Source organism: Anomalospiza imberbis, chromosome 5, assembly GCF_031753505.1.
Source record: "Anomalospiza imberbis isolate Cuckoo-Finch-1a 21T00152 chromosome 5, ASM3175350v1, whole genome shotgun sequence".
NCBI classification, from domain to species: domain Eukaryota; kingdom Metazoa; phylum Chordata; class Aves; order Passeriformes; family Viduidae; genus Anomalospiza; species Anomalospiza imberbis.
Genome location: NC_089685.1, coordinates 69,558,216 through 69,629,726, shown reverse-complemented (window position 1 = coordinate 69,629,726; position 71,511 = coordinate 69,558,216). Strand labels below are relative to the sequence as shown.

The 71,511-nt window shown below is 40.3% G+C and overlaps 3 protein-coding genes across 7 annotated transcripts in view; 1 reads left to right on the top strand and 2 right to left on the bottom strand.

Moving 5' to 3' along the window:
- Positions 1-7,900, bottom strand: part of LOC137474867 (solute carrier organic anion transporter family member 1C1-like) — a 19,256-nt gene extending 11,356 nt beyond the window's left edge. Inside the window, exons 1-7 of one of the 3 annotated variants that reach the window (XM_068191876.1) lie at positions 7,741-7,900; positions 6,068-6,208; positions 4,709-4,850; positions 4,477-4,609; positions 3,476-3,603; positions 3,117-3,263; positions 806-904 (exon numbers count right to left, since the gene is read on the bottom strand). In XM_068191876.1, coding sequence (XP_068047977.1) covers positions 806-904; positions 3,117-3,263; positions 3,476-3,603; positions 4,477-4,609; positions 4,709-4,850; positions 6,068-6,178 — 760 coding nt within the window. In that variant the 5' untranslated portion in view covers positions 6,179-6,208; positions 7,741-7,900. Of the gene's footprint in view, positions 1-805; positions 905-3,116; positions 3,264-3,475; positions 3,604-4,476; positions 4,610-4,708; positions 4,851-6,067; positions 6,209-7,740 lie in introns of those variants that run through there. The other 2 variants (XM_068191877.1, XM_068191878.1) reach the window with 2 other exon arrangements.
- Positions 7,901-20,306: 12,406 nt separating this feature from the next.
- Positions 20,307-52,348, bottom strand: LOC137474865 (solute carrier organic anion transporter family member 1A2-like). Of its 3 annotated transcripts, XM_068191869.1 has the most exons (17): positions 52,276-52,348; positions 51,584-51,647; positions 48,981-49,026; positions 35,201-35,299; positions 33,982-34,123; positions 32,492-32,624; positions 31,458-31,564; positions 29,529-29,675; positions 29,124-29,222; positions 28,459-28,692; positions 26,556-26,720; positions 25,509-25,704; positions 24,516-24,681; positions 23,748-23,932; positions 23,144-23,208; positions 21,916-22,033; positions 20,307-21,047 (listed from the first exon to the last, which is right to left on the bottom strand). In XM_068191869.1, exons 3-17 carry the CDS (start codon positions 49,002-49,004, stop codon positions 20,888-20,890), a joined length of 2,040 nt encoding a protein of 679 aa, XP_068047970.1. In that variant the 5' UTR covers positions 49,005-49,026; positions 51,584-51,647; positions 52,276-52,348; the 3' UTR covers positions 20,307-20,887. The 3 variants fall into 3 exon arrangements, with proteins under 3 accessions (XP_068047970.1, XP_068047969.1, XP_068047971.1); XM_068191868.1 differs by lacking the exons at positions 51,584-51,647; positions 52,276-52,348 and adding an exon at positions 49,270-49,469; XM_068191870.1 differs by lacking the exons at positions 48,981-49,026; positions 51,584-51,647; positions 52,276-52,348 and adding an exon at positions 38,507-38,678.
- Positions 50,402-54,379, top strand: IAPP (islet amyloid polypeptide). Its single transcript, XM_068191881.1, has 4 exons — positions 50,402-50,551; positions 50,940-51,036; positions 51,176-51,310; positions 53,873-54,379. Exons 2-4 carry the CDS (start codon positions 50,957-50,959, stop codon positions 54,060-54,062), a joined length of 405 nt encoding a protein of 134 aa, XP_068047982.1. The 5' UTR covers positions 50,402-50,551; positions 50,940-50,956; the 3' UTR covers positions 54,063-54,379.
- Positions 54,380-71,511: the final 17,132 nt, after the last annotated feature.

The following is a 71,511-nucleotide window of genomic DNA, read 5'->3' as shown; positions in this document are numbered from 1 at the left end:
TTTGAGATGAATCTTTGCTACATGCTTTTTAAGAGAACATACTTTTTGCAAAGTGTTGAAAGTGTCCATGAGCCTTTCCCTGTTCCCTCAAAGTGGGAACATGGCCTTTTATTCAACCAATCATTTGTTCCCAGCTGCACAGCAAGGGTGTAACAAGTGTGTGTGCAAGCATTAAAAAAAAAAACCCACAGTGGGGGTTTTTCAAGGGCTATTCCAACCACGCTACTGTGGCATTCACATTCTCTGGACAGAGAGACATAATTCTGTCCCTCAGGAGAAGCACGGAGAGAAGAAGAGAAAACAATCTTTATCTCTGCTCCTTTGTTTTCCCCATGTGGAATTTAGTATGGAGATTGTTTACCTGAAGTGATTGCTTGATTAAATTCTAGTAAGGGTTGTTTGGGTTCAATGACCAATCGGATCCAACTGTGTCTCAGACTCTCAGCAGGCAGACACAAGTTTGTTAGTTAATTAATAGATAAGTAAAAAGTATATATGTAAAATAAGATAATCTCTCTTTAAATAGTATATTAATGTAACATAGTATAATTTTAATAAAGCTATCCTTCAGCCTTCTGATCTAGAACCAGACATCATCATTTCTTCCCCATCAGAGTTACCTAATTTACTACACACTACAACACCTGATTTTAAAACATCATTTTTTGAGCAGGAAAAGCTCTCCAGAGAACCCCTGCTTTTGGGGCAGTGAGCTGGGAAGGTGCTTCTTGGTGTGGGGGTTCCTACACCCAGACAGCTTCTGGCTTGATGTGCCACCCCACGGCGGTGTCCACTGGTGCCTCACCGATGTCCACGACGCCGACGTCAACCCAGAGGCTGGCACAGAAGGAGCCCAGCAGGAAGCCCAGCGTTGGCCCAAACATGCCCGAGGATCTCACCAGGCCTGCAGGAGAAGGGAGACTGAGCAAAAAAACCTGCATGGACAAGGCAAGCCTTCATCTCTGAGGGCAAGGAAATGAGAGAGGAAGAAGCAGGCCGTTAGGGAATGTCCTGAGGTGCAAGCTGCCCTAACCATAGCTGTGGTGGAGATCAGAAGCTGGGATGCCCCTAGGAGCAAATGAATAAGCTGTGAAAGCTACCACAAACCCAGAAACCCACACTGCATTTTGCTGACCTGATGTGCAAATAAAGCACGATTTGATTTTGGTTACCACTACTAGTAATCAACAAAAAATAAAATAAAATATCTTCTAAGTAATTCAAGCATAGGTTCTCACCTTCCCTCGCCACTTTGTGTTGTTCTGTTGAAATTTAATTGTGAGCAGGTAACGGGACCAAACTACAACTCAGTAATTTGGGTTCCTGAATTCTAGTGCAGAGCTGACACCTTGAATTTGCAGAAAGATTCATTCCATTAGAAAAGAAGGCATTCTTTACCAAACGCCTGTAAGTCCTTGCCCACATCCAGCACTGTGCTCTGTAAATCCTATTGTGTTCTACTGCAGGGATTTTCCTCCTGAGAGAGAGTTGGTTTTGCAAACTCTCTTCTGAATGTAGTGACTGCTCAGTTCATCACCCAGAACTTCTGTAATAAACTATTAAATCTTAACAAATATGCTAAATTTTCTGTTCCTTCCCATGGCAACTCTAGTATTATTGCTGTCACCACAACTCTACCAAAATAATTTTAGTTCATTCTATTAAGAAAATGCTGGCTCTGCCTCAAAATAACTTGTGTTCTTACTCAACAAAATATTAAAGGACAAGGGAAAAAGGAGAGACAAAGCTGAGATTTCTTGTTCAAGTTAAAACAATGAGATTAATGCTCAAAATTCATTAGCAAGGCTTGACTGATATTTTTTATTATAGGACAATTTTTTGTTGTTGTTGTTTGTATTTTACAAGAACACTGATTATAAATCGATTCAGCCAGATGATGAAAAATAAGATATAGAAAAGAATTAAAGTTAGCCAAGAAAAGAAAGTTCTGTTCTGTGGAAAAGACTGTTTCAACTTTCACTTTTTTTTAAAAAGTGGTTCAGTCCACCAAAATGGAATAAGTGACTGAAAACTGCTATTCTGAATGTAAAAATGAAATATTTTAATAAACTGTAAACTAAATATTTCTCTGATGTCAATAAATTTCCATTTTGGCTGAATCCATGCTATTCGCCATGCTTACTTTATCTTTTTGATCTTATTTGCCTACTAGTCCCCAGCCTGTCCCAATCTCTCCCAGATTAAATTCCGACAAGATAAAAATTCAGCTAAACTTTTAAAAATACCTTTAATCAGAAGCTCAGAGGCGATTACAAATATTTTGGACAACTGCTGAGTGGAATGCTTGTTTTTGACAGCTAACTCCACAATACTTCCATTTTCTTCAACCTGCAGATTTCCTCATTCCCAAATGAAGACATTGGCCATGGCCTTACCATGTAGCATTACATGCTGAGCTCTTCCTGAAACTGTGTCTTACTGTCTTTCTGACCAGCTCAGTTTCACCAAACTGACTTCAGGCCGCACAAACACCCCACGCTACCAGATCAGTTTGCCAACAAATTAATTAGCTTGGGTGTAAGCCTCTCTGTCTTGGGCAATAGGTTATGTGCCGTCAAAACAAGATCAAAACCCCAATTAGAAAGGATTTGTTACAACACCCTGGCAAGGTGTTGTTTTTCCTTCAGCAAAGAGTGACTTTAAAAAGCTTTCATCAGGAAGTGTGCTGCATGTGAAATACAAAACATCGGGTAAGAGCTCCTGAAACACATTCCTGTTGCTGTAATTAATTGTGACTTCATTACAGATCCTCACATTCCCTTATCTCTGAAATATTGATTTGGTTCTCTGAAGATGTGGTATTGAGGTCGATATGCCAGATAAGACAGATATAACTTTGCACTTTGGGGAAATGAGTATTTGTTTATGCTTCTTTTCATCACAGAAGCTCCTCTGGGAAAGCAAAAAGACCATCCTGGAGTTATCCCTAGAAAATAAATATGAGACCTCTTTGGCACTGCTTGGGTTTTTCTTTTTTTTTTGTCTCTGTACAGCTCAAAGTTACCCGGATACATTTTTTTGTTGAGTATTTGCTTGACTATTGAAATGTTAAAGAACAGAATGTCTAGCATAAAAATGGCTCATTTGTACATTACCTATGTAAAATGCTGAGTTTTCTTCTTTAGAAAAATCATCAATATATGAAACTCCCAGAGGCATAATTGGTGCTTCCCCAATTCCACGTAGAAGGTTCCCCACCAACACAAAAAGCCACAGATAGGAATGTGTTGTTTTCTCACATCCTGCAGGCCATAAACATTTGTACTTCTGTGAACATAACTCTGTCAATGCTTTACAGCAGCAGTAAAATAACATTAAATATGGGGATTAACAATCATTATAGGGTGGGTTTATGTATATCATAGTTTCTAGCAGGGGTTTTGCTGCTTTCCACTAAAAAAGGGTGTCCAAAGGCACAAGCAGAAGAGAATCCAGCATCAGAGTTTTATCTTACCAGCATTTATCACTGTGCTGAGTGTTTCTGTAGCATCTGTGGCTGGAGGGCCCTCAGCCCCTGGGGAGCAAGCTGACACACTCGCGGAGGAGTTGTCCACACTAACAGTTATCCTTTCATAATTGTAACTGGAAAACAACTGTGTGAAATACAACTGACACGTGAAGGACCTTGCTTTGCAGGAAGCATGTCTGAGCCCTGTGTTCATGTGTGCTCATTCCTGCCTCACGCACACAAAGTGGAGGGAAGGCCCATTCCCAGTGCTTTGCCAAAAAAAAATGGGTGTCATCTTCTTCACGCCATTTTCAAGTGCTCTGATGATTCTAACCCCAGTATTTTCCTGAGCTAAAAAGCAACAAATCTGCTTCCAGAGATCATTCTTTAGACTGCAGGACAGAAGCAGAGTTCGCCCACATCTGTCTACACACAGCAGGGCTGATGTTTTTCCATAATGGCAGCTCTTTCTTACCTTTGTGCCAGATGCAGGCCTGCCAAGGGATTGGAAAGGTATGACCTGTGTCTGACAATTATGTGTTATAGCTTAAATGTGAACGGGGTATTTAGATATTTAATTTTCCCCAACTTTAGATTAAAATCTTCAGCATTTTGAAGTGCTTATCATGAGTAGCCACCATGGAGAAATAAACCTTTTCCATCAAGATCTAATTACAGTTCACTTAAAGATAAAAAAGGGAACATCGTTTAAAAAAAAATATATATATATACCTATTTTTATATATATCCATCCCAGGTGAAAAATTCAACCCATTTTATCCTCTAGCAATAAGTTCTGTAGAAATCTGAAGTCTCTCTCCTTCAGCAAGAGGTAAGCTTTCAGAGAGGAAATCAGAGAGCCAAGATTAAAAAATCTACCCATTTTCCTGTTGGAATAGCTGGAAGAAACTACTACTGCCAGGCTTTTAACTCAGATGCATGCTTTAAAAAACACTTTGTATTATTAAGTTCCATTAGTGCATAACATGAAAAGTCTCCATATTTACCGTCCCATCAGGAACTGAGGCATCACTGACAAAAAAGCTCCTACAGCCATGATGAGACACCCAACAGCAATTATTTTTGGCCTGTGAACTCTTGGTCCAAGGTAGCTCACCAACACCATCACCATTAAGTTACCTGCATCAACAGGAGAGAGAGAGCAAGCACAAAAAAATAGGTTTCTTTTGGGAGTGAAAGTTACTGAGAAGCACTTATCCACTTTTGAAGTACACATACCTATCTCAAAGCTGCCATCAATAATGCCAACAATCGATGATGAGATTTCAAATCTCCTTTCAATTTGACTGGACATGCTCTTCATGTAGCTTCCAGAAAATCCTTTGGCAAAAAAGGAAAAAGCTAGAGCTCCAAGAAATATCTGAAGAGAGAAAATAATTGAGTTTGCAAAGTAACACTTTTTGCTTTACGGCTGGATGCCTGAGCAACCCACTCAAGAAGCACAAAAATCATATGCTTTGCTTTCTAATTCTCTGTGAGGAGAATCTTCCTATTGTTATCATTAAAACAAATTTTACTCTCTTTTTCAGGGTGGCCTCAAAACCTCTGCTACTTCAAAGAGAAGGAAAATTGACATTGATGGTATGCACCTTCTAACTGTCTAGTACGTATTGGTCCAGCTGTTTCCTTCCTCAGGAAAAACTTGCAGCATAATGTTGCTTATTTCTGGTACTTATCTCACATACTTATATCTGGTACTTATATCTTATTACCTCTCCTTCTCCTGTTTTAAAACACATGAATAAAAATATATATATATCTGCAACTGCCACTGTGACTATAGCATGCCTCTAAATGAGTTGTTAGCAAAATATGACCTCATTTTTAAACTTCTGAGCACATTTAACTTCTGTGTGCTTGGAATCACAACCATAGAATAAGAATGGTTTGGGTTGGAAGGGACCTTAGAGATCATCTTGTCCCACCCCTTGCCATGGGCAGAGACACCTTTCACTAGACCAGGTTGCTCAGAGTCCCATCCAACCTGGCCTTGGACACTTCCAGGGATGGGACATCCACAGATTCCGTGGGCAGCCTGAGCCAGGGCATCACCACCCTCACAAAGAAGAATTTCTTCCTAATATCCAATCTAAACCTACTCTCTGTCAGTTTGAAGCCATTCCCCCTTGTCCTGCCACTCCAGGCCCTTGTCAATATTCTCTCTTCATCGTTCTTGCTGGCTCCTTCAGGTATTTGAAGGTCACAGGGAGGTCACCCCTTGGGTATGAGCCTTCTCTTCTCTAGTCCCAATTCTCCAGCTGTTCCTCACAGCAGAGCTGCTCCATCCCTCTGTGTCCCTCCTCTGGGCTGGCTCCAGCAGCTCCATGTCCTTGTTGTGCTGGGACCCCAGGAGGCAGCACTGCAGGTGGAGTTTCAGCAGAGCAGGGCAGAGGGGCAGAATCCCCTCCCTCCCCTGCTGCCCAAATCCCTCCCATCCCCCTATGGATGCAGCCCAGATCATTTTCCCCACCACATACAGCACCAAACAGTGCCACACATGACTAACTGAATTTTGATAGGGCTTCAAATGGCAATTCAGCATTCCAGAGAAAACATGTGGTGAGGGCTCTTCCATACCTTTAGCTTTGAACAATTATGGCACACAGTCTTGGCAGGAGCTGCACTGCCATCACTGTCCTGGAACAGTGATTTCTCTTTAAGCTGGCCAGCAGTCATTGGTCTGTCCATGGTTTTCCTTCTCTAGGTCTGAAATGTTTCCTGTTTGAAAAATATTGCTATGTTTAACTATTATTGGCATAATAATTGCATGTTCCAATGTTTTTCAGACATACTCAGTGGCAAGACACTACTTGAGATATCTGCACAGTGACATCTTTTCTTGGGAGGGACATTAAAGAGTGCTCAAAGTAACTACTGCAACTAATTAAGGACCGGTGCACCTGATTTGTGACATCTGCTTTCTAAAAGGCTCCAGGACTTCCTTGGACAGATGGAAAAGTTATAGATAACTCCCTGAAGATTTTTAGAAATCTCTGTGGAAAAGGAAAGTGTCCAGGCAGCTGGAGGCTGGGACAATTTGTCAGAAAAACACCTTCACCACACTTGATTTTTGATCACTGTTCCAGAATAAATGGACCTTTGGTATGATCCAGTAGGCTTCTACTATCATATTTCTGAGGATTTTCTTAGTGAACACTACCATTCTGTCAGCATTTGGATGAGTAACATTATTTATTGGATAAATCTTCGTAGAATCAGACCACAAATGATGACAGGGTAGAAAATAGGGTGAGCAGTATGGTAGGTAAAGATGTATTAAGGGGAAAGAGAGCACTGATTAAAAGAAACAAATAATGACTATCTGTAAGCCCACAAGCCTTCCCAAGTTCCTACAGGACAGATGATAAATGTAGATATTTTAATAAGACTGATTTTTAAGTTTAAAAGTTGGCTCTGATTCAAGGAATCATCTTAGCTGTGTTGGCTGGTGTAGATTAAGTTCATCAGGGGAAAGCAGCTAATACTGGGACATCTGGAATGATAAGTTTAAAAAAAAAAAAATTACAAGTTTGTTGGAAAACTGGTGCAATAGTACCAAAATCAACCAGTTAGCTCCTATATATACCTTTGCACGTATATTCAAGGAATATAGAGAAATATATATCAAGAAATTGGCCTTTTTTTTCAAGGAAAAAAAAAAAAAACAACATTTCCCCCCCAAGACACTGGAATCTTAAACACGCCACGCTGTTTCAGTCACATGGGAACTTTCCAGGTTTCCCTCCTGCAGGCCCCTGAGGCCAACTGACCCATGAGTGGAGCCCACCTAAGTGTTGTGGGAGATTTTTGACACCGGGCTTGTGGGGATGTGGCAGGGTCCCAGGATAGCCCACAAACATCATCGGGATCCTCTGAGGAGTTCACCTCTCCCAGGCGAGGTGCCCTGGGCTGCCTGGATTCCCTGGGAAATGTCCACCTATGCCCGAAAGGACAACGCACTTCGAAACCCAACAATCCCCCAGAAATTGCTCATAAAAATAGGCACTACTGTCTCACAAAGAGACATAAAGCCTCATAAGGACTCTAACTTGATTTTTGTAAATTTCAGTTCCAAATCCTACTCCAGTAGGAGGGGACTGTGAAAAGCAAACGTATATTTCAGACAAAGCCACAGATAAAATTTCTAAAGGTACCTAATCTTCCTTAAACCATCTTCAGCAGCTTCTAAATAAAAAAAAAAAAAGTTTTAAAAGTAAGCTATAGATAATTAAAGTATGGTGAAGTCAGACTTACCCCAGTCTTTATAGGATAGGAGCTGAAAGACAGTTCTCTAAAGCAAATACATTCTTTATTGATTTGTATTTTGCTGATGATTAACTTTGTGAACCATCTGACTCTGGTAAATAAATAGTATCTAAATCGGTGACATGATTTTCTTTTCAATATATCAAATTTTAAATATAAAATTCTATTTATGGTGCCAGACTAATAATCTACCTGAAACTCAAAGAAAATGTTAAATTGTAGAAACACTTATCTTACACCTAATCAAGCAATTACATTTTCCATAACCACTCTATGAGAATCTGAACTTTGGCAAACCAGTGAATGATTGACACCAGTGGTATTTAAAATTAAATGAAGAAACAAAACTGATAAAAGATTTAATTTATGAATTAGGGGTAATGGATAGTTTTTCTACGGAGGGATAAAATACGCTGCTCCCGACGGGAGCGACAGCACTTATCCTTGGGGAAAAAAAAAAAAAAAAAAATTGAATTTGCAGAATTGTACCTTTGCACTTTACATAAAGTCTTTCAAGTTTAGTGACAACGAGATGTGCAGAAAGGCTGCACTGGCAGCTCACAACAGAGCAAACAAGCGGAGTAAGCAGCAAATGGAAGGGAGGGACAGAGAGAGCACTTACTTTGTGTCAGAGCGCTGTCAGGCTGTTTCTCTCCCGTGCTCCGGGCTCCAGGCTCGGAGCCAGCGCAGCGTCACAGCCAAAGTGCTGCCTGCTCCCAGAAGTGGAGCACTTCACCACATGGTTTTTAAACCTTGGATTTCCTTCTTACGGTGATTGCAAAACTTTCCCACAGTCAGGGCACAGGAGCTGTGCAGAAGAAGGCAGGTCTGGTGCTGTCACTGCTTTGGCAGCCTACCTGCCACCAGTGCCAGCCTCTCCCGGCTGGAACAACTTGTTTTCTTCACTCTTTCTTTTTTTTTTTTTTTTTTCTTTTTTTTTTTTTTTTTTTTTCCTTGATGCCTAAACATTGGAGCTGCATTAAGCACCTCTCAAAGGGAACTCCCAACCATCCACCCAACAACCATGGAGTGGTTCAGCTCAGGCACAAGAGCCCTGGGAGGGCAGGCTCAGCTTTTCCAAGCACCTGGAGCCTCCTTGGTGCCTTGGAGGAGGGTCACAGAGACACCAAGGGATGGCTGAGCTCCCTGAAGAGCATCAACAGCCCGTGGACAGTTGTGGGTATGAGCCCTCTGTGTCACAACCCCAATGCAGAGGTTTGCATGGAGAGCCTTGATTATCTTCTTTTGTATAAAAACACATTAAGGGATTTGCTAAGGACTAAATTAACTCAATTAATTATATGGAATCATAACATTTAGTCAGAACTAAAAAAATCGTTATGAAAGCTAAAAGAAATTATAAACTTGCTAAGTACATAAATATGCAAGCTCTCATTGCCCCCTGAAGCTTGCAGGCTAACTGCAGACAATCATTTTACCTGCCGTATTTGCACTTGTTTTTGGATTTTGCTCGATAGAATTTTACACATTTTACTGTGATCATTATATGTTTATTGATTTATTATGGGTCTTAATTTAAAGTTTCAATTTTTCTGTTTTACCAGCAGGACTATATGCTCTCAACATTTGCTCTCAGTGAGCAAATCAAAACACAGCTTATTTCTACCATTTCATAAGAATATTTGCAACAGAAATGTTATTTTCTATGATCATTTTAATGCAGTGCTCCTGCATTACTATTTAAATGCTGACTTCTTGCTTAATTAATTTAGCTTCAATGCAAGGGAACAATGTACATGTTGAAACTCACTTTCTCTTAAAAGAGTTCAGAATATGGAAAATCCATCAAACCTATCCTTCAGATAAATTGATTCTCATTTGCATACTTTTACTCCGGCATAGAACATTCATCTTTGCCTACTTCCTAATGCCTTATTTTTTAATGTTTAAAAAGCTTAGATTCATTTACCAGAATATCATTAGAATGAAGCAGATTTTGCATCACCTGTAAATTTACAGTACATGTAAATTTACATGTACTGCAACCTGCATTTGGACTGCTTTTAACTATTACAATATTGCAAAGTTTGCAGGAAAAAAGTGTATGAACATTAGCAATGGGTTCCCTATTTATTCTTGTCAGTCTGCAACCAGGTGGGAAGAGTGAAGTTTGTTGGAAAGGCCCCAGCAAGCCCATTGTCTGTCAGGAGAGCAGGCTCTTAAACACAGTTCCCAAGACGAGACACCCACAAGAAATGTGTTTTAAAGTTGAATACACAGAAGTTTATCTAAGGGAGTCATGATCCTGTGCTCCTTGCATGCAGATGGTAATATCCACTCACAAGGCAGCACCACATGGATTCAGTGCAGACACGTCCAGATGAGCCACTCACGTTCACCTCATAGAGGAGGGCAAAGAAGTATTTCCAAAGACATGCGCCCTTTGATCTATTCTAGATACTTACTTTAGGTAGGAGATGGGATGAACTCCAGATATGGATGTGAAAGGCTAGCCAAGATCAGCTTTTGGCAACGGAAAGTCAGGAGAGATGAATCCCACCACAACAGACTTCATAAAAAGTCTTCTGCAGCTTTTGCAACCAGAGCTCCAGTGCCTGTGGCAGCATTTGCCATCATGCCTTGTCCAAATCAGCTGTGATACAGCAGCTGCTGGCAGGTGAGGAACTTCCTTCCTTGCTACGGAAGGGCAGTCCTGGAGGGGCAAGGCACATCTGCCAGCTCCTGGCCAGCCCAGGGGCACATGCCGGAGGAGCGCAGCACCAGCTGCACACACCAGAGCCAACAATAAAAAAAATAAAAAAAAAAATAATAAAAAAAAAACCACACAATAGGAAAAAGAAAAGGATACCTGCACATGCCACACCGTGGGCTGTTGTGTCAGCCACCAGCCTGACAACTGGCTGTACTGGGAACCTGTTCTGCAAGGCCCATGGCAGCACAGAAACTCAAAAACAGGAGAGGAGGTTACCAATGAGGAAGTGTTTGCTGCTGCTGCTGCTGAAGTGTTGCTGCTTCCAGCGTGAGCAGCGCTGGCTGTGCCCGGGGGTGGCTGCAAGAGCCCCCTGCCAACAGCCCCAGGAGCTGCCTCCTCCCAGCCTGGCTGTGCAGCACCACCTTCCACCTTCCCAGAGCAGGACGTGGTGTCCCTGATGGGATGTGCCTGGCTGGCTGCAGAGCAGCAGCCGTGTGTGGTGAACCACATCTAAAGGGTGCAAAGGTGCTCTGCGGCCAGGGACACACGAGGACACCCCAAGAGAGAGTGCCCAGCCATCTTCTTCCTCCAAGAGGTTATTTGGTGTGGCAGTCACTTCAGAAACTGCAGAATTTTCAGCCCTGGCCTCCTGCCACGCTGAGGTGAAGCAGATGGCAGCTGCCACTCCGGAGCTGCCTCGTGCTCATCGGCAGAGAAAGCTCTGTCACTGCTTGAGTTGTGCTTGGCTGCACTGATGGAGCTTTCCTGCCAAGCACATCCCCAGCCTGGAGCAGCACAATCCCAAGTGCCAAGCTGGCAGCCAGAACACTGTGTGTGCTGACGGGGTTGCAAGGGAGCTCAGTCTGCAAGTCACACCAGGAGGAGGAACATGAATTCTGACAGATTGTACCTTACTCCTGCCGAAACGCTGAAGGACAGCACGTGCAAAAAGAGGGCATGAAAACAGTTCATCCTGTGCTTCAATACAAAAGGAGTTCTTACAGGTATGATTTGTACATGAGTTGTTCTGTCTTTTTCCTGACACCAATTTTTCACCTCTGGAAAAGCACACAGAGGATTTGGGATTGCTAAGCCAAGCAATCATTTGATCTTATTTTACTAATTCCAGCTTCTTTAGGCCCCAGAGAAAACTCACAAAAGACAAAAATACAAGTGGAAAAAAGTGCTCTTCTACGAGAATTTTCTCCTGTAAAACTTAATTTGGCAACTTTTCACAGGCATCCTGCAAAACTGATGCCATCTAACTCTGCAGTAAGGGATTTCCCCCCCGCCACTTCCCGCTCCAGGGATGGGACCCTGCTGAGTAGTCTTGTGTAAAAACCTCCAACAGTAACAGTAGTAGGTGAGAAGTGTTATGATCTCTTCCAACTGTTAAGACAGGTATTACATGTATGCTTATATGGGAAAGAATAATATCAACCTTGGAAAAATAGACATTAAAAATTATTCCGACCCATAACATTTCCTAGCAAGCTGTGCTTTGCACTTAGATATAATTTGTGCTTGAATTAATTAGGCTTCTGAAAAAGAAAAGTATATCTGAAAAAAATCAAGTTTTTGTCAGAATTGACGTAAGACTTCCAGCCTGAATGTCCAGCACGTGCTGGAGCAATGCTTTAACCTGAGTAAAGGAATTATTGTTTAGATACACCCTAGTCTTACAAATAAAACATCACAAGAGTCGAACAGCCCAAAGAGGGGAATGCTTTCAAAGCTGAAAAGGAGAAGTTTAACTGCCACTGACAACCTTTGGAAAAGGGATGCCCACTTCAATGTATGCCTTTGGAAATCACCTTTTTCAAGTGTCTTATGTGCAAGCTGAATTAAAAATTAACCTAATTAGCTGATGGAGAAATCTAGCTTCCAAAAATCACAGCTCTCTTTTTGCCACGGAAAGTTTGTCCCAAAAGAAAATAAACAAGCAAGTCTACAGTGGAGTACAACCCACCGGAAATCATCTTCAAGTATGTTACTACTGATAGTAAGAAGATCTCCAATGACCTCTCCAAGCTCCAGCACAGAGTGGGAGCTGCCCACTGCCTGTGCCAGCCCTGTGGGAATGTAAAATGTGCCTGAGCCAGGGTGAAAGGAGCAGGGAGCTGATCACAAAGCAGGGTGGTGCCTTCATGAGCAGAGCAGCAGTGGAGAGCTGTAAATAGCTGACTCTGGGCACTTCCAGTGGCACCTCTGTGCAAGGAGCACACTTTCAATCTCATCTCCCTCTGGATGGTAACAGAAGAAATTCCCTGCTGCTCGAGGAGTGCAAATCCCCTGGATTCCAGTACATTTGACCAAAGCCATAGGAAGAACTCTTGTGAGCATTATGGTGGGCCTACACAGCTGTGGTTTCTCAAGGTGGTGGATGTTCAAGTGCTAGCCAGCTCTTGTATTCAAAAGTACAATAACAACTTATTAAAAAATTCTTAAAAGGTTTTCATCATGTCCTTGGTGGGAAACGTAGAAGGAACATCTCAATACCAATTTGTTTGTGTATTTGGATATTATAAACTTATCTTTGCTTTTTTTAAAATATGAAGAAATTTTAAAGTACTTTTACATGCAAGACTATTATTACTTATGCAACCTAGAGCTGTTTTTCCACTAAATGGTGTTTCAAAAGTCATTAAAGAAAACTTATACCTTTGTGCTTTCTCTTAAAAACAGACCGACGTGGGAAGCTTCAAGGAAAACATTTCCTAAATTATTCTCAGAGCAGTACTTCCCTTTGCAGTTCCAAAGAAGGCTGCTTTTCTTGCAGCCACTTTTTGAAAAAACCCCATTTTATGTAGAGTTTTGTTTTTCAATGAAACTATGCATTAAGAATTTTTTAAGCATTAGTTTCAGTAATTGGTTTCAGCAAGCCGGGTTTTTACACGAGAACTACCTGAAACAAACGTACTGTGAACTATCATTAACATTGCTGAGCAGCATACACTTGGGAAACATGCCATGAGAATTTTTTTCTACGACTGAGGAATGTAAACAGATCACCCTCTATGATCTGGAAGAAAAGTCAGAGGTATCATGGGCACAGCTAGAGCTCTAATCACTGCTTTTGGTGCTCCACTCCAGGAAGCAGCATGGCTCTTTTTCACTCATGTTTATTTTCTTTGCAAAGCAAAAACAGGAGTCCCTGAGACAAGTTTCTGACACTCAGCTACACAGGAGCAGTGACAACCCAATTTGCTAAAAATACTTCTTTCCTTTTGGTTTTGTTAATGTCCCAAACTATTGAAAAATCTCAGAAGGTAAAAAAAATTCTCGCAGTATCAAAATGTTAAAGCAATGTACAGAATATACAGACATCTTTCAAGGAAGCAAAATAAAATGCAACCAAGCAGCAGTTTTCAGACCAATAGAATGTTGAGCATGACACAAATTTCATGCATTCTTGAGAAAAATCTTAATGCACCTAGTACACATAGGGAAGGTACGGCCTTACTTTGGGGAGACTGACACTAGTAAATACCTAAAGAATGTAAAAATACCAAAGAGAAAAATATAATGTGAAATTGGATGAGAAACTCTGTATCAATTTTTTTTTTTTTAATTAACACAACAGGGTGCCTGTGACACACTGGGAAAGGTTCCAAGATAGCAAAATTAACAGAGTATAAAACAATCTCCAGAGAAGTAATAGAAGTCATGCCACCTATATTTTAAAATTTGACTTGGTAAACATCAGTAAATATGTGCCAAGAAATAATCTTCTACTCATGGTAAGGAATGTAATTTATATACTGTACTCAATTTATAAAGTCAAAAGTGTTAAACCAACTCAGTCAGGACTCAAGTTAGAGGCCTGGGACATTGAATTGCTCCCATCTGTTCATTACCATCCCTGCCTGCATTCTCCAGCAGGAGCACTTTAGAAAGGGACTTTATGAAGGGATTTTTAAATCCCCTTTGACAGTCCCTGAGCTCCCACTTGCAGCTCGCAGTGTAATTGTTGTACCCGAGGCAGATGCACCAGATGTTTTTTCTCCTGCTGTAGTGTCAGTGCCAGGGTGTCACCACAGCATCCTCTGCTTATTGCTCTCCCCTCCCAGTGACCACAGGCACCAGCTTTTATCCCAGAGAATTTCCTGCCAGCCTCTTGATACCTCTAATCCTACCTGTTTACTGTGTTTTTGCACTAAAGGCATATTCAGGCTAACCTCAGCCTTGGTACTTTCTCTTCCTGTCTCTTTATTTAAATCTATTATTGTGAGTTTGTGATAAAAAACATGCAAATGAGCACTGACAGCTCAGCTCAGCTGTCATTTAGGGCACTCAGACTTCTGAATTTTACAGAGTAATTCCCCATCAGTGATCTCTGCACCCGAAAGACTGAACTGCAGCCCTGTGTTGGCTCCTGTGAAAAATTCACACATCAGAAAAGGGGAGGTGGGGGGAAGGTACCAATTACACCTCCTACACTGAATGATTGCAATGGCTCACCCTCAGAACCAGAAAGGTTTCTGTGTGAAATGGATTTCCTTGGGATTTATCAGCCTGCAGTACAGAACGAAAGCAGCTTTCCCACACCTACCCCTCTTCATGTCTCCAGGTGTTTACTGAAGTCATAATTCTTTTTTTTAACAATAGCACTGGCTGACTCTGTGTGTGTATAATATCAAGATCATGATGTCCATACAGAAATAAGATTTGGAGAAAAACTAGCTCTTCTCTACATAGACTTGTCTAATTAACACAAGAAAATCCCATACTGGCTCTTAAGGTCTCCGTGAGAACAGTGAATAACTGAATCCAGCCTCTGCTGCTCACCTGAAAATATAACAGGACAAATTAACAGAGGAACTTGGAAACAATGAATAGTTTTGTCTTTCCTATGTTTGATCCTAGAAATAACTTCTCCAGCTCCCAGGATGGGATTTCAGATGCCAGGCTTCTACAGAAAAGGAATCCAAATGGAAAGGGAAGTCCTTTAGTAGACTCCATCTGTTAAATTGGAATGCTGGAAAATTGATAGAGGGCATCAAAAAGTTGTCTATGTCTGAAACAAAGTGTCTGTGTGCACAAACATATATAAATATAAATATTTATATATAAATATATATATATTTCTCTCTATATATATGCATATATCTATTTTTTATATAAATAATATCTATGTTATGTGTATATTATGTATATATAAATATGTATTATATATAAATAATGTATATATTTATACACACGTGGACATCTGAAAGAATATTCCTGCAAGATCCTGGTCATGGAAGTAGAACTCACAAAGCATCAGCAGCAGCAGCATTGCAAATGCTGCTGTCCTATTATACAGACTCACCAGGAAGAATTCCACGGGAGGTAAAAAACTACATCACCACCACTACCAAAAGCAAAGCAAAACAAAACAAAACAAAAAAAAAAAAAAAAAAAAAAAAAAAAAAAAAAAACCTCATGAGTCTTGTGCTCTCTTGGGAATTTTTTTTTTTATTCTGAGAAATTCTGCAGAAACTGAAGCTTGTTTTCCATGTGGTTGTGCCTTTATATCAGGAAGTTTCCCTGAGAAGAAGGAAAAGCCATGGGGTACCAGGCAGCAGGCAGCTGCCTGCACTCTGCCATCCAGAGAGCTGCCTTGGAACAATGGGAGCAGCAAAGGTACAGCATGAACTGGCCCACTCTGTGTCTCATTAACCTCAAATGAGAAGTTTGTTTTTTCAAAGCTGGTTTTGGAACCATTTAAGTGATAGCCTCACAAAGCCAGGCAGCCTTTCCACCAACACAGGGGGGCAAGGCCTTTTAAAAAGCCAAACCTCCTACTTTCAAACCACCATTTCCCACCTGTAATGGGGCTTTCTGCCCTCCAGGTAAGCACCTTCCTCTTGCTCTGCCCAGGCTGGAAGGATCCAGCAAGCTGCCACCCAAGGTCACACCACCTGAGCAAAAGCCCTGAGCACCTCCCCTGGAAATTAATAGGCACACATGTAGTGGTTTTGGTTTGCTAATTTGAGATTCTTTTGGTTAATGTACTAATGAGTGTGGCGGGTTTAGTGTTGGCTAATTACTAGTGCGCTTATTGGAATGTATTTACTTATTTTTTGTTGTGATACAGGATTAGGGGAAAGGTTTAAAACTTTAAAAGGGTAGAAAGAAAAAATTATTAACAGTAAATAAAAGAGAGTAATAAGAATTAGAATAAAACTTTTAGGATAGTTCTCTTTTTTACAAATTTTTCTTTCTTTTTATTTTCTTTCTTTTCTTTCTTTCTTTTTTTACAAATTTTTCATTCTTAATGATAACGTAAAGGAGCAAAACTTAAAATTTTAGTTAGTTTGCTACCTTTAGAGTAGTCACACTTCTGGCCTGGAGCTACGGAATGGTCCATTCTAGAAGGGTAGTCAGGCATTGCAATAACTAAGATTTCACCTTCCAAAGGGATCCTGTGTGGTTTATCCTGTGATTTCAGCCTGCTGTGATTTAAGAAATGTATGCCCTTGATTCCTTGGACAAAGCAAGAGAGGGGTAATTACCAGGTAATTTTCTACATTCTCAGAGAAAGTCCTAAACAAAGAAAGTACAAAATCCCAAGCATCATAACTGGGAACACTTCATGCCTTGTTAAGAAAGGAAAAGACTAACAACAATTCTGTGTGGAAGAAAAAAAAAAGCAGCAGTAGCCAAGAAGTTGTTGCTGGACATATCCAGTTTGTGTCACATGAGCAGACTTACATAAACTAAAAAGTGATTTGGCTTCTTTGCATGCCAAAATCCATCCCAGGTATTCTCAGGGTGCTCCTCTCCACAGCCACAGGTTGAATTAGCTTCTGGTACCATGGTTTGCTTGGATGAGAAAAGCCTGTAGGGAAGAGTTAGCTGCTAAAACTCCACTTGAGACAGAAAGGTCACAAAAACAGCCCACTGTTCACCACAGATGGAATTACAGAAAAAGGAAGTAAACTTAAGCTGTCAGTAAAACTTACCCAAAATTGTGATGCGCACGTGTTCAGAGGCTACACATGTTAGTACAATGGGTTTGTATCACAAACAGAGCCAGCATCATATCACAATCAGACATGACCTCAACCAAATTACAGCGTAAGGATGCAGCTTTGGTCATCACACTTCCCTCCTGTCCACTAATTAAAACCAGCTTGTCAGGTGACACATTAGCCTCCCAAATGAGTAATTTCCTCTCAAGAAAAAAAAAGGAAAAAAAAAACCCAACACCACAAAAACCCCCATGATCATATAGCATGGGCAGTATGCATAATCAGAAGTGTTTATCACATGCATCAAGAATAGGTTTCAATTCTTAAAAGTTGGAAGCAACAGGGCAACAATGAGGTTTATACCAGACACAGGACTTTTTAGGATACAGATAAGACTGTAAAATAATGAGAGGCTTGGCAATTAAGTAACTGATGAAATTAAAATACAGAGAAAATAATGAAAACAAACAAAAAAACCACATAGCCTGCTCAGAGATGTGCATTTTTTTTTACAAAGCATTGACATTTTTCAGTGAGACTGAAGATTTGTTATTTCTTTGAAAATGATGGCTCAACTGCTGGTCACAGTCAAAAAAACCCCAATGGAATATCAAAGATCATTACAAAAACCTCAAGTACAAAATGCTGGATAAATACATGTCAAAAATGGTAGATAAACACTTGTGTGCACAGTTGGTGTATCATTGCCTTTAAAATACCTCCAAGATTGTCACATTACTGGAAAAGCTTCAAGTGTTTGTTTCTTGGTGTTTGCTAGCATCCATATCCAGGCACCAACACCCAGCCTTCCACTTGGTAGGCTCAGGGATCAAAATTCAGCTCCTGGGCACTCTTTACTGGGTTGCAGCTTCAGTGCCAGGGTGGCTGGTAGTGAAAGCCATCTGTTGGGCTCCCAGGCACTCAGAAAATAAACCTACCACCCATTTTTATAATTTAATATTGGGCTTTATAAAGCTCAGTTGCTTTATAAAGCAACTCATCTGCTGTTGCTTTATAAACTTTACACCACTGTTACTTCTACTGCCATTACTCCCACCTGTGGCTTGTGCTATCCCCAGTGCTGACACAGCTCTTGGTGCTTGAAACACCAGACCAGGACCAGAGCAAAACATTCAAGAACAATGAAAGCCCTCTGAGTACCTTCAGTACCCCATACCTCTGTTCAAATGGGAGCCACAACAGTGTCAGTTTGGGGTTCACTCTTGCAATGTCCAGTGTCACCTATTTGAACAAAAAACATCAATAAGGCCACTCATTTTTAAGCCTGTGTTTAAATGGTTTGCTGAATCGAGGTCAGCATGCTAAAACTTGAAGGAATCCAGTCCAAAACTTGGCTTTACATTTAAAGCACTAGCTTTAAGAGTCATTTTCTAACCTCCAAACCCAGTCCTAGGAATGAATGTCTGTGGCACCAGGATTTCTGAGGATCACCTTGGCACAACCCAGCACTCCCTGTTTCCTGGCTCTGCTCTGGAGAAGCAATGTTCCCACCCCAGGTTTATGCCCAGAAGCTTCTCTAAGGAGTCATCACCCACCCAGCACTGCCTACGTGGACACACAGCCTGGGTCTTTTCCACTGCTACATTCTCAGGCAGGTGAAGCGAACAATTAAACACAATGTTAATATAGCCACTGAAATGCTAAATTTAAAACTTGGAGACATTCCTGCAGGAATGCTAATTTTAAAACTTGGAAACATTCCTATCTGCTTCCTTCCACTTCAAAACACAAGGATTTCACTAGGTCTGACCCTTTGGCAGTGCTCCGTGTAAGTGGCACAGATTTGCCTACCTAACAAAGCCCTTTTGTTTCCCACAGCTGTGAAATTCTGCTGCTCTGTAACTCTTCGTGTTTCCCAGGTTACCTTGGCACCAAGCTGTGATTAAATGCCTGCAAAGGGTTTTTTAACTCCAGCTTTGGTGGAATGTGACCACAAGGAAGAATGATGGCTTCCAGTGAGTGCCCCATGCTAGCAAGAACAATGCTCAAAATCAGCTTCAAATGTCTACAAAGGTTCTGGTATATCTGTGGTTGAACAGGGAGCTGCAATTCTCTGTCCTGCTCCGCTCCTGGCTGCATCATGTTTGTATTTCTGCCATTCCCCTTCCTCATGCTTAGCTCTATCATCCAATACAAAGGGACACAGGGCCTAGGACAGACCTTTTCAAAAGAATCAGTTTTAAGGATCACTTGTATTTGAAGAAAGTTTAAATTTCAGAGCTGATTTCCTGCTCTGTGGAAGGAAATGGATCTTTTCTCACTGACTCCGCAAGGACAGGAAGCAATTCCAAGCACACACACACACACATCTGGTGTCAATAAGACACCTGGAGGCAATCAGATTGTAACTGAACTAATGAACTACTGTGGCAGAATATCCATCCCACTCTTTGGTGGCTGCAGAAGGTCCCGGGTGGTTTAAATGGGAGCAGGTCTGTACCATAGAGAATAAATTAGGAGGAAATATTTGCAGGCGCTGGGGCATTGGTCTGTGGTAGTTCCACCAACTCCCTGCATGCCTTATGCAGCAGGATAACCAGGACCTGTTATAAATTAAATAAAATAACCAGGAGCTGTAATAAAAAGCCTCAAGAAGTTATTGCATGGACACTGGCAGACAGACAGACCTAAGGCTCCTCTGCACTGGGGCCCAACATGAGGCAGTGCCAAATTAGATGCCAAACGTGGATGCATTAAACCAGAGAGACACCTTGTATAACTAATATCATCAGGGTTTTCTTTAATTTTTTTTTTTTTTTTTTTACTTAAGACATTTAGGGTTTTATTTCCCAAGATATTTAAGACATTCCAGGGCAGCAGGTAACTGAAGTAATGATTCCTGATGACCGTTCCTTGTCAATGCTCTATGCAAATCTTAAAACATCATCATAACACAGCATTTTTTAAAAATGTAATTTTTAAAATTTATTGTTATTACCACAACACCCAGACCATGTCATAAACCAGGTTTCCAATATATTGGCCATCTATACTATGCAGAATAACAAATAATCCCTGCCTGAAAGGACTAATAATATCATTAAATAAATTTATGGAGAACTGGGGCCCAAAGAAGCCACAAATGCTGTCTACAGTCAATGACATTCTGACAGAGACCATGTGAGAATTTCTAGATGAAATCTGGCATCACTCAGAGTCAAATGCAAAATTCTCTCTATTTTCAGTGAAAGAGGACTGAACACATATGTTCCTGCTTCATAGCCCTTTGCTCAGACAACTCAATCCTGGCATTTCATAAGTTTTCTTATTTCTAGTCCTTGTTCTTTTGCACCAAACATATTTTTCCCATGCCTTGTGTTTATAGACTGATACTTTGATAATGTAAGTAGGACACAACTATGTGTAATTCTATTCATCTCTGTCCAAGTGTTCCTTACTTAAAGTAAAAAAATTTTCACAAGGATATATCCAATATTTACACTGCAACGTTTTTTCCCCAGCATGTCCTTCTGTGAAATGCTATTTCACTGCTTCTTGTCCTTTATCCTGCATTTCTATTGGTTCATTTAATAAGACTGGCTTTTCAGATTTCAGTTTCTTCTTTAAAATGAGGAGAACTAGTGTGCTTGGGATGTAGGACACTCCACGTAACACTGCTGGCAGGCCAAGATAGAGCCACCTGAAATAAATAACGGGTTCCATTAAAGGCATGCATTTGTAAAAAAAGGGCAAAACTATTCAGCAAACATGGTCTTGTGAAGGTCACACAGCCACTCTAAAGCTTGTGCCCTGGTGCTTTTGGGTCTCACAGAAGATGAGGACGTGAGATCAGAGAATTTGTCAGTCAGCAAAATGGCCTTTTACATCTCCCACTTTCAGGCAAATGATTTGGCCAGTCAAGTCGGGCACCTGGTACTCTTATGGCTCTTTCCATAGGGAAAAGAAAGAGTCCTGGAAGGGCTCAGACTACCTGGTTAGGATTTCTAAATATTCCTAAGAACATCCTTCCAAACCAACCTCAACACAGTATTACAAGGAATTAGTATGAGGCCACAAGTTCAAGAAGATTTTTCTTTTAAAATTACACATCAATCCTTGAAGGACTACAAAAACATGATGTGCATTATTCTGGGCCAATTTCCAACTTGAGTAACTGTATCTTCTCCATAAAAGTCTTCTTTTTTTAAAGTCAAGTACTGTTTCAGCCATTTCCTGTTCAAAGATATTGCCGTCAGCCATTGAACCTTTTTCCCACATAAGCTAACTGCTTTTCAGTATTTTTATCATAATTCAGTGTTTTCAGAGCCTGTTCTCATGAAAGGTTATTAGTGAATATTATGGCACCAGAACATTTCTGTTCAAAGGTTTTTCCAATGTCTGTGTCAAAGGTTGCACTTTGCAAGTAAAGCCAATGCCAAATAAAATAGTCATATGTCTATCACAGGAGCAGTTTGTGTGCTAGGGAGACATAAAGTGCATAAAATTACATCTCTATGCATGCAATAATAGAGTAAGAAGGAGAAATTAAAATAAAGCAGAAAACATACCTGTATGTGACAATATCATACATCCTACATGCTCCTTCTCCACCACAAGTCATAGAACCCCACTTCAAGCAAGTGGTATCTATCAGAGCTCCAAAATAAATGGGAGATGGAATTCCAGCTGAAAAGAACATTAGCAACATTTCTGTGAACAGCAATTTTCTTCTGGTTATCAGATACACCACAGAGCCTATGCTGTTTGTCACCTACTCCATCCGTACTGTCCTCTTGCAGCACGAGCCTCATTCTCTGCATATCTTGTGCTCCCTCTCCTTCCCTACCCACGTACCCTCAGCCAAAGATTTTCTTCCCTGCTGCCTGTTAACGAATACCCACGTGCAGCAGTATGGACTGTGTTTCCTATTCAGAACTCAAGGTTTTCTCTCATCAATGAGAGGCAATGCTGCCTCCAATAAACATAAACAATAAGCAAGAGCGAAGGAATGCCAAATGGCTTTCCAATGAGCAGCAGATGTAGTCCTGTGCCCTGATTTCTGCTGGAATACAGTTAATTTTCTTCCTAGCAGCTGGTACAGTGCTGTGGCTTGGATTTAATATCAGAATAATGCCCATAACACACTGATGTTTTAGTTGCTGCTAAGGAGTGCTGACATCAAGGAGTTTTCTGTGTTTGTGAGGAGCTGCACAGGAAACCAGGGGGGAGCATGGCCAGGACAGTTGACCCAAACTGGCCAAAGGGAAATTCCATAGCCTGCAGTGTCATGCTTAGTACACAGAGTGGAGAGAAGTGGCAGGAAGGGACCGACTGCTGCTCGGGAGTGGGATGGGTATTGGTCAACAGACCACAAACAATTTTATTGTACATCACTTTTCTTTCTTTTGTTTTATTCCTCTCTCTATCTTTCCTACTATTGTTATATTTTACTTTATTTCATTACTAAACTATTCTTTTCTTAACCTGTGTGTTCTACCTAACTCTCCCCCCTATTCCATGTGGGAGGAGAATAAGTGGATGCATAGTACTTAGATACTGACTGGGGTTAAACCAAGATACCATTCTATTACCCAGTATAAAAAAAAATGTAAACTGCAAGCAGTTCTACTTTGCCATGCTCTGAGAGCTGCAAAAAAAAATCCTACATGCTTCCTGATCAAAGGCACTCCATAGAAGCAATCACTCTTGTGCCATGCCCATAGCCCTGACGTGATCCTTCTCTAGCTCTAGGTCAGCCCTAACTCTTCTTCTGAAGTGTGTAAGGTATTTTCTTACCAAATACTCTTGAAGCCAGCCCATGGATACCCACTCCAAATGACTTCTCTTCAGGCTTTAGAGACCTGTATGATAATTGCATTGCACACTTATTCGTAGAGGTGGCATTAATAAGAGATGTTTTACCCCTTTTTTTAAATCAAGTTCTTCATCACATTAGGCCCAAACCATTGTAATAATGAGCTCATTATGCTCATTAGGTGATGTTTGCTGAAAAGTTCCTTATCTAGGACTGCCAAATCACAAAAGGAAAAGCTACTGTCAAGGTATGGTGCTGAGGCCACCACAAAGTGCAGGGAAGTTGTGCCTTAACCAACATCATGTTCCTGTGATTGATAAACACACAAGTATCACACACCACTCAATATCCCAATGCCCCGACTCAGGGGTCCTGCATTCATTCAGGATAAAGCTGACAGCCAGAAGCAGCACCAGATTATAAAGGTGGCGTGGCACTAAACCTTAACAGCACAGAAATGACATCAGATTTTTCTGCTCTTCCTCCTTCCATATGCAAACTAAACACCTTTTAATTCCCTGGAGAATTAAAACCTCAAAATAAAAAGTCCAGTAGATTTCGTAAGACAAGGAAATTTTACTGTACCTTATTAAGACCATGTATCCAGGCATGGCTGCTAAGGAAAAAATGAAGCTGCAGACTAATGTCAATATTAAAAAATAATGGAGCATCTTGTCACAGCTTTCATGTCCATCACACTGGCCCAGAGTTGCAGAGGTGTTTGGAGAAGAAAACCCTGAGGCTGCAACACAGGTACAGTTCTCAAATACCTATCAAAAGAGTATTTTAGTCACACAGATTGTCCAGACTCAAACTCTGAGTGGCAGACCCACGCTGTTGGCACCCATCTCGCTGTCTCCTGCCCTTGAGCCTGTTACTCACGAGCAGCACTGCACTGTGGCCTCTGTCCCAGTCTGCCAGGCACAGGTCCAGCCATCCCCTGTATTTGGGGATAAAAGTTCTAAAATACCTGGTCAGTTGTTTAAATCTACAGGGTAAAAGAGATTATTAAGTCCATGCTACAGACTTTCATTTTGTCTGAAATGTTCTTGGGCACTCGGGTTTCCAATTGGCAACACCTTCAGAATAATTTCTCACTCCATGTTAAGCATTAAATATTCCTTAGTTCTTAGGAGAGAATAATTCTTCTTTATTATATTTTTTAATTTAAACTTAAACTTATTTTCATGTGCAGTTTGAAATTTCTGGTGCTACGCAATGAATTTGTTCAAATCTTTCACCTTATACACTCAATTAAATGTACATGCATGGATATTCCCTGCCCTATACTGGTGTAAAAATTCACCACCTACTATGGTTCATGGTTACAGTACAATAAAATGTATGCTTTACCACACTTCTTCCAGCCCCTCTTGAGGATTTACACCCAGCAAGACAAGGTGACACGTAAGTGATTCCATTGTTCCCACAAACGGGGTCCCATATTTTAAGTGGGCAATCACAACCCATGTTGCAGCCAGCCAGTAGGGTATTTTCTGCATATGAAACTTGCTCTATTCTGAAACACAATTAGAAGATGAATAAATATTTCAGAAATGAGATACCCACAGTAACCCTCTGCAATGCTTAAGATTCTATTCTGGCTCAAGTGTTGAATCAGGACCCAGTCCTACATACTCCTACCCTGAAGTCATGCCTTTCTGTCTTTCTACAGGACACTAAACTGTATTATATTACATTAATACTATAAATTAGGTATTCATGCCCCACAGCTTTTTCCTCATCTACGGCATGTATGCTCTTGATTGTCTTTAAGTGTTGCATCTACACCTCCATGTCCATTTTACAGACACGCAGCACAACCTGCTCTAGTGGAAGGTGTCCCTGCCCATGGGACAGGGAGGGAGGTTGGAAATAGAGGGTCTTTGAGATCCCTTCCAACCCAAACCATTCTATGATTCCCAGTGATCAATGGCAGGCTTCAAATCAAGAAACTGCAGATAAAATATCCTCTGATAACTTGACAGCAATCAAATTTGAGTAAGATCAAGAAGGGGATTGTTTCCTCACTTGTTCTGAAATTGCACTCACGTATGCCTGATTTGACAAACAATTTTTATTTTCACCTGCAGTTACATTGCTTTACTAATTGTATTAGTAAAAGAATTAATATAGATGTGCAATTGCATGAGTCTTGACAGGGATATCTTTTTTAATACACTTTTGTTGTTTGAAACAGGCATAACAGACCTACTGTCTAATGCAGGCAAAAAGCCTTGAGAATTTAGAATAAGGAACTGAAATGGAGCTCCTGGCTGATTCTTGGCAAGAAAAATCATCCTGGTGTCTTAAGACTGAAGTCCTGCTGAGTCCCAAAGAACATACCCTTGATAGGAAACTGTTAGACCAGCAATTGGTGAGGTATCACAGACAGTCCAATAGGCAGCAAAGTAGAGAAGGTATTCCAGTAAAGATACCCAAAATGCTATGTTCGCAGCCTGATAGAGATTTATCTTGAATTTCTTCATGAATAAGCCGCCAGAAAAATACCCAACGCATAGAACTGGCAAGTTGTAAACACCTATTTAAACAAGTGAAACTTCCATGTTAAAACAAAGGAGACCATCAAAGCTACTCTACTACAGGGCAGCTAGAGAAGTAGCCACTACAGCTGCTGTAAGGGAAAGATGTGTTTGGCAAAGACTCAAAGAGGGCCTAGGACCGAATAATTTAACTCCAATCAGAAATATGAGTCTCTGCTAATTTCCTTTCACACACAAAACCTCCGCCAAAGTCAGAACAGCAGGTGAGAACTGCTTGGGGAGCGAGCTACCGGGTAGGGCTAAAATTATCAATTGGAAAATGGCAATCTAGAGTTGCACTGTAGGTCCTACTCAAAAAAAAAAAAAATAAAAAAGAGAAAAAAAAAAGACACGGTTTAAATCGAGCCTCTCCAGCTGACTGCGAAACTCAACAGAAAGATCTGTGCACATTCTAATTAAGTGCACATCTTAATGCACTCTAAGCATGACAGAAAGGAGGAACAGGCTTTCAGTTTTGAGATGAGATTACTGAATGTGCTCTCACACTTCTTTGATGATTGATGCTTAAAAGAAGTAAATTCTGACTGAAAGACATGTTGTAAGTGGTTTTACACTAACATCAAATGACTTAGTTTCATATCAGCTGAATTTTCTGAGCCAATTCAAATGATGGAATTAGATTATAAAATTGTGCACAAAAAAATAGATGTTTGCAGAAAATGCATTGACATTTAGAAATGCTTTTTAAGGTGATATCCCTCACCTGTAGAAGCTTTTAACCTTAGTATGCATATGTAAATACACATGAACATATGTATATATGTAGAAATAAAAGTAATTTTAATAGAGACATCACCAATTGATAGAACAAAGCAAAATGCAAACATACCAATTAAAAAGATGGCATCTGATGCAGATTTTCCAAACTGCTGTTCCAGATATTTGGGCATGAAGGATATCATGCCATCGAAGGCACTGAACTGCAACACAGTTATGCATATAAATAACATATACACAGGGTTGTGGAGCAGAGCCTTGAGGAAGGGGATGAAATCTGCAATGAAATAATGCCATGAGTTAATGTGATGCTTTATGAAAAGAATGACCCATTGCTCAGCGTGTCTGTGGAGGAAAGAGGGGAGCAGAAATGGTCCTGAACTGGATCAGGCTAAATCTGAGACCTGAGCACTGATTTTGGGGTTGCTGCTGGGGCAGAGGAGGCCTGAAGAAAGCTGTGAGCACAGTTATTCCCACCATCCTCTCAAAATCTGTATCAGCCAAGTAAGCATCTGAGAAACCGATTTACACAGGTCTTTTCTCTGAGTAATGCCCATTAAGTCAGGGTTTGAACCATAAGAAAAGCCCCACAATTCCCCTTTGCCTAATGTTCTCTGTTAATCAATGTGCTGAGCTATTGGCAAGAAGCTCTGCAGATAAATATAAGCATCTACAAAACAATGAAAGTGGGCACCACTTAGGATGGGTGTATATCTTCCAGAGCTAAGCAAGTACCTTATTAGAAGAAGATCTGTAAGAAAATCTTTCAAAAATTGGTCAAGTATTAGAAACACTATAAATAGGCTGCTTTATTTACAGATGCAGTGACATTTTTGATCAGAGCTTCTTAAGGAAATGTTATTGTTATTAAATTACTTTTATTTTAGGCTATTTTTAACTATAAAAACATCGAGTTTCAACTGGAAATCCCTGGTGGTTAAAAAGTTGTCTGAATATGCCCTAGTCAATAGGCTGCCAGTGGTTGAACAGGGGTTGGAGCAGGTGTCCTCCAGAAGTCCCTTGCAACCATGACTATCCTGTGGAATGAAAACTTTCTACATTCAGGATATTCAGGGACAGTGAACATCCCCACCAACAGAGGGAGGGAATGGCCATGAAAACATAAGCTCTGAAGGGACCCTGGAGCACTAAGGACCTACATCTGAGCTGGGAGAACAATGTTTTATTCATGGATTCATTTAAGGCTAGGTGACAGCAGAAAGAGATGCTCTGTTTATCACAATGAAGCTTCAATATCAGCCAAGACCTAAGGACCCAGCTGGAAACAGCACAGAGAGGGAGCTGCCACTTGGCACTTGCTTGCTGAAAATGAAGGTCCTGTCAGAGGCCCTGAGCAGGACAGGCTACTCTGAAGATCATAGCCTTTGGTATAGTTTATTCACTTACATTTCCAACCAGGAAATGTAGGAAGGATTTTTCCTTAAAAAAAGGAAGGAAAAAAATACCCTTCTACAAATACATAGATTTGAAAGACAACGGATGTGAAAGCTGCCAGTTGGAACATGAATAAATGTGAATCAAATACATCTTTGTTGAGCAAAATTTAATGTTTATGAGACACTTAAGCACCTCTCAATTCTCTTTTAGGGCTTTCAGCTGGACTCCAGAGTTGCACAAGCTTTATGCTGGGTTTCTGCTTTTCTGCACAGTGAATGTGGGGTACAAGCAACCAATATCTGCGCCTCACCCACAGCTGGCTGAGTTGTAATATTCCTAACCAGATTTCAGAGCTTCAACCCTCTCATGGGAAGGAAAGGTCTACATTCACCTGAATTGCAGGAGGGGAAAAGCAAGGATCCAGACCCTAGATCTAGGAAATCGGCTTCATTCCCCTGCAAGGAGCCATTCCAAATTCCTGCACAAATCCCTTGAACTACAGAGACATCAAAACACAGCAGGCACTGCATATCTTGGACCCATCTTTAATTACACAATACGCAGAGTTCACACCTTAGGACTAAAGATGGAAAGAAATAAAATGCAATGTAACTTGCCTTTAGCAATTTCATACATGGTCTGTCTGGTTCCGTTTTTATCATTTTCTTGCAATGGTGTTGCACTTTTTTCACTTGTCTCTTCAGGTTCATTTGTTTCACCTTCCTTCACGAGTGACTTGGGCAAAAACCAAAAGGGTATTGCCACGAGGAGATTCAGCAGTGCACAAATCAAAATGCCCAGCCACCATGCTCCAACCCAGCGGGCATCAGTAGCTGTTATAGTTATCTCATCTAGAATAAAACACAAAACCAGGCCTCTTGGATCACTTCAGAAACATTCTTTGCTGTCATTTTGTGCTTTCCCATAATCTCTGACATAAAAGCTTTTTAATGATTCTTAAAATTAGGCTCATGAAGGAGAATATTCTCCAGCCTTCTTTTCTAATGTTGCTAATTTTCCGGCAAATTTCAGCAGCTTGTATTAAATTAATTCTAGTCCTTTCCTCTGTTAAGCCAGATGACATCATTTTTCATCAAATAATTTGTAAGCAGATAGATTTGTGCATATATGATTTGAATATTATACACAAATCTTCCATTCTAAAGGGAACACCAACACACTCAAGTGGGGTCAACTCATATTAGCAAGGAAACGTCTTTTAGCCCCGAAACATACACCATCTACAGACTTAAAAATAAGGTTTTATATGTTCACCCATTACCTGCACCAACTGATCCAATGTCAACAAACAGCTCTGCACAGAATGAAGCCAACAATAAACCAAGGAAGGGGCCAATTACAGTTGCTGTATGTAGACATGCTAGAGTAGGAAAAAGAGGAAAGCATCCTAAATTAGAACCCAGTCACAATTATCTTCTTAGAATTGTTACATATGGTTAGGACAGCTCTGCTGGAAAAGTATTTGTCCCTAAAAAGGGCCTCATTCCAACAAGTTTCTCTCTGGTTAAATTACAAGTTCTACAATATTATTATTTTGATAAGGCAGCAATTACTGTTTGCTGCCTTCCTTTATTGGACTGAAGGGCATCATATTAATCCTTTCTTTTCCTTTTGTTTGTGTGTGTGTGTTTGGAGAAGGGGAATTATCACAACAGGGTGGATTTACCCAGGTAGAAAGGTGAATTCTCTGCTTTGGCAAAATCCTCCAAATAGGAAATGCCTAAAGGCATGATGGGAGTTTCACCCATTCCTCGCACTATGTTTCCAACCATCACAAAAATCCACAGCAGGGACCCGGGCTCTTTTTCACACTCTGCGGATAAAACAAAAAATCAGAATTAATGTTTTAGTCCCAACTATTAATGAAAATCTAGAGACGAAGAATTGACCAATAGCTTAAGCGTTGGTGGGTAGGCCTGACCTACAAAAAATTAAAAAAAAATATTAATAACTGGTCACAATACGGTTTTACTGCTTTCTCTCCTTGAACTGGGATGTCTTCATCCCATAGTCTGCTTCGGATTCCACTACTCTCTCCCACTTTGTCATGCTGAAATTTCTCAGTCCAAAGTCATTAACCAATAAAAACCAGCTTTGTTAGCAGCAGCTGCTGCCTTTCTGGGTGACTGACCACAGATGAAACCGAGATCTCCTGTTTCAATGTCAGGTTGCTGTCAGTAAATGCAGGTGAAGCAATCCACATGCAGATGTGGTCGGATTCAGTCCAGTTTTCACACAGGAAATGGATTCATATATATGAATATCACAGTCTTGCTTGTCCATAAACCAATAAAGAAACAGTCATCTTACCCAAGTATTTTCATAGGCATGAGGATCTATGGGATCTATGAGCATATTGAGTGGTTGTACATAATTTAGATGAAAATTATTTACCTTTCTATACCTTTATTTTTGCATTTATAAAATGGGGAAATTTTCAGAAAGCATCTGAAACCTTTGAGTGAAAGGTTAATGCCGAGTGCTGTTAGGTGTGCAGATTTCACTTCTTTTTGGGAAGATGCAAAAGTTATTATCTTAACTGATGTGTAGCCTTGGAAAGCTTGGGAGCTGCATCCATCACTGAATGGAGACCCAGAAAAACGCAGCACAAGGCTGTGGTTTGATGCCACCACACTCAGGTATTAATTACAGCAGTGGGATTCAGCTTCAGCACACCCTGATGGAACTCCATCACTAAGTTTAGCAATGAGCTCTGGGGTTCCGGTCACCTCACTTTTACCATCCAACAAAGTTTCCAGCAGTCAGAGGCCCACCCACGAGGTCATCTGATCCATCCTAAGGTACAGAGCATGAATGTCTGTCCTGGGGTGGCTTCATGGTGCTGTCCCTCATTGTCAGTTCTCTTGGCCCTTACAGCAAGCTCTGCAGGAGCTCTGTGGTCTCCTCTGCCCAGCTATCAAGGGTGTCTAAAGGGATGGTTCAGACTGAAAGCTTCCCTTTGAGGTAGTTAAAGGCCCAGGAGATTAATGCCAACCTCAGCACGAGAATGTTGTGTGTGTTCATTAAATGGTTTCCTCTGAGCCCTTTGACTTCCCAGTAGTTCCTTTATGTGCACATTGCTAGTGCACATCCATGTTTCAGTCTCACAGATAAGTTTTAGCCTAGTTCAAACTATTTTATCTAAAGGGAAGGGAGATCTACATTTTAGTTCTAGCTCTATTTCTCATTCTTTTATTTCTTTTATGGTACAATAAAAAAAAAACCATCCATATGCCTCTTACCCATTGCTGAAATATGCTTCCCATCTCCTCATGGTATCATAGAATTTCAAGTTAAAAAGAGGAATAATTGTGATAACAACCTGGTGTTATACTATCCCAAAGTGGACTGCCAGGGATGTTAATTGAACTGCCTGGATAATGTGAAAACTACATGAAAGAAATGTTTTAGCTCTGGAGTCACAGACCAAAGAAACACAAAGGCCAGGAAACTTCCTGACCTGTAGTTTCTAGGTCTTCACAAAGTACTGGTCAAAAGCAAGACCCTGAAGTGATTGCTCATAAAAAGAAAAATCTATTTATTTAGACAATACAGACACAGATAAAAATATTAACAGACATAGGAAAAGTCATACCTATTGATGGTTCCTCTGTAGGCAAAGAGGACAAGTTTTGATTAACAAGGCACAGAGGCATCACTGAATCATTTTCCCGTTGTGAAATGCTGCTTTCAATATGATACCTGTTGGAAACAAAGGAGCATTTGTCTGTGCTGGAGTAATGGAGCTACCTATAAGGGTGTGCAGCTGTAGAAAGAAGGGAATCCATGTCAAAAGTTAACAGAGGGTGCTGCCAAGACTGTCAGAGCCATTCCACACTGCATACAACAAGATTGAAGGACCAAAAAATACCGTGCTGATTAAAGCCTACACAAGCTTACATTTTTTTTAAGCCAAACAAAAAATCATCTAAAAGGAGTTGAAGGATCATTATGGTCAGTACTGCATTTGCTTTTAGCTATTCTTTTAGTCAGAACAGGTAGACAACATCTCTGCACTGTGGACATAAGAAATTAATTTGGCAGTGAAAATAGCTTGAGAAACACCTATTTCTTGTCCTCTGGGAGGTCTCTTTCTCTGAATAAATCCCTAGAAGTGTGACAAAGACAGAATCCCAATTTTCACTCTGCATTGTTCAGGTTAAAAAATATTTACATAACATTGTCATTTTGATGTGCCAGTTTGTGATGATTAATAGTACCCAATTTAGAGAATTTCATTCTTGCCAACACAGTGACCAGGTATGATCTGTCATCCAGGTTCCAGACCAAGAGATCTTTAAAAACCACAATTGCCATTGCCCACCCAAGCAGATAAGAGCTAAAAGTGACAGTATCACAGCCCTGTTACTTGGGAGAGCCCATGCAAGGGGGAGCAAAAGAATAAAGGCAAAGGCAGGTGCCCAGGAGAGGGGTGACTCTCCTCAGCAGGTGGTGACTGACTTTTGAAGCCATCTCAGGAGCAAACCCAAAGAAACTGCAGTGATCATACTGCAGAATCCATGCTGTGCAATATCCCTCCCCATAAGCAACACCCTCAGGGGAAGGGTGTAGGGATTCATGTGTGAGTAAGGAACACAGAAGCTGCTGTGAGTTAAGCAAAACACTCACCTCCCAAACAGAAAATGAGGAAGTGATATCAAAAGACATCCAAAAGACAGAACTGTGCAGCCCAAAGCAATTATCCTGGGTCTGTGAAGCTTTGCTCCAAAGTAACTTACAAATGCTATCAGCAGCAAGTTACCTGCAAAGAGAACCTGGGTCACCATCTACAAGCCAAGGCATCCCATAATTGTTACAAATTTGAGCATGTCTTGTGAGCTCAGCTTCTGTTTCTTTCTTTGTCTTGTAAAAAGTGCCACTAGACAGGGAACTGCCTGCATGGTGCAGTAATTCCCTGCTAGGTATGATAATTTTTTGGCAGAGTTACATCACATGAAGAGAACATGAGAATAAAAGGCAGGATGGAAAAGCGATCACAGTGAGAGAGATTTTGGAGTGCACCTTTATAGAGAAATTTCCCACTACTTTGCATAGAGATCAGGCCCAAGGACTGCAGAATAATATAGGAATATTATTGGGAATATTCCCCTAGGATACTCTATTTGGTAATGTGTAGGGAAATAAAGAAGTGTTTTTGTAATGAAAATAATAAACACAAGAGGACAATCATAAAAAAAAGGAATAATAATTTAATTGTCGTAATTGTTTAAGAATAAAAAAGGTTTTATAAAAAAAACCACAGGTTTTTATACCTACTACCATTTAAAAACAAAAATGTACTAAAAATCTTCATTTTCCTCTCCTCCACTTTCACTTAGAAGCAGCTGATTTTCTCCATTTATTGCTATGCAACTAAGAAAAGAATCAAGCTTCGTGTTATGAATCAGGCCCTATAAAAATAGCAATTTAATCATTTTACACCTACTAATTTTATGATCTTTTTGTCAGAAGAACAAAATCATGTCTCTGAGTGACGAGCGTCATGCTCTGAAAGAAAATAATGCCTTTTTTATGTATAATTTCTAAACAGGCTGTGTTGTTTGAATGACACTTAAAGATGTACATTTCTATTTATCACTGGACAATAAAACTTACTGACAGGCAAGGTGAGGGGCACTAAAAGCAGAACTGGAAACTTTCTTTGCAAGGACAGTTGTACGGGTGCAAAGCCTTAAAATATGATTGAGTTTAGGTAAGGATTCACAATCCATTCCAACCAAGTTTAATTAAAGGAACTGCAAAATGCTAAATATGACCTTAAATTCAAACAAAGTTCACATAGTTGTTTGTTTTGTTTTTTTTTGTTTGTTTTCTTCAGAAAGATTCAAATACACATCTCATAAACTAGCTCTATTTTTATAGTTGCTCTGTCATATCTTATGATAGTGCAGAAATTAGCTGAACCATTTGCCCAGTTTGCCCATTTAAGTGGTCCTATTAATTTCCAAGACAGGAAATGGTTACATATCAGCTCAAAAGAATGAGAGTTGGCCACTACTGTCGCACAGAGTAACTGAGAGCAGATGAGAGTCACTAAGACATGGTCAGACCACACATTACATTTTCAAAGAACCCAAAATACTAAAATGAAAGATTACCAATTTCAAAGCTTCCATTAATGATGCCCACTAAAGAAGCTGGGATATTAAATTGTTTCTCTATCTGTGTGTACATGCTGTTCATGTAAGCACCAGACATCGTTTTCCCAAGGAATGCAAGTGACAGTGCCAGCAGAAATACCTAGGAAGGGAAGAGAAGGATGCGTAAACAAGTCAAAATTACATCTTTATGAATATCCCTTGGTTATTTCCTCCAGTGAAGGTGTGCTTCCAGATAAAAAAGTGAGCAGTTCTGTTCCACTGATGTGTGTGTAAATCCCATCATCTATTCTTTTCTAGAGTTATGGCTTCGCCAAACAAACAAACAATTAAAAAAAAAAAACAAACAAACCAAAACCAAATAAACTTTGTTCTTAATCTTCTCTAATTGACCAAGTCTTCAGAGACCCCAAGTCCCATGTACCCAGCCAAGGCAGCAGTGCCTGCTGCAAGGTTGCCACCTGCAGGACCTTCCCACCTCTGTTCACCCAAATGACAAATTGCTTGCAGAATTAAGATCCTTTCCTTTGGCCAAATTACTCAATCCAGGATCTGCTGTCCCACCTCAGCAGAGGTCACGAGGCCAGAACAAGTAATTTCAGCCAAAAGGAGTAAATAACATGTCCTTTTTACAAGACAATTAGTAGCAACTGACAGTGAAAAAGTTAAAATGAATGAGTGCAGTAGTAATCAAATCCTTTTATCTTCAGGCTTCTTTATCAACAGCATTTAGGAAATGAAATCAATATTGTTTTTAAATACATCTGCTTCAAAAGCTAAAAAGCAAAAGAAATGTATTCGGGTTTTTAATTGCTATTTTTTAAAAGTTATTTTACAAGATTTTCTAGCATTTCTTGACAACTTGAATTACTACTCAAGATCAACAGCCAGTTTTTACTGCCACATCCCAGTCAGTAAAGCTTATTTCATAGCTTTAAGAAGGAAGGGTAAACGTGTTAGACTGTGGGGGGATTATACAAAGTCAGTGGTGGAGCTTCAAAGCAGCAATGAATCAATACCTCCAACATACCACAGAGTGGAAAGCTTAGGGAGAGCAAACACCAGCACAGTTATTTACAAACTTTTCTAAGGGCATTCAGGGTAAAAAAGAACAGCTTATGCATTCATTTAAGCTAGGCTGTAACTTCTACCAAAATACTATAAATTCAAGTAATTACAATTGTGTGTTCCTACAAAAATCACTAAAATATTGCTGTACCTTCAGCTTGGAAATGCAGCAGAATTTGTCCTCTGCATGTGGCTTCTCAGGCTCCCTCATGTTGTCTTTTTTAATTGACACTGGTGTCTGTTTCTGAGTCTGTCAGCCATCCCATTACAGTGTTGAAAAAAAGATGAGAGAAAAGAACAAAAGTTTTTGTCCCATGTTTGCAAAAATACGATATTCCTTCTAAGATATCTTATATTTTAGCACTTTCCTTAAATATTTGCAAACTGGATTGCAACAAATCCTAGAAGTTGATGGGTTTTATTCTAAGTGAAGTAACTTGGTTACAGACATTAATCTCGTGGCATTAAAATTAGAGGAAAACAAAATAAAACCACAACCACCAGACCAACTCAAGCTCTAAATGGACACAAAACAGACTCCATTCTCCTTCCCCTCCCAAGATTTTCAAAAATATTCCTCTTTATTCGTCCACCTGCTTTTGCTTATCTCCATCTCAACTTGGTGATTAGAGTGTCTCACAGTGCTAGGCTGCCTGCTTTCTTAACATTTTACATGTATTCCAAAAATGTGTTCAGAGAAGGAGCAGTATATTCCAGGGACTTGGATACACTGACCTGTAAAAGCCCTGACACATCTGAGGGTTTGCACAATGAATCAAATAGGTTTTTATTCTATTCATTCTAAGGGCTCCTACAGAGACTCCATTAAATAAAGTTCTGCAATACAGTTCCCTGAGGCCTGATGGAGTAAGCTGAAGAAAACCAGGGCAAGCCAGAGCCCTACCTGAGAGGCAGGATGGATACAGGTTGATTTCCTCTTTTTTTTGTCTGGGGTACACTTTCCAAGTGATCCTGCAGCCTCTGCTCTGCTCTGTGCTTGCCACTTCATGGGTCCAGCTTGAGCAGCCCACCAACAGGACTCAGCTGCGTTTCAAATTCTTCACCTCAGCACCCTCCTGGCCAATCTCTCCAAACATTAATTTCTACAACAATGTTAATCCTCTCAAATGTGTTTCCTAACGAACTTGATTCCTAGCAAATCCACAGGCATTAACTCCTTCTGTGGCTACCTTCTCACTTGCAGTTTTTAAAAGCATAATGCATTGTTCAAGCATTGCTGGAAATACTTTACAATTAACTATAGGTGGTCAGCACTTGGACAATTAGCTATGATAGAGAGATTTTATTTCTGCTTTGCTCACAGATACTTCTACAAACTGTGTTCACTCACAGGACTGAACTGTGCTAGTATAGCCTTATTTTTTTATTTCAAATAAAATTTATATCCCGGGGAATCATTTATGCCTTATCTAAATACTGCTTTTGTCTGCAGCCCCCCAGCAATACCAAAACATAACAGCAGTGCCCTATATCTGTCCTCTTCTAGGAGCTGGCAAAGGGATTCTTTCCCTTTCTATACCAGTCCCTGCATTTCACTGTCACACACAGGGAACACCATTGTTTGCCTTTAATTATTCACACCTTCCCTCAGAGAACAAATTATGATCCAGAAAAAAAAAAAGCATTTCAATCAATTATTTACTGGGAAGATTATTAAGATTATTAATTGAATAACAAAGTAGACAGAATCATTATTTCCAGCTCTGTTTCTGAAATTGCTTTCCCTGGTTTTATAATATTGTGTGGTCACACTTCATCAAATGTTACTGATGCCAAGAGAGACTAAAGGCCTAAATTATCAGAAAGACACAGGTGCATAACTCACCCAGCTCAGGTGCATTCACACCACACTTTAAGTCCAGGTTAGAATTTAAATTACCATTTCTGTGCCTCGAGATGAACCAAGTGTTCTCACACTCCCTTCTCCCATCTACCTGCGCTCCATTGTACATTCCTATCGTGTGCCTTGTTTACACTCTTGGGCTCTTCAGACTCATCTGCAAACCTCTTTAGCTCAATTAACTGTCCAATATAGAGCTCTATTAAAATACAGTTATATTAAAATGGGTATGCAAAAGTTTGCCCTCGGGTTCTTACTGACCTACCAGCTGCCGTGTGAACACCTGCACCTGAATCCCACTCATAAGCCTGCAATGTTCACTGAAATTTCAGGGGAAAGGGCAGTAAAATTCCTCCCTCCACTTCTGCATTGAGCTGGTGACATATTTATGGCAGGCTGGGAAGTTGGCACCACAACTGCCTCTTCCAGCCATCTCCAGTGTCTGAGTAAATCTCCAGGGGCAGCCAGAAGGACAGACCAGTGACCAGAAGAACCCACTCTGCACATGCACAGAGATTTCTCACAGTGGGGGCAGCTCAAAGCAGCTGGAGGACACACAGCACCCAGGGTAACCTGGGCTGAACAAGGCTGGCTTAAAACCAGAGCTCATCCTTCCTGTGTGGACCAAAACAGGCTGTTTTGGTGCAGCTGACAACAGCAGGCAGGCAAGCACTGAGACATCACTTTGGACCCACGCGTCCCACACAAACCCATCACATTAAATCACATTAAATCACATTTCACTGATGCCTCAGGTTTCAGCTTTTGTATTTTTCAGAGTCTGTGCTGCTTTAGTGTGCAGTTCTGAGCTTCACACTAGGGGATGGTGAGCTCTCTGCACAGAGCAGGGAGACAAAACAATTCCTTCTCCAGCTGGGCACCAAGGACAAATGATCCAAATCTCAGGCCCAGAAGCACAAACAGCGTGGGCTGGAGAGAGAAAAACAAGCAGGATGGGACTGCATGGGCTAAAGCTGGAATGGGACAATGAACTCCAGTGTGCCAATGGAGCAGAGCTGATCACAGTGAGAGCCCCCGGGAGCGCTCGTGCATTTTGGGACCATTTGGGTTCATCTTGGGTGCAGCCCTGGCTGGGCTCTGGTGCTGCCCAAGGTGGATCCATGGAGGAGATCCTTTTAACAAATCCCTGCTTTATTCTGTAACTCTGTCCAGTCTCTGCTCTAGGCAGCCTTCACAAGGCATCATCACTCTAGCTAACTAATAAAAAGGTAAAAAGCACCCAAATATCTGCATTCAAAGTTGATGATGCAATGTTTTGCAAGTTGCCTTGCCTAACTCCCAAGAGGATATGCTACTTTCAAAGTACAATTCATCTTCCATTTAGCTCAGCTTAGTCATACAGATTAAACTGCCACATCTTTATTTTGTTTAGAGGGTTAAAAATCACAAAACATAACTATTCACAAAGCAATTATGGTGGCAGAATTTTTAACTAATTTATTTTTCTGGTTGCAAAAAGCTTTTTGAAATCTTGTTTTACTAGGTACAGTTCAAACTGTTACTCAAATGCAATTACATTAATGTTAGACTGAGACAAGGGAAAATATTCTCATGGCAAAACAATTAGGTACTTACAGTTTTGAAAAGGTTTCTGCTAGAAATCACTGATATGGGACACTTGAACTTTGACTTTAAATCTACATTGTTGAAAATTAACCAAGTATGGGGCAACTTGTGTTTTTGCCAAATTGTTTCAGCTGTGCATTTTAGAGTGCTCAGATGTGACAGATATGGACTGAGTTCTCAAAAGGAAAATTAAGCCCATCTTTTTTTTCCCTCCCTGGAAAAAAAAAAAAAAAAAAAAAAAAAAAAAAGGCCAAGGGCTACATCTGTGTCAGATCTCCAGATCTCTGAGCGTGAGGTGCTGACACTCCTGTCCACTGAAGACATACAGAGAGTGCCCACAAGCAAGAAAGGAACTTCAGGAGTGCACCTAAGTGTGTAAATTTACAGGCTTGGTGGACTTAAGAAAAGGGTGACACAGGGTCAGAAGGGAAGAGGGGAGTGAGATGAGGTTATTGATTACTGGACGTTGCAAAATCAGGGAGTATTTGTCCAAGAGCAAATATTTCTGGTTAACATGACAGGAAGAGATCATTTGACTTCAATTAAATCCATTAGGCATCTCATCTAAGAACCAGTAGACACATCAAGTCCTGGTGCTGAGACAGGTTTCATTCGCAACCTTAAATCTCTTCTTGAGACTTGTGTTTGTCCCCTTCCCAGAGAGAGCTATTAATGCACACCAAAATCCTAAATGCCATGTCCCAGGGTGGGACTGGGATTCAGGAAAGCCTGAATTTCTGATGCAGTATCTTCTCAGTCCTCACACATGGGAAAAACTCTCAAGCAAAAAGCTCTTTACATGCTTCTGATACGTGAAAAGCCTCATACTTCCTCAGAAAATACAAATTTTGTTAGAGCTAGAGCACTGCTTTCTGTTTTCTCGTCCTAATGGTCTCCAAATCACACCTGATGTCTGCCTGTACTGGGATTTGGCTTATGCATCTTAACAAGAAATAGAAAGTATGTTTCCCCCATGATTCTCTAACAAAAGACTGAGGTAAATTTTTTATTTCCCCCTAAGGTATTTCAACAGTTTTCTTGCATTTTATATTTTCTTCACTTACCCACTGCCACTTTTAGGAAATTACAAAATCGTCTGACAAGATAATAAGACAAAAACCTTGGTCCAAGCTGTGAGGATACTGCCCACTGAAAGAAGCAAAATGGGGAAATAAAAGCCATTGTCCTGGAGTTTAATAAATTATTACATAAATAACCATTAAACAAACTTTACTGACATTTTTAAAAAATCATATTAACATCACATGCAAGCCTGTGTAATTCTACAGTCCCTGTAACATTATTTCATTCAACAATAATTTCAGCTCAGGGCAAGTAAGGTTGAAGATTCAGACCCGACAAAGGAATTACAAAAAATGAAAATAAAAATTTCCAGCCAACTAAACACCACCTTGTAGTAGGCACTTAAAAATTTCCTTTAAATACTTATCTCCATGGCAGAAAAAATTAACCCACGGGTTATTTTAAGGGGCAGTTTAAGTGATTTATAATTGACATATTAAATACCTCTCCAAGAAGAGAGGAGTAGATATGTGAAGTTATCATATGCTCATAAATGCACAGTTTAACATTCAGCCAATATATGTAAAATTCAATACACAGGGAATTCAGCATTGCTCTCGATTGTGATTAATTCATGGGTAATAAAGCATTACAGAGAGTCTATGATGTCTTAGCATACAGAATTCCCTTCTTCTCCACAGATTTCTGCTAAATGCCATATTCTAAGTTCACTATCTCCTGCATTATCAACCTTCTGTTGGAGAAACTGAGTAAAAACTGAGTATTTTATCCTGTCTGGAGAGATTTTGTTTGAGGGGTAGTTCTAATCATTCCAATGCTTCATTACAAGGAAAGTATCTTGAGAACATCAAGTATTTGTCCAGAATCAGGAATAACCTTTCCTTAGCAAGGAGTTGTGTTGAAGATCCTCATCCAGAGTCTCACAACAGGCATTAGAGTCAGATATTTCCAGAGAGTAATTTATCCCACTTTAAGACAGCTATAGAAAATAAGTGGGAGGAAGGTGGTCTCTGGAGGTGCTTCTTTCTTCCCTTTGATTTGGAAGTCTCAAGAGCTTAGCTTGGTCTGGATAACTAATTTTTAGACAGATAAAGGTCAGGTCAGCTGCCACCTGTCCTGCTTATCTCTCTTTATGTCATTCTAAATCTACTCATCTTGGCCAAGGAACAAAAATCCTGTCAGCCAGCATCTCCCAGCCTAAGGTCAGGACCCATTTACAGCTGCTTGTGCAATCTCACAGAAAATTCAAATGGATAAACAGTGTTTTTATGGAAATCAGTAGGAGTTCTCAGTGAGAAATGCAGAGTACAATTATTGGTCCTAGTCTAAATGTTATTTGTGATGATTTAATGATGATTTACCTACCAAAAAAAAAAAAAAAAAGGCATTTCTGCCCTCACTCTAAACACTACACCTTATTTTGAAATAAGTTGAAATAATAACCACTAAGGACCAAGTAGCTCTTTCCCAGCACTGCAGCTGTAAGGAATCACTTCTAATCCATGAAAAGCTGGGAATGTGAACTCTGTGTGCACAGAACCACAGCATCCATGGGCTGCACATCCCATAGCACGAGGCATGGCAAACCAGATGAGGATGTCATGACACAGAGTAGGTTTGCCATCATTTCCCCCATCAGTCCAGATCCAGGGCAATGCTTAAAACCATTTTGTTCCTCAGAAGTTCCTGCTGAGCTCTGCATCTCTGGCAGTGCAGAGCTGTGATAGCTGAAGAGCCATGCACCTCCCAGTCAAATGGAGGTTAACAGGGAGACTTTCTTACAAGGACAATACAGAATTTGCTTCTCAGGGTTGTGTCCTGGCCTGGGTACACACTCCAAAAGCTTCACTGAAAAGTTTATCCTTTGAACAGACCAGCAGAACTGAGCATAGGAACCTCACAACAAAGACCCTTCCACAACATTTTCACTCCTTTCACCCGCTCGTAGGGGATCCAGCATCTGCACAAAAGAAAAAAAACTCCTGCTCAAGATATTTTGGGAGCCTACTTTCTCAAAAGAAATAGAAGAAGGATGCCAAAAAAAGACATTATTTAACTGATTCTCCATTAATCAAAATGGATTTATATAGGCAGTGTTTATACCAAACTAATCAAGGCGAGACACAAGATCTCATTGTAGTGACTAGTGGAGACACTCAGAGGCGAGACCTTGATCTACTCAAACCAGGTGGAAAAGCATCCATCTGCATTTAGGAAAAAAAGTAAGGTGATGTTTACCCCTGTATATGCAGAAACACAGACAGGCACAAAACTTTCTGCCCAGTTTGAGCCTGAACTCAGATTTACTTTGACCATCCAGCAAGGTCTCCTTCCCTTTCACCTCAATGGAACTCATGTCAGCTGCAGGCTAAATAAAAATTCAGATCTGTCCTCTGTCCTCAGCTCTGCCACTGACTCTACTCATCCCTTTCAACTCATGATTGCCTCAATTTTTTCCCATGTAACACAATAAAAAAATTAAAAACAATAAAAACAAAACCAATAAACGTACTTTTCTAAAAAGCTTTCAGACCCATTCCTTGGAGATAATACTGCATAGGTTCAAAACATTATTCCTGTCTGGTTTCACAACTAGTTATTTATTTAAACCAGTGATACTGACATAACAGTTTCTCCCTTAAGAAAGCAGTTTAGCACATCGATTTGCACTTGTATGGATTTGGGGGCTTTGCTTTGGTTTTGCCAAAGCATATTCATGCCTTCTAGCCTTGCAGCAAAATTTATGAGGACACGAATTTCTTTATTCTTCATAAAATTCGCTGCAAGTCTGGAAGATATTCTGTTGTACAAACCTCTGGTTTTAAATGTTAGGAAACAAATGTTTCAATTGTCAAAACAGCTTTACAGAATGTTGAAAACCTAATTACATACTTTTGGGCAGTACTTCCAGTGATTTGTTGTGTGATCAGGTTGTCAGCTTTCCACCAACGAGGCAAATTGTCTCAGGAACATACTCTGAGAAAAGCTAAAGGAACAAACTGCAAGGCTGACTGGCAGTTCAAAGCTTCAAAGTCTTTCTGGAGCCTTTTCCTCTGAAAAAAATGACATTACCTATGATTCATCGATCAGTGGTTTATGTAACCTGATAGCATCTCACTTTCACTATCCAGCAGGATTTTGGGGTGTGATCATGTGTTTTGTGTGCAGAGATACCATCAGGCTGGATGGTTAAAGGTGATATTCCTGGCCTTTCCAGGCACACTGTACTCAGCTGACTCCTAAAAGGTGTGAAGCATCTGAGGGGAAGAGCCAGGATCTTTTGGGAATCAGGCACACAGCTAGGCATGCACCTGTGAGCACAGCTTTTCTACAAACATCTCGTTTTTCAAACATGGGAAATTTTCACAGGATCTCCTGAAATAGATACTCTTACTCAAAGGTCAAAGTTGCATGAAATATACATCCTCTTTTGGCAGCGAAAATTAAAGTGCTGGCTTCAAATAACAGTGTAGCTTTAAGAGTTCCTGATAAAAAACACGTCACCTCTATGGTGGCAATTTCTACAGTTCTTTCAAGAGTGGCTTTTTTAACTTCTACAAATTGTTATGAGTATTATAAAAGGCAGCAGGGTGATATATGACTTAAGGCAGTGGGCTGTAGTGATCCACAACACCACGTAGATTTTGCCTGCTCATGACAACATCCTAAAAAATAATTTAAGAATGTGTTAACCCCTCATTTAAGTGAAGTATGAAATGTGCTGCTGACATGAAATTATATATGACATTGTCAACATTGCTCATTTTTAGAGACAATACCACTAAGCATGAACACAATTCCAATAAGCATATGGGGATGTGAAAACTCTCTAAAATGAAAAGAGCCATTTGCAGCCCATGGGAGCTCTGTGTAAACAAAGAAAATCAAGCCTACAGTCACTAGAATCATGGTCACTAGCCGGAGTGGAAATGTGTAGGAATCCTGCAAAATCAAGAAAAATAATAAAAAAGATTACTTATGCAGACAGTAATTTATGTAACAGAAAACACTCTGAAATCAAAAGCAGAATTCAAGATACCCACTCCAAATGTACAGTAGGTATCCAACACCTATGGATTTTAAAGACACTTCTCCTGAAGTCTGTGCCTCTCTCTGCTCTGCACAAGGCTCTTTCCTCAATCAAATGCTTTCCTAAGGTGACTTTTCAACTTTTTCCCATTGCAATGTTATCATTCATTGGCACAATGAGTTAATATGAAATTATTTCAATATGTTAATGCCTGAAATGTTCCAGAGCCTCATTTCCCCCCCCCCCAATAAGGCCATGCTTTCAATTTTCCACTGAGTGTTTGGCTCAATAACAATTTATCACAAAAAAAACCCACTGTTTGGACTAACCATGTCACTTGTAGCTCCTAAATTATTTGTGAGAGCGCACATTTAAGTACTGACTTCTTCACACCATTCCTGAATTCTGTTATCAAGGATGAGCTCAGCCAAAAGTGGATTTGCTGCTAAATGGAAGGAAACAGCAATATTTGGTGTAAAAGAAGCTCCCAAAACAGACCAAAAACCCACTAAATGTTTTCAGATGCCTATGCTGAACTTCTAATGAATTTTTAATGACTTCTTACAATAGAAAGACAGTTTCATGTTCCTTGTGCTTATCACAGTCTTTTCTCATCTCCAAGTAGAATGAAAAGGTCAGGTCTTGCACTCACACACACAACGATTCAGGCATGCTGTAAATTCAGCCCTACTGCACTTCTTCTTGAAGAAGGGCTACCTTATTTTGCAGCTATGTGTGATGGCATGCCATAAATAAGTTAATTAATGCTTCATGGTATTGTCAATGTAAATTCTCCTACGTAAGCCCATAGACTGCATCTACCCTTAGTGAAAAATTATTACGAACATGACTGATGCTCAATTCAGCACAAGTCTCCTTTTTAAACAGCAGGGAAAATGCCACTATTAATAGCAGAGCTGTCAAGACAGCATCATCTAAAAGACTCAGAGTGTTTCAAGACAAAGCCAGATTGTCATTCTCTTGCAGCAGTTTGCAGAGAAGAAAAAAAAAAAATCTGACTTTTTAAAAGTGGGATAGCTTAAAAGAAAACTTCATTAAAACTTTTGCACTGCATCAGGAATGGAGGGCTGACATGAACCTGTGTGGAATCCTTTTGGAAACCAGCGGTTTCTCTAAGAGGTGACTGATTTCAATTGCTTTGCATTTCCCAGTGATTCACCTGCAGTGGAATAAGTCTGGGGAGCACCGAGGCTGGTTTCTGCTCTCACTGCACCTTCTGCAGATGTCTGTGCTCTTTATCAAAGATGCTGGGGTGGGGAAGAAGGGGTGGAGAGTTCTCACAGTTACTAAATCAGAAACAGCACTTCCACACATGCCTAATTCCTCTCTTTGTTCCCCTAACAGGAGCATTTAGGGAGACTTCATTCTGTCATTTAATAGCTATGGGCTGGCCAAATTGAGGCCTTCCAGGACCTGAAGGGAGCCCACAAGAAAGATGGAGAGGGACTGTTTACAAGAGTATGGAATGACAGGACATGGGGGAATGGCTTCACACTGGCAGAGAGTAGGTTTAGTTGGAATATTAGGAAGAAATTCTTCCCTGTGAGGGTGGTGACGTCCTGGCACAGCTTGCCCAGAGAAGCTGAGGATGTCCCATCCCTGGAAGTGTCCAAGGCCAGGTTGCATGGGGCTCTGAGCAACCTGGGATAGTGGAAGCTGTTTCTGCCCATGGCAGGGGGTTGGAATTGGATGATTTTTAACGTCTCTTCCAACCAAGGCCATTCTATGATTCTGTAATTCAATATATTCACCCTGCCCTTCCTTTCAGCAAGGCTTTTTGTTGTGCTTTGAAGTACACATGAATACAACACGTTAGAGAACTCCCTATACTATTGCAGAAGTGGCAGGTATACATTCCAACAATATCTTTGGAACCTGAACACCTTTTTCTACATTAATTGCTACAGAAAGTGACCAAGGAGAATCAGCATAGCAGGAAGCAATGGATGACTACCAGAAAGGAAGAACAGTCTTTCTAGTCCATATTCCTATTTACCATCAGCACTGTCTAGAGCCCTTGAGAGTGACATTGGTAACCAAAAGGGAGTCCTGCTTTTGCTTTTAACTTCTGGAAACAGGTTGCAGGAGAGACAGGGGGAAATAAAATCAAAAAGTTAAACCTTCTGTTGTACTCAGAGGTAAATTGTTGGATGCAATTTAAAACTCTATGAACTGTAAGTAAGAAAGGCACTAGGAACTACAACTCACCAACCACTGGGCTGTCAGTTCTGCCTTTTCTGATCTAAGCATGGAGTTTATTTCACCTGCTTGAGGGATTCCCAGCTATAGGCACTGATTCAGCACAAGCTGCTGAGCTCATTCTCAGAGCAATCTTTAGCAATAGTCCTGTCAGACTACGTCATTGTTCTGTCAATGGCGTGAGCTGAGTAGCAAAATACATCATAAAAGTTGATTTAAAACACTCTTGACTACCCAAATTACCCCTTTTCATTTGCTCATCAATTCCAGGGATGGACACTGTTTATTTCTGAATCATCTTTTTTTCCTCTGGGGGAGAAATGAGTAACTTTCCACCTCTTACCTCTCAGCTGCTTCTTACATATTTCTTCCTCAGGTTTAACATCAGTTTTGAGATCAACAGGAACAGCTCTTTGTGTTTTTATCAGCACTGAAATGGCCCACATGCAATGGGGGTAACAAAGAAAGTTGTGCTAGCAAAAGCATATTTAATAAAACACTATTTGAACAAAGCAATTACACACAGCTTAAGTGCTAACAGTAGAAAATTACAACTCCACACACACCAGAAAGTGCAAACATTGTAGTATTCAACAACACAGCACCAAGCAAGAAATACTGGGAAAAGAGCATTATAGCCAAAATTTTTGGACTTTGCCATCCAAATGTAAAAATTTAGGGAACGATCAAGGTTCCTAATCATAATTCTCTAGAGTGATTTTACACTCCCTCTGATGCTGCACATAGTTTTTAGCTCACAGAATTCACAGAATGACTAGGTTGAAAGAGACCCACTAGTTACAATAGTGTCCTGATAGCCAGGACCATCCTGGATACTTTAGGACATAAAAAATGACAGCAGAAAACCTGATTTACTCTTCTAATTTCAGATTTGGCCATATGGGGTACTTTGACTTTTTCAGAGGTGCTGACACTATCAATGAAACCTCTTTTTTATGCTTGACTTTTGGTTTACAGCTTAATTAAAAAAGAATTAAAGGCTACTAAAATTGGTATAAACAATTGCATTAAACATTCTGCTCCGCTCACGTAACAGCTACAAGCTGTGACACACACACCACTCTGTGTCATTGCTGGCAATGTTTACACTGATTGATGGCAATGCTGCTGCTGTTCTGATTGCTGGCTTATCCAAAAAATTGAAATAAGTATTGAAATAGTTGAAATTGAAATTGCAAGCTAATGACTAAACCTTTCCTTTTTCCATTTTGATACAACAGGCCGACTAATCCACGAGTTGTTCACACACTCCCAGCTCCAGGTAACTGAGCAACAGGATAATTTACTGGAGACAGCTGCCTCGCACAGCTGCACAGCTGCCTCACACACCTGGGGAAGTGCCTGCACCAGGTAAGGTGGCCCTGGCACTCCCAAATGGGGGAGACACATCCACTAGCAAGAGTCTTAACGTGTCTCATTAATATTATTAAGCAAATTTAGAACTCAGACATTGAAAAGCAGCCATTAAAAGTGGGAACCAGCTGCCCAGCAGGTGCCAAGAACAGTCTAAGGAAAAGGAAAGTGTGAGAAAGAGGGAGACAACCTTTAATCTCAGGCACTGAGCACATAAGAGCGTTGAAGCACCCCGGTGGAATTAATTTTATTTGCATTTTGACACCCACAGTGTAAACACCTGCACCTGAGCAGTCACCCAAGGCTGCTTTTGTAGGCAAAAAAGAGAAACAGGCACAGCCCATCTAAGCTGGTTTAGACTCCTGCATTAGAAACAGGCCCTAGGATGATGTCTCTATTCCCCTGACATTTAGTGACACAAGTCCCACTCCCCAGGACACGAAAGCAGCAGACACTTGAGCCAATGCTGCTCCCCTGTTCCTCTGCTGCCAGGGCACCCCGGTGCAGAGCATGGGCAGCATTCTGCAGTTCCAGACATTTAGGCAGATTCCAGAAGGAATCAGGGACCTGGCAAAACACATCTGGATTGGTTTTGAACCTCAGCTCTGGTGTCAGCTAACCCTCTTACAGGCACAATTCTTTAGACAAATCTTTGCACAAAGACTTAAACACCAGTATAAATATCTAAAATTACCATTACTACTCCAAATAGAAGTGATCACAGATTTCTTTAATCAGAGCACTTGATTTTCTTTTTCCTTAGGCTGACACTACACATGTTAGAGAACTCTATGTTGACAACAACTATATGCTGTCATGCACAGGAATAAAGGGTTTTTTCTAAGGTCAAGGTTGAGGAACTTTGTCAGTGGTAAAAATAGCTTTCCAACCACTCATTGAATGGCACTGACTGTAAAGTATTTAGTGCCACCATCTTGAAACTCGAGTGATGAACTGTTCTGCTGTCAAAGAGATTCCACAATTTAATATTCCATTCCTGTTTGTGGAGGAAAACACTACTCCTGCTTAAGAGAACTTGCAGCAGGAGCTGCAAAACCTTACTTTTGTTAGCTTTACATGTGACTAATTGCTGGATAGACTTCTTGCTGACCCTGCCAAGATGCTGTGCAGCCCAGGAGGCTGGCAGTGCTCCTGGGACATCATGAGCCTACTTTCATTTCCACAATGCACTCAAGAAGGAGCCTTTCTCTTCTTCTCTCAAAGCATTAGGGGCTCCCCCCCACCCCCATCTACTTTGCAGGACAGCTGCAATTAGAATTTGGGATCAATATTTCTTTGAAAGTTGGTGTTTCATTTTATTTCTCTCAAGCCATAGCTTGATTCAAGTTTGATAAAGAAACCACTCAGTTGCCTTAAAACAGAAGAGATTGAGTAGTGATTGAAGTCTTTTAAAGTCTTAAACACGAACTTATCTATCCATTGCTTTCCAGGATTTGAAACAACACCTCTCACACGGGCTAAGTGTAAAGACCACTGCTGAGTGTCAGTGGCACACAGATCTCTTTCCACCCAGGAAAAAGCACAATAAGGCATTTTCAAGTTCAATATCCAAGATTGGCGGATGTCAATCCCCAGGCAGAGTATCTGTATAATTATTTTTCAGCACAATACAATCTCTGTAAAATGGGTTTAATCATGCCTTCATTTCAGAGGAGCAAAATTGCCACTGTGAAATTAACACCAGAATGTTATTTCATCATAGTCAAATTCTACAGTGAGTCTCTGGAGAGATAAACTTGTTTCAGATGTTGCACGGAACTTACTGTCATGGCGAAGATAAAATACTGCACTTACTTCTCTTACACCGGGACTGTCCATCCAGAGAGGGAATAACAGGAACCTGGTAAAAAAAAAGTGTATAATCATATAAAAACAGAGAGAAAAATATCCAGCAGTAGCTCCCTCTAAACAAACAAAAAAAAAAAAAAAAAAAAAACAACTACAACACAAAAAAAAAAAATACGCCAAGGCAACACCTACAACAATTAGTAAACATTTAGTCACTCTCTAGAGCCTCATTTGCAGACTGCTGTAATCAAGTTAGGAAGCTACTATCCCAGCTAAATATTCCTTCTGTATTCACCTCGAGTAGCCTGAAGTGAGCCAGCACTGGAACTTGAGCCATTGCAAGGAAAATCTGCTACTACAGACTAAACCAACAAAGAAGGGGGTTTCCAGTTCAGGCAATGCACTTGGCACTGAAGCAGCTCTGAACGAATTCGTGTTCTTGGGGGTAGAAAAGATGTACATGGTAACTTCTTATCACAGAGAACTTTTGCTCAGCTTTTGTGACAGAACCTTGACCTTATAAAGAATTAAAAGACCTGTTTTCCAAAGGCACTGGGGTACCTAGGAGAAATTAAGGAGACAGAGGGGGGGAAAAAACCTGATTTGCCTAATTTCCACTGAAATCAGAGGTAAATGGTTCTAATCTGTATCCTTGGAAATCTGCAATTAGGTAATCCATTAACACTGGATTTAGTCTATTAAAAGCTGTACATTTTTCCCTAAGCCGTACTCATTGCATACTAGACAAATAAATTTGCACAGGTAGTTTTATTCTGACATTTCCTGGCTTTTTAATCCTAGTCTTTGCCTTCTGAAAAGTATTAATTGACTCAATTTTCACGCATGACAAAGAATCCACCTGTGTTAGTAAAACATGAGATTTTACATTCATAGTGACAGAATTTTCATTCACATTTAGACTTGACTGAAAAATGTACATGATTTCTACCATGTTACCCTGAATGAGAACTGTAGCTGTCAATTTAAACAACTTTCACTCTTTTCTTATTCATCATACAGCTTTTCTCCCTTCAGACACCTTTTCTTTCTGATCTATACTCTGCAGCAAACCTCCACAATTTTAACTCTTCCATCTTTCCTGAGATACGTTTTCCCGTATTTCAATTACCAGTGGCCTGGTGTTTCATTTGCTCTGTAACTTTTGTTACCTTATTTAGCCCTCAAAAACACCCACAGGGAATATTACCTCAGCAGCTCATCAGAGCTGCAAAATTGAGGCTACATTTCTGATGTGCAGGATGCTATTGCAGCACCTTCAGCAGGGCATTCTGCACACACCAGGTGAATATTTCCTGATGCTCTAGTGCAATAATGACCCACCTGCCTCTGCTCCTCTCTGGGGCACTTTCTGTCTATAGGGACTGGAACTAACGACAGTCTCTCTGTGCTGCCTGATGTCAGAGCTGAGAAAGGTGTCAAGGATATATAAGAGCCAGAAAGGAAGAGGGAAAAGGATACTCCAGAGCTAGATGCAAGCGTGGAACTGTTGCATGCACACTTCTTGCTAACCAAGAGGGCTTGCTGGCTTCTCCAGTTAGATCCGTGGCCACAACAAGGTAAATCATTTCCCTTTTTTCTTACCTTACCTGCAGTGCAACAGATGTGCTTTAAAAAGCACAATATTATTAATCATGAGCATTTTTCAGGAAAAACATAGACAACTTTAAAGTAAACTGCACTGGGGACTAGAATTTGAGACTGGGATGTGTCAGGAAACACAAACCAGAGGTAAGGGATAGGATTGAAACTGCTGGATGGAAAATGAGCATTTATTCCTGAGAGCTATATTTCTGAAACTCAGTTTTGTCACTAAACTTGAGGGGATCATTTTTCTCACTCCAGCCTGTGAAAAAGACTAGCTGCCCCTGATTTATGGCATCAATAACAGGATATGCTGAAGAGTATTTGGGTTAGCCTTCAGTTTTGAATCATTGTTCTTTTCAGAAAGTTTGGAAGGAAGGATGTGCAACCTAAAGCTGTCGGTTTTCTTCATTGCACTTTCTGTCACTCTGAGCTGTTTGGAAGCTACACCTATTGAGAGGTGAGTAACAAATAATCATGTTTATTTCTCTTTAGGGAAAAAGGCATTCAGATTAGTGCATGAGATGCTTTTGCTTTCCATGTCCCAAATATTACAAAAATAGAGTTATTCAAGCTCACTCTTTTATTGTTGTTCAAAGATTACTGTCTGTGGCTGATGATCTATCTGATGGTACTTCCAAGAGACAAGGATGGATGTTGCCTGTAATGTCACATAACACACTCTCAGCACTTAGTGAGGAAATGCCAGAACAACCAGCAGCAAAGACAAAAAGGTATTGATTTTCCCTTGTTTCTTCCAGCCATATCAGATTGAGCCGTGAAGCAAACTTTGTTCCAGTGATATCCTGCTACTTGAGAGACTTCAGCTGTTTTTCTCAAAAAAAGAGATTAAAATATCCTTCTACTAAATAGAGTAAGCATAAAGACCAGCTTTTCTGTAACATAAAGATCGAAGCGTTCAGGGTAGAAAGTGAAATCCAGGGACAAAGTTGCAAATGCAATTATAACACTTTCATAAATTAAAGAGGCTGTAAATAGCATATTACCTTGAGAAGAAAGGTGTGTATTGCAAGTGCCTTCCTTTTTAAAAAAATTGTCAGATTTCCAAGCCTGAAGAGGAAAAAAAAACAAAAACACACCCTTCTTAATAACACTAGCATTCTCTGCCAGAATGGAATTATTTTATAGTATAAATGCTTTCAGTCAGTAATTAAGCAATTTTTTTAATCACAGAATTAAATATTAATTTTATCACAGGAAGAAGGAAAAGAAGAAATCGGTTCTGATAGAGTTTCACTTGTCTGAAACACATTCTCATTTATAAATTCATAAATTCAATTTCAGGCAACTTTTTAATGAATAAAAACCATTTCAAGATTTATTTGCAATTTGTACTAAAAAATAAGCAGCACTGAACTATTCTACTTTTCACTGTTCTACTTGATGATTTTCACAATCATCAAGGTGGAAGAGACCTTCAAGTTCATCTAGTTTTGTCAGGCTTTTGAGTGAATTTCTTTCAATGACAATTCTGTTATAGATGAACTCAGTAAATACATACACATATATAGTTGCCTGTTACTCTCTCCTTGAATATATATTTTAAAAATACTATTACATGACAATTTTTGTACCTTCCAAAGTATTTTTTAACAAAGACGAAATTCTAACGTTTTTACAGCTATCACCTAAAAAAAAAAAAAAAAACAAACTGTAATATTCAAACACAAGGCATCACCTTGATGGGTGTGGTGTGCCTTATCTGCTTTTCTGGGGCCTAGAACCATGTCTCACTGGGTGAATTGTCTCCTGGCTGCAAATATTCATTTAAAGCTAAAAGGGGTGGTGGCTTCAGCCAGGCTGGACATGAGGTAGAAACCCAGCAGCTTCCTGTAAGGGCTGGAGTTGTCAACTTGATTTTGCAGCTTTAATGGAAAAGAGAATTCTGCCTCCACAAACAAAGCAGGATCTCTGTGAGAACCAGCTGCTCTTTGAACCTTGTATGTTAAAGACTTGATTAAACCCGATAGAAATACCCATGAAAGTCAAGTAGAGGTTATATAAAGCCATGTCCAACAATTTTCTTTTAACGCAATTACACATTTAAAATATTAATTGCTTAAAAATTGCTGCACATCTACCAATGAAGAGCCAGTATAATACAGACATTCCTTTCACAGCTGCTATTCCACTTGGATTCTCAGATCAACACAAATAACTTCAAAAAGTTATATGACATTTATAGATGATGATTTAATAATCAGTAAGCAAAGGAACGTACTGGTAACTGCTCAGAGTTTGAAACTAGGATATTGTTGCTCTTCACAGTAAATTTTAGTCACAAACTGGTGTCTAACTCATGGCATATCAGCATGAAGAAGTCCAAGAAAATAAGCAATAACTCAGTAGGAATCTCAGCAAGCATTTCTGTCCGAAGGAACAACACAGCAGTCTAAGGAACAAATTCGAAAACCCAAGTTCTCTCAAGCTAACCATTTTATTACAATTAAAAAAAAACCCTCATGCTACATAAATTTTACATGGAGTTCTGCAAATGGTCTGTTGGTTCAAATCATACAATGTTACTTTTAGATACGGATTCCTCCTTGGACACTCTTTTTAAAGTATCAGTCAGCAAAGGATTCTCTCTCACCACGACAGAACTTCCAAGTTGCTGGTGTTCCAAAAAGGATGTGGCAGTTTAGCCAGAGCTAAGTGGTGGAGAGACAGAGCTAAAGACCATCCTAAGTGGTACTGAGGCTGGCAGAAGCTGGCAATGCCTGCTACCCCTCATGAGATGTGGTGCAGATGGGAGAAAACCTTTGGGTTTAGCCCACTTGGTGTGGACTGGAATATTACCAGTCACTTCAGTGAGAGCAGGATACGATTCTGTGGAATCACGAGAACTAAATAAATGTTAGTGATCATCACTATGTTAGTAATCCTCATGATGTCAGCAAGAACTCTAAATAGATTTAGAAGTTCAGCTGAAAGTTAAACATTTAGTCATTGCTTTCACTTAGTGTCTTACCTATACTATCATTACAGGTTTTCTGGGTGTCATAAAGTGCTGCGCAGGATATCAATAAAAACGACATATGACTGTTCAGGTCTCTGCATTTGAATAACCCCCATCATTAAAACAGATAATAGCACCCAGCACAAGGATTTTTTTCAGGCACAAAGTAGGTGGTGGGAAGATTCTAACGTTCTCATATTTGTGCACACATTAAAAGAACTCCCACATTAGCAGAGCTCAAATGACTATGAGAAGCGGCTCACTCGATTGCTCATCGCTTGGCTTAACCTTGGCTCTCTCTGCTCCCCCTTGGCAGCCACCAGCTGGAGAAGAGGAAATGCAACACGGCCACGTGTGTGACACAGCGGCTGGCCGACTTCCTGGTGCGCTCCAGCAGCGGCCTGGGGGCCCTTTACCCACCCACCAACGTGGGCTCCAACACCTATGGCAAGAGGGACACGGCAGGGCTGCCAAGCACACAGCCCCAGAACCATGCACGGCTCTAGGGCGTTGAGGTGGCTCTTGAGAAGCTCAGTTTTTAATGTATCAGCAACCTCTTGGTCGTTTATTACTTGTACAGTCTTAGCAGTGCCTTGTTCTCTGTGTGTGTGTGTGTGTGGGTATGTGATTTATGTTCACCATTCCACTGTGCATGTACAAGGACATGCATAGGCTACCTTTCAACTCCACTAAGAGCTCCAGAAATCTGCTTGGTAAATCCCTTTGTAAAAACCCACCATGATAATAAATGGAAAAGTAATTGCAACAAGGGTTTTTTTTAATCATTATTATTATTATTATTAAAAGGATTAAAAAATAACCCATGATGTGTATGTCTTTGTAGTCACAGTTCGGCAAGAGAAAAACAATCACCTTAATTAAAGAACAACAAGTATCAGAATGCTAGCAGAAGTTATGTTCTGATGGAAGTAAAACAAGAATCTTCTGGTTTTGAAACATCCACAGCATCTTGTTTTGTACAGCTGCAGGAACAGATGAGAAAAGATGCTGCATTGTGCACCATGATCATAGAACTATGCAGCTTACTGACCAGCCTGCTTCCACTATAACATACAACAAGCAAAGAAACGTGGACTTGCAGCACAGACTTCTGTGCCTACTTTAAGAATTTGCAGTTCTTATGTAAAGATAGCATCAGAAAAATGTAAGCATAATAAGTGCTTTTAAATATGAATAAGAGAAAAATCTGATAACAACCTAGCAGAAACTCCCATCCTTGGGTATTCCTTTCCTTGAACTAAAGTAACAAAGGGAAGACAAAAAAAACAATGAGTAGCTCAAGAACCAAAATGCTTCGTAGAAACTCAGTCATTTTTTTCACTGGCATACTTACATTGCTACCAAAATCCAGGGAAAATATTTCACAGATGGGCAGACCTCAACGAGAATCTGACAGTGTTATTTTCTCCTACCTCAGCCCAGGATCAGTGCAGGTTTAAAAACCTTTAAAATCCTTTAAATTGTTAAGCAAATTTTCCTAGAGGTGACATCCTATATCACAGAAATGATATAGTGTGGGATAAGGTGTGGGTTTGCCCACACTTTCTCAGTGAAGGGTTCACTACCATCTGAAAAACATTGCTATCCAATTATGAAAAACATTCAGCATAACCTTAGTTCTGGAGAGAAAAAAGAAAGTTTAATAACTGCCTTCAGTTGGTTTGTTTTGGTTATAAAATATACCTCCAAATAGAAACATTTTTGTTAAATTTAATGTTAAATGGCATATTCACTTCATTGCACAAAAAAAACCACATGGGAATAAAAATTACCGCACAGGATTCTTACTGTAAAAGTGTTACTAATTACTCTTTATTGAGGAAAGTTTCAACCTTCATTAATGTTCTAATTAATTATATCAATTCCGAATTTTATTGAGAAAACCATTTATATGGTATTAAACTTGTCTAATATTTCTGCCAGCTTGAAATGCTTTCCATCCCAGTTACTTTAGAGTTATGTTGCACACACACTGTGTGCTTAATTTGTGTTTCAGTTAGAATATTTATGTTTCAGAAAACAAATAAAGTGAGAGGAGAGCTGTGAAGTGTCATTGGGACACTGTTCGTACAGAGGAGCAACCAAGTGGAGCCTTCCCTGTGGGTGGATGCTGATCCCAGCCTGGAATATGAGCAAGGCTTTATGCACCAGCTTTTGTATTTTCAGCAGCCTTTTGGCAAACCCCAGCAAAGAACCAGTGCAGCTGGGAACATTCATTTCTGCTTTCTGCACTCCTGAATCTGGTGGATTTGATACCAGCATCTGTTTCACGTGGTCAAACTATTCCACAACCACTGAAAGATGGAACTCCTACCCTAAATTCAGTGAAACCACAGAGAGAGAGAAGAGGGGGACCATCTCGCCTGTCTTCAGCTCCTCTGTGTCTAACCAGCTGTCAGTGCTCTCCTGCTGTTTGGTGGAGGAAGACAGCTTCTTCCAATTCATCCCAGTTTAGACATCTATTTTAGGATGGGATTAATCACTGCCGAAGTGCCTCTATTGCTTCATTGATGATACAGAGCGTCTAGACAATTAGCTGAAAACGAGCACTTAACTTTCAGATAACTAGAGTTAGGTGACAGGAATCTCATCTGCATTTGGTATCAACTGCTCAAACTAAAATCAAAGAGAAAAAATTTGGTAAAAAAAAAAAACCCACGCCACCAACACCTCAGACTCCAAATCACCTTTTACTCTGAGCTACCCGAGTTAATTCATCAGCCAGAGCATCTCGAGAAACTTCTTTCAGTGAGGCTTGTTTTCCCTCCCCCAAATTCCCTTGGGAACACAGCTTTGCTCCCCTTCCTCCTGCTGTTGCTGCACTTGGGCCTCTCAGAAAAGAAGGATCTAGCCATAGTAAGCCTGGATACAAGCCCAATCCTGAGCAAATGAGCCAGGAAAAGAAAGCATTGAAAAGGTAAAAAAAAAAATTATTTAATAATTAATTAATAATAAGCATTGTTTCATCAGCTCTGCAAACAGCATATAATCAGAATTTTCAGAACATTTAAGAAAAAAAATAAGTGCCTCTGTGCATTTTTTTTAAATCCCAGGATGTATTTCTCAACTTCTTCAGGGATGTAAATATTACTTGAGAATACAGCCTTACATAGCTTGGGTTCTTTTTCAATTCATCTGGACTCCCTACATCTTTCAAAGAACATGCAAGCAAACAAAAAATACAAGAGAGGAAAATTAAGAATACAGACAATGTGATAATCGTGGCTATATTCCCTTTTAAAAAATACTAAACCCCTGCTTTTTAGTATGTTCCATGAAGTTGTGTTTAAAAAAAACAGAATAGGGACATAATATTGAATTTCACTAAATGAGAAGGGGAAGAGTAAAAGTCATCAAACAAGCAAAGGGATTGTTAAAAAAAAAAAAGATTGTAGGAACATGAAGAATGTTTTAAATGGAGTAGTGGGCCCTAGGGTCTAATATTTCTTAGGAACTATGACAGTTTCATAAAAGACAGGATTTATATTTTCTCACGATGAATAGACTTGAGGAAAGAAATTGATTTCACTTGTAAAAGCTTGGGCTAAAACTAAGAAAGCACACAATATTCATGAAACATAAAATGTATTTTACCGAACAGCAAATTTGGAATTAATAGTTTCAATTGCTATTAAAGAAATAAGCAATTTTTCAAATAAATAAGTCTCTCGATGAGAGTGTTAAACACTAGGCTGGCAAAGCTTCCATTTATTGGGAAGCTTTAATTTAATGGGATTAGTTATTAGAAAGTCTGGATTTTACTGAATGGCTTTCACTATTTGAAAGGTAATATACAGGTACCCTGAATAAAATCCTTTTCCTGTAATGCACTACTGAATATCTTCAGCCTCTAGATTTCATGCTGGCTTTGAGCCAAGGAGCTCATTTACAAGCACAGTTTGACAGGTGTGGTGGACTCCTGGCTCCCAGTGACAGGGTTGGGTAATTTTGTTGCCTGAGCTGGTTCTTACACAGAAAAGGGACAGCTCTGCATTCCTTCTGCAGTGCAATGAGCAAAAAGCTGTGCTTAGGAATGACACATCTCCCTGCTCTGCACAGAATAATGGCTGAAGTCACATGAAACTGAACCCTCCTATGGGACGTGACAACTTCTGTCCAAATCATCCTACTCTGATTTTCTGTTATCTCTGTTTTCCCACACTCAGAAAAAAATCCCACACTGAAAAACAAAGTATTTTTGTGGAGTGTGTAAGGCTCCAGAACCAGACTCAAGCTCAGATGTGAAATCCACCATTTAAACTAAGCTTCAGTTTAGGAACACAATTTTGGATTCTCTAGTTTCCCTGAAATTAGAAAAATTGGTTTCCAGCTACAACTGCTATGAAAACTATTTATCCTTTATTAGATTCGGTTAAGAATTCTTTCTCTAACTAAAAACCTACCTTAAAATCAAAATGACAACAAAAAGTCTCAAACTAGGAATCATGAATGCTAAAAGTCATGTCATCAGAAGATCACTAAAGAACAAGACAGTGATGATAAAACAATAGTTAAAATTGCTGTTCATTGTGCAAAAAATTGTCTCCTTGAATGCTAAAACATCTGAATAAAAAGAACAATTTCAAAGGCATTTTAAGCCTAACAATAGGGCTGACTTGAGTAACAATCATGCCATAAATTCGTAATTTCCTAGAAATGCTCTTAAAAATACAAAACAGGTTTAATTATTCAAATTAAGAATCTTAGATCTGCCCCTACTAGAATAACTTTTTTCCTCTCCACCTTAAAAGACTCTTTTTGATCCTGCATTAGAGACACTGAAACTGTTTCTTATAGGCTCTTTTACAATATCTTTAATGTAAATAATTATAGCACAGGTAACTTGAGATCTGCTGCAGAACTAGCTAATGACATTTATTATTTTGCTTTTCAAAAGGCATTAATATACTGGGGTGTATCAAAATAATTGGAGTTGCAATAATTATATAGATAGAATCAATTTTAAATGAAGTGCTCCTCAACAGGATTAAAATAGCATTAAACCCAGAACATGCTTATTGTTATTTACACTCTCAACAGAGGCAGGTCAGTTTTTTTTCCAAACAGAATCAGTCCTTATTCATTAAGCAGTCCCTTTGGAAGGAGCCAAAGTGGGACTTGCTTCCACTGGGGGGATTGTGTTAAAATTTCAGCAGCCTGTGATTGATTGTCAGTCCAGCATTGAGGAAGCTGAGCTGCTCAGCTCTCAGAATATGGGGCATTTTTAAACATCATTCATTTGAAATACCATTCCCTGCTGCATGTCAAACTAGCCATATAACAGAGAAAAGGATTCTTTGTAATTTGTCTATTTGTTTGTTTTACAGAAGGAAGGAAGGAAGAAAGAAAGGGGTCATAAAAAAGGAAGAGGGGATAAATAATGTTAAGGTCGCAAAATACATAAATACTTTGTCCATGATCAGTAAGCAACTGGCAGCTATTTTTTTTTATTTCTAAATTGTCTGCTTGCTATGGTACAGAAAGGAGAGAGGAAAAACCAAGATTGTGGGACAGAATATTCTTTGACTCAGAGAAAATACAAATCTGAAGCAGCCTGAGATAGCAGGGGATGGTCAGAGAGACCTTCAGAGGAAAGATTACCTCACTGACTCCAAGTACTGCTTCTGATTTCAGGATGACCACAGTGATATTAGAAACATTTAAGTTGGAAAGGACTAAGATCATCCACTCTTAATCCAGCAAGTCCCTAAATGGCACAATCCACACGTGCTTTTTGAGCATTTCAGTGCCAGTTCTGTAAACACAAACACCCAGAGTGAGCCTAACGTAGCACAGAACTGATTAAAAAATGTTACCTGGACTTGAATGGCTGCAGAATAAGTCTCTGCTTCGCCCTAGTATTATTCCTCTTCATTCCACATCTTAGCAAATATAACTTCTGTGTGTCACCACTCACAGCTGTGAGCAGAACTCATTTAAACCCCAAGTTTCCCCCTGTTTTTCACATTAAACAATAAGCACTGGAGATGAATGAATGGCTCTGCAGGGTGATTTCTATCAACTCCACCCTAAGCATCAAAGAATCCTAGAACATCCTGAGTTGGCAGGGTCCCACGAGAATCACCAAAGCCCTGCTCCTGGCTGTGCAGAGAACAAGAACCCCACCCTGTGCTTGAAAGCATTGTCCAAGTGCTCCTTGAGCTCTGGCAGGCTTGGGGCTGTCACCACGTCCCTGGGGAGCCTGTTCAGTGCACAGCCACCCTCTGGGTGAAAAACCTTTCCCTAATGTCCAACCTAACCCTCTCCTTGCACAGCTTCCCGTGGATCACCTTGAGCTGGAGCAGCCTCCATGTCTGAAAGGCAGCTGTACTCTGGAAGACAGCTAAGAAAGGGCTTTTTCCAGAACAAAAAAAAAAAAAAAAAAAAAAAAAAAAAAAAAAAAAAAAAAAAGAGACATCACTGTGTCCCCAGAAGAGTATGCATGAGTTCAGGCCTCAATCCAGCAGACACAATATTTTACTGGACTTTCCTGTCTCTTATGGGATGCTGACCTAAGCACAGGGGCCCTCCTGTCATCTTCTGGCACATCCCTAATTTCATCATCATCCTTTTGCACCCCAGAATCCTCAGCAAAGATGAGCCCACAGCTCACCCTAACTAGGGGCTGTGCTACAGAACTTCCCAACAGCTTTTCCAGAAGGATCTCTCCCACCAGGAGGGTTTCCCCTCTCACTGCAGAGCACAACACAGCAGAACCCAAATTTCAAATGCCTTCCTCCACACATTTGGAGGTGACAGGCTGCCTCTAGGAAGTGCGGCTTGGTCTGTTGGTTCTATAACAGGCAAATCTCCTCCTTCTTAAGGCACTATTAATTTCCAGCCTGGCTTTTTCTCCTTTTTTTTTCCTCTCCCCTTCTTGTTTTGGGAAAGTTTGAAGGGAGGAGAGAATCGGTGAACTAAACATTGCTTTGGAAACAGCAGAGCACAGACAGGAAAAGCAGCTGGGGAAAAGATAGCAGAATGTTTTCCAAATCTGCACGCAGACACAGCTTCACACAGATTCTCAGTCACAAAAACAGCCTGACCTAAATGCACAACTCAAGCAGCTGTGCACAAACAGCACAGATTCATCTAGTGACCACATAAGGCAACACGGCACAAAAGAGTTTTCCAACACTGAGGCCAAAACCAAAATTTTGAAGAAGTGGATGAATACATTTTTCTTGCTTAAAAAAAAAAAAAAAAAAAAAATTGTAGCCAAAAGTCACAGAGACTTTCAGACTTGTATCAGAGTTTTCAACCTTAAGAAATCTGTACTCTCCTTCAAAAGCATTCTACCACATGTTCAGGCAGGCATTTCCTAGTTCCTTTAACAATCTGGAGAGCACATATTTCTGGTGTGGTTTCTCAGAAAAGCAATAATTATGTTAAGATCACTGTCAAGCCATGCAGTGCAAATCACAGAATCATGGGCTATCCTGAGTTGGAAGGGCCCCACGAGGATGACTGAAGTCCAACTTCTGGACCTGCACAGGGCAGCTCCAAGAATCCCATCATGTGCCCCAGAGCATTTTCCAAATGCTTCTTTCTACAAAACCTGGCTAGAATAAGAAACACTTGTAAACCAGGAAACAACTTGAGTCAATTTAAAACCCCAAAACAGAGTTATTTCAGATCACTTGCATCACTAATGAAAGCAAATCTGACATTTGTGAGAGTTCTGCAGCACAGCAGCAGCAAAAGGGCCTTGGCACTCAGGCCATTTCCTTCACACTCTGTGTACAAGTGTGTGCATGCACATGGTTAAACACAGCACAGCACAAAATTCCGCAGCTTCGGGTAAATAGGAATTCCCTCCTTGCATTTCATTTGTGGGAAAACCCACTGAAGTTCCCCGTTTCTGCTGGGCCTCAGCTGACTAACTCAACATTTTATTATTTATAATAGCCCTGCCAGAACTAATATTAAAATTTATTATCTTTTATCAATTAATTCTGTCAATTATCAATTTGTTTTTGTCAAAATTCTCTGTGATGAGTGCCAAAAAAAATAAAAATATCAAAAGAATTTTAAATCAGGACACATGTTATTACCTGCTTTGGGAGAAGGGGGAAGAGTGAGGTAAGAAGCATAATTTATTAATATTCTGATCACTGGCCTTGCAGGTAAAGGAGGAAAAAATGGAGGATAACATGACTCAACTCAGGAGGCACCTAACCAGCAGCCTGGAAAATATGCCAGAGATGTGAGTGAAAACAGAACAGCTAAAGTAAAGGCATGTCCATAGGTGGAAGAGCTAACTTTTGCAATTTTGAGACCAAAATGCATCTCAGGGACTCACCAGGCCAGAAATGACATTTCTGTCTGACTCTAAGGACTCAAAGAAGATCATATGCTTTGGACAGGTTTTCTACACAGGAACTAGTTTCACTCTAGAGGTGAAAATCTCATTTTCTTCATTTAATCATCAAATTGGGTAACAAGTTTGAGTAAAGGCTGCAGGATTTAGCCTACTGCTGCTAAATATTTACAGAAAGAATCAAGACTGTGCATGTTTTAAGAAATGGTTTTCTTTACCCTCTATTCAGCATGACAAGAAAGAGACACGAGTGACATCAACCAGTGACCATAAATTTCACTGCTTGTAGATTGCACTACATTTATTTATACATCCTGAAAGGGACTGGAGATTGGGTAGGTGACTAATGCTTAGGTTATAAATTGCTGAGAGGAGAAAACTGAACACAACTGTTAACTTCCTCCTCATACAAACACATCCGTCACATTCTAATAATATGAACTGCAGTTCTAATCAACACTGATCCGAGTAATGTTTTTTAATCCAGATATCTGCGTCCAGCGCATCTTCACTCACCAAGCAAGACTCTTGTTCGTTGGGTTGCATTTCTACAGAATTAAAGAATTAGAGGACTAGCATAAATCTGTGGCATCTGATTTTCTTGTGTCTTCCATATCCCATAAAATCTCTTTTTTCCCCCTTTAAAGTCGGGATAATATCTGATCACTGGAATCAAAATTTCCATCAAATGAGTTGCCACAGACTGTGATCTTGGTATTTTACAAGCTGGGTGCCACTCTGTGCCTCACAATCTCTCTCTGAAATATCTGTTTGAAAAATGCCTGGTGTTTCAAACTGATAAAGATAAGCTAAAGACCTAAAGAAATTGCATACCTGCCCCATTGTTTTCCACGGTGTTTCATGCTCAAGCCAATTAAACACTGCTTATAAATAAATACTGTTAGCTATTTCACTGTGTAAGCAGGCAAGAATGTAGACATAAAAGTTACAGCGGTGGTGTGAATATGCCTATAAAGCCATTTTCTTTGGGTAGCATGTTCTGCTATCACTACCAGCTTGGGCTGTCAGAGCACAGTGGAATTCTTCTTTGCAAAAGAGCAAGTTTGGTAGTGAAATCCACATAAGTCCTTCAGACTTTTCAAAAAAGTCACACACATCACATATCAGGCAAAGTTTGCATACAAAGCCAGTCCCAACAAAGCCCAAGTGCATAAGCATAGGCTAAAGCAGGAATGTTTTCTCTAAGGATGTATCACTCAAGATCACCCATCATCATGCTCTGTTTCACCTTTTACCTTTTACTGCATCTGCTTGTGTCAGTCACCTATACACTCTTTAAACCTCTGCTGGCTCCCCCCCTTTCTATATAATGCCTTTACTTTTCAGTGCATTAAAGGCTGCAGCCACAGAACACGCCCATTGCACTTGTCTGTGCTATGCCAAATAAGCAATAAATAGATATAAGAGAGCCTTCTCCTGCTGGTATGAGCCCTGCTCTCCTGGCCTGATAGGTTTCTTTTTGAGCTAGGTCTTATGAGCTCAGAGAATGTACCACACCCGAAATAGCCCAGCTTCTCTGAATGGCATAAAATTAGTAGGATGGTTTTTGAGGTAGTGTTGGAAACAGAAAAAGATTTAATAAAAGATAAAATAATAAAGTTCTTACAGAGAAAAACTGAGTTAGGGGCAAGAGGTTTTTCCTCCTGTTAAAACACACCACAAAATTAATTTTATTTTGTTTTGTTTTTTTCTTTTTCTAGTGAATTACCTAGGTGGGACTTCTTGACCTCTGTCTAATTGGACAGCCTCAGGTCTGAGATGAAGCCTAAAAGGTCCTATGAGGTTTTTTTTTGTCCTAAATTGGGAGAGAAACCTTTGGGCTTTTGTGTCTTTTTAATCAAACAAAGAATAATTTAACAGAGAGCACAGTCCTACACTGGCCCTGCAGCCTCTTGCCCCCAAACCCTTCTAGAGACCCATGGCCACTGTCCTGCTATGCTGCTCCTCAGCACAAACATGTCACCTGAAATCTATAAATCAGGACCACCTGGACTAGCATTCTGCAGTCAGCAGCTGCTACTGCCCAGGGAATCAAAAGAGAAGAGAGGAGGCCAGACTGGCTGCACACTTGAGTACAATCACACAGCTGAATTCACACACAACTGAAATATAACCCAAAGGAAAGGAAATACACCCGTTTCTTAGTGAGGCACAGAACAGCAGCGATTTCCACAAATGAGCCTTAGCCTGAACTGGACAGGGAATGATTGCTCTGAGCCTGTGGCATGACAAGAACAGGAAAAGTCACTTCTGGTGGGAACCCAGAGCCCTTCTCACCTCCCCATTACCAAAACTGACCCCTGCCCCCCTTCTACCTCCACACCACCAGTTCCTCAGTGGCAAGCCATGGGGTACTGATGGCCACCCACACTCACCCTTGCTCCAGGCTGCACCTGACAGAAGGCTTAGAACTGACTGAGGAAGAGCTGCAGCCCCAGAGAGTTCTTCCCTCCTCCCACACCCAGGTCCCCTCTCTCCAGCAGAGCAGACACGTCCAAGCTCAGTGCTCCAGCTGCTCATCTCTCTTTCAAAGAAAACTTAGGAATAAAAGCAGCTGGGAGTCAGGAAGACAGCCAAGTTTGTTTGCCCTTGAAAGGAGGTGGTCACACTCAGTGAAAGGCAAAATGCACAGAGAACTCCTAAGGAAATAAATCCACCCTGCTGTCTCCTCTGGTCAGAAGCTCCACAAGCTGGGCAGCAAGGTGCCATTGTCACAATCCCGAGGTACATTTCTTTTGTGCTTTTTCACCACATACAAAGGAAGCCCCAACCTAAGGGCACACTCATTGCAAGGAGGAAACACCTTACTCATGGGCCAGGCTTCTCTCTCACTGTGTGTAAAAGTCAAACTGGCAGTTTCTTCACTTAGTGCCAGAAACCTCCTCAGAATCTCCTGAAGTGCTACTGAGATCAAAAATTTGTACCAAACACTCAGAGCCCTTTTATGTCAGGTGAGATACGTGATACCTGGCAGTGTGATTTTAATTTTATATCAATTACTTGACTTCCCTTTTTTTAAACACACAAAATACCTTTCATTCAGACAACATAAGTTTGGTAGCTTTTGCTGACACCTCTGAATATAAATAGCTTCTTCCATACTCACGTGTGCATTTCAACACTCACAGACATGCAAGGATTGAAAACACCTCTAAAATTATTTCTATAGCTCGTTAACTGAATGAATTTGCTGGACAAGACAAGAAAATGCTAGTCACAACAAAATTCTGGAACTGAACAGCCTTACAGGGAGTTAATACAATCCCCAAACAAATCTAGCAGTAATACCACCAGCATTAGCTAGTCCTCAAATCAGCTCTCTCCATTAACAAGTGAGAGGAATAAAGGAAATGGCCTCAAGTTGCCCAGGCTTCGATTGGACATGAGGAAAATTTTCTTCATCAAAAAGGTTATTAAGCATGGGACCAGGCTGCCCAGGGAAGTGGTTGAGCCACCATCCTTGAAGTGTTTAAAAGATGTGTCATGTAAAGACATGGTTTAGTGCTGGGTTAACAGCTGGACTCAATGGCTTTGAAGGCCTTTTCAAACCTAATTGACTCTACGCTTCTGTTACTCCTGGGGAATGCTTTCAACAGCCAGGTTTATACTCACATTTCCCCAGTTTTCTCCAGTTCTAAGTTCAGCAACCATCATGGAAAACATCCACACAAATAGACATCTGCCCTCTTACTAACCCCACCTAAACACCAGCAGGTCCAGCTGAATTTTGTCTTTGATCTGGATTTCCCTCTACATGATTGTTGTTAGTAGGAACTTTACAGGACTTCTTTAAAAATGAGGGCTGAGGGCTTTTTTAGCCCATGAGACGAGATCATGAAGAAAAGCTAAGAGAGACAAAAAATTGAGGACATTTTGCTTCACCCCTTCCTTGATGATAATAAATTCTGCTTCATAGAACCATAGAATGCTTTGGATTGGAAGACACCTTAAAGATCATCCAGTTCCACCTCTGCAATGGCAGGGACACCTTCCACTATCCCAGGCTGCTGCAAGCCCTGTCCAACCTGGCCTTGGACACTTCCAGGGATCCAGGGGCAGCCACAGCTGCTCTGGGCACCCCGTGACAGGGCTTGCCCACCCTCACAGCAAAGAATTTCTTCCTAATTCCCAGTCGGAACTCACTCTGTATCAGTGTGAAGCCATTCCTCCTGTCCTGTCACTCCAGGCCCTTCTCAAGAGCCTCTCTCCACCCTTCCTGTAGGCTCCCTTCAGATGCTGGAAGGCTGCATTTAGGTCACTCCAAAGCCTTCTCCAGGCTAAGCAACCCCAATTCTCTCAGCCTTTCCTCACAGGAGAAGTGCTCCATATCCCTCTGATTCCCTTGGTGCCTCCTCTGGACTCTTTCCTACTTCAGCAGGTGCTGCTTGCTCTTTCTAGCCTGAGAAAAAATGAAAAATCTACATGATGCATCAGCACTCCTGCAACCCATCACTCTGGTAGTCTGCAGTCTCTCACTGCAACAAATACTGCAGTCCCTCACTGCAATAAATTCCTTTTGCAGTAAATCACTTTTTGCGGTCCCTCACTGCAATAAATACTCTTTCCAGCCTGAGAATTGGAGCAGGATTCAGGCACCAAATGGGCTGCAGGACAGTAAGAAAATTTTCATCACTGAATGTATTGTTATAATGACAATATCATTTATTATGATGTCTGATCTTCAATTACCTTTGAGTAAACTTTTTTCACCAGAGATACACCTGGAATTGTAAGCCTCCAATCCATACAGTCAGCAATAAACAATCATTGGATTTATATAGATTTTTTAATACTTTTCAAATGTTCAGAAATAGTATCAGGATATTTCATTTATCAACAGTACTGTTTGGCTATACAGCTTATTGCTATACAATATGCTATATGCTTATTTTCTAACAAACTATTTCAAAAATACTTCTGGGAATGTGTGCTGTGGTAAATCGTATTTCTAAATTGACCTGTACTTAACCTGTGATGAAACTGTTATAAAATGTGAATACTTCTTCCTCTGAAAAATGTGATCATTAAGCAAGGGCCTTAGGGTGCCCAACAAAGTCAACAAGTGTTTTGCTTTTGCTTTAAGGCACACAATTCTCTTATTATTCTCTACACTGAAAAGAACACTGTTTGCTTTGTCAACATAGCAAATGTCCAACAGTAAATACTGGAGTATATGAAATAGCATATTTATTTGTCAAAATACTTTTGAGGAGAAAGGCTTGTTTGTGGATGTGAAAAGACCAAGGGACAGTTTCCAGTTTCTCCCTGCTTTTTTGTGATAATTTTAAAGAGCAATACCTAAACAAGGCGAGCACTCTCAGAATCAGGTTGCAAAAGATGTGCTATTTAACACACTTGTATTTTTTTTAATCATATATTGAAGAGAAAGGAAAGTTTCAGATAATTTAAAAGCAGAAATCTGTTCCTTGACTTTGTAAGCTAAGGTGGCTCGCAGCCAGAACAACCATTCTGACTTACATTCCTGACTCAGTCCTTCATTTTGCCACCAGTAAACTCACAGGCATTCTGTATTTACTGGAGAATATTTTCAAAAAATTATAAACAAATGCAAAAGTTGTCTGTAACTTGAAAGAGGTTTTCTAAATGTGGATTTTTCAAAGTTAATGCCCTTATTATTCATACTTGCATAAGGCCCCATTTTCAGATCCCAACAAGGTGATTGTTAAGGACATGCTTTTTGTCACACAAGATTTTGATTTTAAAACTAGACAAACATATTTATAATTTCATGAATTCTGCCCTGAAGATAGGGTCATGCTGACCTTTTCAGAGAAATTATATGACAAAGGAGAAAGTGATTCTGATACCATCGTGCAACTAGAAAAAAAATTCATGTTCCAAAAACTTGAATCAAGTACAACCTCTGATGCACCAGCTGAGTTAAATGATAGGAAAATGAATCATCAAAAGGGACTGATGAAAAAAACATTGCAGAAGAGTTTTTCCTTCTGGAAGAGAGAGAGAGACAGAGAGAAGTTATGCAGTCAGAAAGCCAGAGGACAAAGAAGTGTGCTTTTCTTTATGTGCAGCATTCTGATGGGTAGATGCATACTGGCCACACTTACTCAGAAAAGGAAAATTTGTTGACTTTGTTGGTTACTGCAAAGCTTTATGATAAATTCATTTAATTTGCAACATTCTTTCTTCCACTTCAATACTATTTTACAGATTAGCCTAAGCAGAGCTCCTCTTAAAATGCCACACCTCCAAATGCATTTCCTACAAACACCAGAGAAACATTTGCCATTTTCCTGTAAATCAAACTGGTCAGAGGCTTAAGGCAGGCAATACTCAGCCCTCATCGTGTCAGAATTACAATCTCTGTCCCTGTGCTGCTATTCACGTGGGAATTCGTCAGGCACTCCTACAAGAGTAGGTTTAGATTAGATATAAGGAGCAAATTCTTCTCTGTGAGGGGGGTAAGGCCCTGGCACAGGCTGCCCACAGAAGCTGTGGCTGCCTTATCTCTGGAAGTGTCCAAGGCCAGGTGGGATGGGGCTCTGGGATGTGTGGTCTAGCAAAATGTGATCCTGACCATGGCAGGGGTTTGGAACGAGATGAATTTTAAGGTCCCTTCTAACCGAAATTATTCCATCATTCTAAATATTTTTATGAAGTTGCTAAGTGCTATTTTCCTTTCAGCCTGTCTTGTGCTGTTGGAATTATGATTTGTCAGGCATAAAAATATATATATTTTTTTTTTAGAATAAGAGCCTTAAAATGTGGTAGGGTTTTCTGGTGTGTTTTGTTTCATCCTGTGTGTGGGAGTACACAATTTTTCTAATGGGATGTCTATGCTAAAGACAAAGATGCCACAGGTGATTTACAGCCCATCCGTGTAAGTAAGCCACCAGGTGTTTCCAATAACTGACAGTCAAACCATGACATTTTCTAAGCCCATTGTTCTGAAGAAGTAATGGTGATATCTGAATTCATCTGCAGCTGCAAAGCTCTCTTGATCAGTATGCCTCCTGAGCAAACTCTGCATCTGCATGTGACAAAAAACACCACTAGTTATAGCTCTCACTCAATTTTTATCCACAAGGGATTACTTCTGGGGCTATTCTATTCTGCAAGAATGAGATTTGAGTTGCACATGACGCTTGCAGAAGTCTCATATCCCAAACTATTTCTCCATTATGTAGTATTTAAACTGTCACTGCTTTAAGAAATCAAGGTCAGGGGAGAAGGATCAACTTCCAGGTAGGAAGAACAAATCATTGAAGTTTTGGTTTTTAAAATATACTTCTATGTATCTACTTAGCAGTGGAGTGGCATTTTCCCCTAGCTAGCAACCTTTGTTCAGTTTGGTCTGAATTCCACATCAGCCAGTGCTGCTTTTTCAGGTGCAAGCATTGTATTTATCCAGAGACACATGTTGGCAAACAGATACGTTTGATGGGAAAACACGCAGAGCCATCAAACCATGCAAAACTTGGCAACATGCCAGGAAAAATTTTGGTTTGTGGAGCGCAAGATGTGACCCGACAAAGGAAAGAATAAATTTGTCAAAAATGAATTTGTCAGAAGGAAAGAAGAACGTGGCCTACACATATCCTGCAAGAAAACTACAGTCACTACAGAATATCTTTATCATCTCTGCAGATAACAGCATTTGCACTCATTTCATTAAGTCCTCAGTTAGAGCAACTTTAGACAAGCTTACCACTTCTGTACAGTCAAAATAAAGTCACACAGAAAAATAAAATACTATCTTGGTTCCGTTCCTTACTCAGAATGATCAAGCTCCATTTCCAGACCTGCAAATCACAGTATGACTTTTTGCCATCATTTGCTTACCTGTGAAACATGGAAAGCATTTTAAGACCCTGAGATGAAAGTGGTCTCAGCACAACATAAAAATGAATGGCACAGAAAAAAAAATTTAAAAAAACACACAGAAAAATAAATTGTTTAAGCAAACATATTTAAAGTAAACCTAGTTTATAGTCACAATGCTACTAAATCCCCTGGTTTAGACTGCAACTTCTTACTTACGGAAAAATTACAGCCAGAGTTTTATAAGTATCCATACATGGAATTATCTGTATATATCCCATGGTGTCACACATCACAGATACCACCATAGAGCATGGTGCTCTCTGTTGCAGTAAGAAGCCATGTAAAATAACAAAAGTTTAGATTTCTAAAACACTACATAGAAATCATGTACTGAATGAAATTCTCAATGGCAAGGCACATGTGATAGAAAAGCAGGAGATAAGCTAATGTACAATAAGCACTACAGTTGTTCATCATAAGCCCCTGAAGAAATGACAGAAAAACAAAGCAGCTCACAGAAGAACTGTCTGTCTCAGTTCTCATAGTTTTATTTATCAACAAACAAGTTTAGCTCTGTAACAAGACTATATTAAGGGAACTATTAAGCTAAATGTGCCCAAATGTTATTTGTTTTGCCTATCAAAAGCTATTAGTGTCAGAACCACTGCCAACACACAGGCTTGGAAAGAGAGACACAAAGCTGGTTGTTTCAGGCTATTCTTTTAAAGCACAGTTAAGACTTTGCATGGAGAGAAGCTTTTTCCCTTACCCAACACTCACACAGCAAGTCAGGAGACAGCACAAAACCTCAAAAAATTAAAGGTTAAATCTTTATCTTCGATGAAAATCACCCTGGGGAGAATCACATGTGCATAACAAAATCACCAGTGAACATTATATATATATATATATATACACACACACAATGTTTGGATATCCTGGGCTGCCTGGCCACATCAATGCAGGGACATTTCTGGGCCCAGCTGGCTAGAATGGATACCCAAAAATGATCTGCAGACACAAGGTGTTTGAAGCACCTGCTTTAGAATTATCCACAATATTCACTTACATGCTAATTCTTCCAGAGTGTAGATGATTCAAATCTTGGTCCTTGAGCAGTGGAACAAGGGGCATCTCTGACCACATCTAAACTACCAGCTCCCTCCTGCATTGATGGTGTGTTCAAACTTTGCAGGGAGGGGCAGCAAACCTATTTGAAGGGTGTCTCCTAACAACTTCTGGCAGCAGCCCCCGCATCAAAATACACCCAGCATTGCACCAGAGATTGATCTCAGCTGGAACTTGTTGCCCAAATCCAGGAGGCAGCCCAGAGGCAATCTTCTACACAATGAGCACGACCAGAGCACCAGGAGACAGATAAGAGGTGCAAAGAACTGGAGATGTACAAAAAGCTGCGGATAAAGACATTTCTGGCAGGCACTAACAGGCTGGAATTGCCTGGTGGCCCCTCACTGGGACCTCCAATGCTGTCAGCCTGGGAGCCCTGTGGAGGCTCTGGCTGTGCATGTACCTGTCCCTGGTGGGTCCGTGTCCTTTCCTGGAGCTGTGCCTCCTGGTGAGATTCCTTGGATGCCCCTGGCTCACCACATGCAATGCCTGGGGCTGCTGATCAGCCCCTTACCCAGGACGCACAGGAGAGGCACAAACTGCATGAGGATCACCCCAGCTCCAGGCTTGTTCCCCCCACTGAGGCAGCTCTGCTTCCACAGCCCCCTCAAGCAACACTGCCCTCCTCACATGCCCCTGCTCTGCCAAAAAAGTGTTGCTGT

What these genes read in the sequence shown, in the direction of transcription:
- LOC137474865 (XM_068191868.1), bottom strand. Translation starts at nt 49,436, where the DNA reads ATGTACATCTTTTCTACCCCCAAGAACACGAATTCGTTCAGAGCTGCT. An exon ending in ACAGTCCCGGTGTAAGAGAA is followed by an intron (nt 35,300 to 48,980) that starts GTAAGTGCAGTA and finishes GATGGCTGACAG; the next exon opens with ACTCAGAAACAGACACCAGT. An exon ending in GAATTCACCTTTCTACCTGG is followed by an intron (nt 29,223 to 29,528) that starts GTAAATCCACCC and finishes TTCCTACTCTAG; the next exon opens with CATGTCTACATACAGCAACT.
- IAPP (XM_068191881.1), top strand. Translation starts at nt 50,957, where the DNA reads ATGTGCAACCTAAAGCTGTCGGTTTTCTTCATTGCACTTTCTGTCACT. An exon ending in GAAGCTACACCTATTGAGAG is followed by an intron (nt 51,037 to 51,175) that starts GTGAGTAACAAA and finishes TGTTGTTCAAAG; the next exon opens with ATTACTGTCTGTGGCTGATG. An exon ending in CCAGCAGCAAAGACAAAAAG is followed by an intron (nt 51,311 to 53,872) that starts GTATTGATTTTC and finishes CCCCCTTGGCAG; the next exon opens with CCACCAGCTGGAGAAGAGGA.